Source organism: Heptranchias perlo, unplaced genomic scaffold (assembly GCF_035084215.1).
Source record: "Heptranchias perlo isolate sHepPer1 unplaced genomic scaffold, sHepPer1.hap1 HAP1_SCAFFOLD_76, whole genome shotgun sequence".
Taxonomy (NCBI): domain Eukaryota; kingdom Metazoa; phylum Chordata; class Chondrichthyes; order Hexanchiformes; family Hexanchidae; genus Heptranchias; species Heptranchias perlo.
The window spans coordinates 1,840,147-1,912,235 of NW_027139793.1; positions in this window are offsets into that span (position 1 = coordinate 1,840,147).

Here is a 72,089-nt window from a genome sequence, read left to right on the forward strand (position 1 = left end):
GTGGTTCTTGTCAATTTTTGTTGGTTTTCATCCAATGAACTTATTTCAGTCAGCAAGATCTTTCTTCTTCAAAGCAAAAAGATTTTATCTTCAAATACAAGAACTTTTCGTGGTTTTGTTGATTTTCAGCAAATGAAAATATTTCAGTGAGCTGGAAGTTTTTTCTTCAATAGCGTAAGATTTTATCTGAAAATACAAGAACTTTTCGTGGTTCTTGTCAATTTTTGTTGGTTTTCATCCAATGAACTTATTTCAGTCAGCTAGATCTTTCTTCTTCAAAGCAAAAAGATTTTATCTTCAAATACAAGAACTTTTCGTGGTTTTGTTGATTTTCAGCAAATGAACATATTTCAGCGAGCGAGAAGTTTTTTCTTTAATAGCGTCAGATTTTATCTTAAAATACAAGAACTTTTCGTGGTTCTAATCAAATTTTGTTGGTTTTCATCTTATGAACTTATTTCAGTCAGCTGGATCTTTCTTCTTCAAAGCAAAAAGATTTTATCTTCAAACACAAGAACTTTTCGTGGTTTTGTTGATTTTCAGCAAATGAACATATTTCAGCGAGCGAGAAGTTTTTTCTTTAAATGCGTCAGATTTTATCTTAAAATACAAGAACTTTTCGTGGTTCTTGTCAATTTTTGTTGGTTTTCATCTTATGAACTTATTTCAGTCAGCTCGATCTTTCTTCTTGAAAGCAAAAAGATTTTATCTTCAAATGCAAGAACTTTTCGTGGTTTTGTTGATTTTCAGCAAATGAACATATTTCAGCGAGCGAGAAGTTTTTTCTTCAATAGCGTAAGATTTTATCTTAAAATACAAGAACTTTTCGTGGTTCTTGTCAATTTTTGTTAGTTGTCATCTTATGAACTTATTTCAGTCAGCTAGATCTTTCTTCTTCAAAGCAAAAAGATTTTATCTTCAAATACAAGAACTTTTCGTGGTTTTGTTGATTTTCAGCAAATGAACATATTTCAGCGAGCGAGAAGTTTTTTCTTTAATAGCGTCAGATTTTATCTTAAAATACAAGAACTTTTCGTGGTTCTTGTCAATTTTTGTTGGTTTTCATCTTATGAACTTATTTCAGTCAGCTCGATCTTTCTTCTTCAAAGCAAAAAGATTTTATCTTCAAATGCAAGAACTTTTCCTGGTTTTGTTGATTTTCAGCAAATGAACATATTTCAGCGAGGGAGAAGTTTTTTCTTTAATAGCGTCAGATTTTATCTTAAAATACAAGAACTTTTCGTGGTTCTTGTCAATTTTTGTTGGTTTTCATCCAATGAACTTATTTCAGTCAGCAAGATCTTTCTTCTTCAAAGCAAAAAGATTTTATCTTCAAATACAAGAACTTTTCGTGGTTTTGTTGATTTTCAGCAAATGAAAATATTTCAGTGAGCTGGAAGTTTTTTCTTCAATAGCGTAAGATTTTATCTGAAAATACAAGAACTTTTCGTGGTTCTTGTCAATTTTTGTTGGTTTTCATCCAATGAACTTATTTCAGTCAGCTAGATCTTTCTTCTTCAAAGCAAAAAGATTTTATCTTCAAATACAAGAACTTTTCGTGGTTTTGTTGATTTTCAGCAAATGAACATATTTCAGCGAGCGAGAAGTTTTTTCTTTAATAGCGTCAGATTTTATCTTAAAATACAAGAACTTTTCGTGGTTCTAATCAAATTTTGTTGGTTTTCATCTTATGAACTTATTTCAGTCAGCTGGATCTTTCTTCTTCAAAGCAAAAAGATTTTATCTTCAAACACAAGAACTTTTCGTGGTTTTGTTGATTTTCAGCAAATGAACATATTTCAGCGAGCGAGAAGTTTTTTCTTTAAATGCGTCAGATTTTATCTTAAAATACAAGAACTTTTCGTGGTTCTTGTCAATTTTTGTTGGTTTTCATCTTATGAACTTATTTCAGTCAGCTCGATCTTTCTTCTTGAAAGCAAAAAGATTTTATCTTCAAATACAAGAACTTTTCGTGGTTTTGTTGATTTTCAGCAAATGAACATATTTCAGCGAGCGAGAAGTTTTTTCTTCAATAGCGTAAGATTTTATCTTAAAATACAAGAACTTTTCGTGGTTCTTGTCAATTTTTGTTAGTTGTCATCTTATGAACTTATTTCAGTCAGCTAGATCTTTCTTCTTCAAAGCAAAAAGATTTTATCTTCAAATACAAGAACTTTTCGTGGTTTTGTTGATTTTCAGCAAATGAACATATTTCAGCGAGCGAGAAGTTTTTTCTTTAATAGCGTCAGATTTTATCTTAAAATACAAGAACTTTTCGTGGTTCTTGTCAATTTTTGTTGGTTTTCATCTTATGAACTTATTTCAGTCAGCTCGATCTTTCTTCTTCAAAGCAAAAATATTTTATCTTCAAATACAAGAACTTTTCGTGGTTTTGTTGATTTTCAGCAAATGAACATATTTCAGCGAGGGAGAAGATTTTTCTTTAATAGCGTCAGATTTTATCTTAAAATACAAGAACTTTTCGTGGTTCTTGTCAATTTTTGTTGGTTTTCATCCAATGAACTTATTTCAGTCAGCTCGATCTTTCTTCTTCAAAGCAAAAAGATTTTATCTTCAAATACAAGAACTTTTCGTGGTTTTGTTGATTTTCAGCAAATGAACATATTTCAGCGAGCGAGAAGTTTTTTCTTTAATAGCGTCAGATTTTATCTTAAAATACAAGAACTTTTCGTGGTTCTAATCAAATTTTGTTGGTTTTCATCTAACGAACTTATTTCAGTCAGCTAGATCTTTCTTCTTCAAAGCAAAAAGATTTTATCTTCAAATACAAGAACTTTTCGTGGTTTTGTTGATTTTCAGCAAATGAACATATTTCAGCGAGCGAGAAGTTTTTTCTTTAAATGCGTAAGATTTTATCTTAAAATACAAGAACTTTTCGTGGTTCTTGTCAATTTTTGTTGGTTTTCATCTTATGAACTTATTTCAGTCAGCTCGATCTTTCTTCTTCAAAGCAAAAAGATTTTATCTTCAAATGCAAGAACTTTTCCTGGTTTTGTTGATTTTCAGCAAATGAACATATTTCAGCGAGGGAGAAGTTTTTTCTTTAATAGCGTCAGATTTTATCTTAAAATACAAGAACTTTTCGTGGTTCTTGTCAATTTTTGTTGGTTTTCATCCAATGAACTTATTTCAGTCAGCAAGATCTTTCTTCTTCAAAGCAAAAAGATTTTATCTTCAAATACAAGAACTTTTCGTGGTTTTGTTGATTTTCAGCAAATGAAAATATTTCAGTGAGCTGGAAGTTTTTTCTTCAATAGCGTAAGATTTTATCTGAAAATACAAGAACTTTTCGTGGTTCTTGTCAATTTTTGTTGGTTTTCATCCAATGAACTTATTTCAGTCAGCTAGATCTTTCTTCTTCAAAGCAAAAAGATTTTATCTTCAAATACAAGAACTTTTCGTGGTTTTGTTGATTTTCAGCAAATGAACATATTTCAGCGAGCGAGAAGTTTTTTCTTTAATAGCGTCAGATGTTATCTTAAAATACAAGAACTTTTCGTGGTTCTAATCAAATTTTGTTGGTTTTCATCTTATGAACTTATTTCAGTCAGCTGGATCTTTCTTCTTCAAAGCAAAAAGATTTTATCTTCAAACACAAGAACTTTTCGTGGTTTTGTTGATTTTCAGCAAATGAACATATTTCAGCGAGCGAGAAGTTTTTTCTTTAAATGCGTCAGATTTTATCTTAAAATACAAGAACTTTTCGTGGTTCTTGTCAATTTTTGTTGGTTTTCATCTTATGAACTTATTTCAGTCAGCTCGATCTTTCTTCTTCAAAGCAAAAAGATTTTATCTTCAAATACAAGAACTTTTCGTGGTTTTGTTGATTTTCAGCAAATGAACATATTTCAGCGAGGGAGTAGTTTTTTCTTTAATAGCGTCAGATTTTATCTTAAAATACAAAAACTTTTCGTGGTTCTTGTCAATTTTTGTTGATTTTCATCAAATGAACTTATTTCAGTCAGCTAGATCTTTCTTCTTCAAAGCAAAAAGATTTTATCTTCAAATACAAGAACTTTTCGTGGTTTTGTTGATTTTCAGCAAATGAACATATTTCAGTGAGCTGGAAGTTTTTTCTTTAAATGCGTAAGATTTTATCTTAAAATACAAGAACTTTTCGTGGTTCTTGTCAATTTTTGTTGGTTTTCATCCAATGAACTTATTTCAGTCAGCTAGATCTTTCTTCTTCAAAGCAAAAAGATTTTATCTTCAAATACAAGAACTTTTCGTGGTTTTGTTGATTTTCAGCAAATGAACATATTTCAGCGAGCGAGAAGTTTTTTCTTTAATAGCGTCAGATTTTATCTTAAAATACAAGAACTTTTCGTGGTTCTAATCAAATTTTGTTGGTTTTCATCTTATGAACTTATTTCAGTCAGCTGGATCTTTCTTCTTCAAAGCAAAAAGATTTTATCTTCAAACACAAGAACTTTTCGTGGTTTTGTTGATTTTCAGCAAATGAACATATTTCAGCGAGCGAGAAGTTTTTTCTTTAAATGCGTCAGATTTTATCTTAAAATACAAGAACTTTTCGTGGTTCTTGTCAATTTTTGTTGGTTTTCATCTTATGAACTTATTTCAGTCAGCTCGATCTTTCTTCTTGAAAGCAAAAAGATTTTATCTTCAAATACAAGAACTTTTCGTGGTTTTGTTGATTTTCAGCAAATGAACATATTTCAGCGAGCGAGAAGTTTTTTCTTCAATAGCGTAAGATTTTATCTTAAAATACAAGAACTTTTCGTGGTTCTTGTCAATTTTTGTTAGTTGTCATCTTATGAACTTATTTCAGTCAGCTAGATCTTTCTTCTTCAAAGCAAAAAGATTTTATCTTCAAATACAAGAACTTTTCGTGGTTTTGTTGATTTTCAGCAAATGAACATATTTCAGCGAGCGAGAAGTTTTTTCTTTAATAGCGTCAGATTTTATCTTAAAATACAAGAACTTTTCGTGGTTCTTGTCAATTTTTGTTGGTTTTCATCTTATGAACTTATTTCAGTCAGCTCGATCTTTCTTCTTCAAAGCAAAAAGATTTTATCTTCAAATGCAAGAACTTTTCCTGGTTTTGTTGATTTTCAGCAAATGAACATATTTCAGCGAGGGAGAAGTTTTTTCTTTAATAGCGTCAGATTTTATCTTAAAATACAAGAACTTTTCGTGGTTCTTGTCAATTTTTGTTGGTTTTCATCCAATGAACTTATTTCAGTCAGCAAGATCTTTCTTCTTCAAAGCAAAAAGATTTTATCTTCAAATACAAGAACTTTTCGTGGTTTTGTTGATTTTCAGCAAATGAAAATATTTCAGTGAGCTGGAAGTTTTTTCTTCAATAGCGTAAGATTTTATCTGAAAATACAAGAACTTTTCGTGGTTCTTGTCAATTTTTGTTGGTTTTCATCCAATGAACTTATTTCAGTCAGCTAGATCTTTCTTCTTCAAAGCAAAAAGATTTTATCTTCAAATACAAGAACTTTTCGTGGTTTTGTTGATTTTCAGCAAATGAACATATTTCAGCGAGCGAGAAGTTTTTTCTTTAATAGCGTCAGATTTTATCTTAAAATACAAGAACTTTTCGTGGTTCTAATCAAATTTTGTTGGTTTTCATCTTATGAACTTATTTCAGTCAGCTGGATCTTTCTTCTTCAAAGCAAAAAGATTTTATCTTCAAACACAAGAACTTTTCGTGGTTTTGTTGATTTTCAGCAAATGAACATATTTCAGCGAGCGAGAAGTTTTTTCTTTAAATGCGTCAGATTTTATCTTAAAATACAAGAACTTTTCGTGGTTCTTGTCAATTTTTGTTGGTTTTCATCTTATGAACTTATTTCAGTCAGCTCGATCTTTCTTCTTGAAAGCAAAAAGATTTTATCTTCAAATACAAGAACTTTTCGTGGTTTTGTTGATTTTCAGCAAATGAACATATTTCAGCGAGCGAGAAGTTTTTTCTTCAATAGCGTAAGATTTTATCTTAAAATACAAGAACTTTTCGTGGTTCTTGTCAATTTTTGTTAGTTGTCATCTTATGAACTTATTTCAGTCAGCTAGATCTTTCTTCTTCAAAGCAAAAAGATTTTATCTTCAAATACAAGAACTTTTCGTGGTTTTGTTGATTTTCAGCAAATGAACATATTTCAGCGAGCGAGAAGTTTTTTCTTTAATAGCGTCAGATTTTATCTTAAAATACAAGAACTTTTCGTGGTTCTTGTCAATTTTTGTTGGTTTTCATCTTATGAAGTTATTTCAGTCAGCTCGATCTTTCTTCTTCAAAGCAAAAAGATTTTATCTTCAAATGCAAGAACTTTTCCTGGTTTTGTTGATTTTCAGCAAATGAACATATTTCAGCGAGGGAGAAGTTTTTTCTTTAATAGCGTCAGATTTTATCTGAAAATACAAGAACTTTTCGTGGTTCTTGTCAATTTTTGTTGGTTTTCATCCAATGAATTTATTTCAGTCAGCTAGATCTTTCTTCTTCAAAGCAAAAAGATTTTATCTTCAAATACAAGAACTTTTCGTGGTTTTGTTGATTTTCAGCAAATGAACATATTTCAGCGAGCGAGAAGTTTTTTCTTTAATAGCGTCAGATTTTATCTTAAAATACAAGAACTTTTCGTGGTTCTAATCAAATTTTGTTGGTTTTCATCTTATGAACTTATTTCAGTCAGCTGGATCTTTCTTCTTCAAAGCAAAAAGATTTTATCTTCAAACACAAGAACTTTTCGTGGTTTTGTTGATTTTCAGCAAATGAACATATTTCAGCGAGCGAGAAGTTTTTTCTTTAAATGCGTCAGATTTTATCTTAAAATACAAGAACTTTTCGTGGTTCTTGTCAATTTTTGTTGGTTTTCATCTTATGAACTTATTTCAGTCAGCTCGATCTTTCTTCTTGAAAGCAAAAAGATTTTATCTTCAAATACAAGAACTTTTCGTGGTTTTGTTGATTTTCAGCAAATGAACATATTTCAGCGAGCGAGAAGTTTTTTCTTCAATAGCGTAAGATTTTATCTTAAAATACAAGAACTTTTCGTGGTTCTTGTCAATTTTTGTTAGTTGTCATCTTATGAACTTATTTCAGTCAGCTAGATCTTTCTTCTTCAAAGCAAAAAGATTTTATCTTCAAATACAAGAACTTTTCGTGGTTTTGTTGATTTTCAGCAAATGAACATATTTCAGCGAGCGAGAAGTTTTTTCTTTAATAGCGTCAGATTTTATCTTAAAATACAAGAACTTTTCGTGGTTCTTGTCAATTTTTGTTGGTTTTCATCTTATGAAGTTATTTCAGTCAGCTCGATCTTTCTTCTTCAAAGCAAAAAGATTTTATCTTCAAATGCAAGAACTTTTCCTGGTTTTGTTGATTTTCAGCAAATGAACATATTTCAGCGAGGGAGAAGTTTTTTCTTTAATAGCGTCAGATTTTATCTTAAAATACAAGAACTTTTCGTGGTTCTTGTCAATTTTTGTTGGTTTTCATCCAATGAACTTATTTCAGTCAGCAAGATCTTTCTTCTTCAAAGCAAAAAGATTTTATCTTCAAATACAAGAACTTTTCGTGGTTTTGTTGATTTTCAGCAAATGAAAATATTTCAGTGAGCTGGAAGTTTTTTCTTCAATAGCGTAAGATTTTATCTGAAAATACAAGAACTTTTCGTGGTTCTTGTCAATTTTTGTTGGTTTTCATCCAATGAACTTATTTCAGTCAGCTAGATCTTTCTTCTTCAAAGCAAAAAGATTTTATCTTCAAATACAAGAACTTTTCGTGGTTTTGTTGATTTTCAGCAAATGAACATATTTCAGCGAGCGAGAAGTTTTTTCTTTAATAGCGTCAGATTTTATCTTAAAATACAAGAACTTTTCGTGGTTCTAATCAAATTTTGTTGGTTTTCATCTTATGAACTTATTTCAGTCAGCTGGATCTTTCTTCTTCAAAGCAAAAAGATTTTATCTTCAAACACAAGAACTTTTCGTGGTTTTGTTGATTTTCAGCAAATGAACATATTTCAGCGAGCGAGAAGTTTTTTCTTTAAATGCGTCAGATTTTATCTTAAAATACAAGAACTTTTCGTGGTTCTTGTCAATTTTTGTTGGTTTTCATCTTATGAACTTATTTCAGTCAGCTCGATCTTTCTTCTTGAAAGCAAAAAGATTTTATCTTCAAATACAAGAACTTTTCGTGGTTTTGTTGATTTTCAGCAAATGAACATATTTCAGCGAGCGAGAAGTTTTTTCTTCAATAGCGTAAGATTTTATCTTAAAATACAAGAACTTTTCGTGGTTCTTGTCAATTTTTGTTAGTTGTCATCTTATGAACTTATTTCAGTCAGCTAGATCTTTCTTCTTCAAAGCAAAAAGATTTTATCTTCAAATACAAGAACTTTTCGTGGTTTTGTTGATTTTCAGCAAATGAACATATTTCAGCGAGCGAGAAGTTTTTTCTTTAATAGCGTCAGATTTTATCTTAAAATACAAGAACTTTTCGTGGTTCTTGTCAATTTTTGTTGGTTTTCATCTTATGAACTTATTTCAGTCAGCTCGATCTTTCTTCTTCAAAGCAAAAATATTTTATCTTCAAATACAAGAACTTTTCGTGGTTTTGTTGATTTTCAGCAAATGAACATATTTCAGCGAGGGAGAAGATTTTTCTTTAATAGCGTCAGATTTTATCTTAAAATACAAGAACTTTTCGTGGTTCTTGTCAATTTTTGTTGGTTTTCATCCAATGAACTTATTTCAGTCAGCTCGATCTTTCTTCTTCAAAGCAAAAATATTTTATCTTCAAATACAAGAACTTTTCGTGGTTTTGTTGATTTTCAGCAAATGAACATATTTCAGCGAGCGAGAAGTTTTTTCTTTAATAGCGTCAGATTTTATCTTAAAATACAAGAACTTTTCGTGGTTCTAATCAAATTTTGTTGGTTTTCATCTAACGAACTTATTTCAGTCAGCTAGATCTTTCTTCTTCAAAGCAAAAAGATTTTATCTTCAAATACAAGAACTTTTCGTGGTTTTGTTGATTTTCAGCAAATGAACATATTTCAGCGAGCGAGAAGTTTTTTCTTTAAATGCGTAAGATTTTATCTTAAAATACAAGAACTTTTCGTGGTTCTTGTCAATTTTTGTTGGTTTTCATCTTATGAACTTATTTCAGTCAGCTCGATCTTTCTTCTTCAAAGCAAAAAGATTTTATCTTCAAATGCAAGAACTTTTCCTGGTTTTGTTGATTTTCAGCAAATGAACATATTTCAGCGAGGGAGAAGTTTTTTCTTTAATAGCGTCAGATTTTATCTTAAAATACAAGAACTTTTCGTGGTTCTTGTCAATTTTTGTTGGTTTTCATCCAATGAACTTATTTCAGTCAGCAAGATCTTTCTTCTTCAAAGCAAAAAGATTTTATCTTCAAATACAAGAACTTTTCGTGGTTTTGTTGATTTTCAGCAAATGAAAATATTTCAGTGAGCTGGAAGTTTTTTCTTCAATAGCGTAAGATTTTATCTGAAAATACAAGAACTTTTCGTGGTTCTTGTCAATTTTTGTTGGTTTTCATCCAATGAACTTATTTCAGTCAGCTAGATCTTTCTTCTTCAAAGCAAAAAGATTTTATCTTCAAATACAAGAACTTTTCGTGGTTTTGTTGATTTTCAGCAAATGAACATATTTCAGCGAGCGAGAAGTTTTTTCTTTAATAGCGTCAGATGTTATCTTAAAATACAAGAACTTTTCGTGGTTCTAATCAAATTTTGTTGGTTTTCATCTTATGAACTTATTTCAGTCAGCTGGATCTTTCTTCTTCAAAGCAAAAAGATTTTATCTTCAAACACAAGAACTTTTCGTGGTTTTGTTGATTTTCAGCAAATGAACATATTTCAGCGAGCGAGAAGTTTTTTCTTTAAATGCGTCAGATTTTATCTTAAAATACAAGAACTTTTCGTGGTTCTTGTCAATTTTTGTTGGTTTTCATCTTATGAACTTATTTCAGTCAGCTCGATCTTTCTTCTTCAAAGCAAAAAGATTTTATCTTCAAATACAAGAACTTTTCGTGGTTTTGTTGATTTTCAGCAAATGAACATATTTCAGCGAGGGAGTAGTTTTTTCTTTAATAGCGTCAGATTTTATCTTAAAATACAAAAACTTTTCGTGGTTCTTGTCAATTTTTGTTGATTTTCATCAAATGAACTTATTTCAGTCAGCTAGATCTTTCTTCTTCAAAGCAAAAAGATTTTATCTTCAAATACAAGAACTTTTCGTGGTTTTGTTGATTTTCAGCAAATGAACATATTTCAGCGAGCGAGAAGTTTTTTCTTCAATAGCGTAAGATTTTATCTTAAAATACAAGAACTTTTCGTGGTTCTTGTCAATTTTTGTTAGTTTTCATCTTATGAACTTATTTCAGTCAGCCAGATCTTTCTTCTTCAAAGCAAAAAGATTTTATCTTCAAATACAAGAACTTTTCGTGGTTTTGTTGATTTTCAGCAAATGAACATATTTCAGCGAGCGAGAAGTTTTTTCTTCAGTAGCATTAGATTTTATCTTAAAATACAAGAACTTTTCGTGGTTCTTGTCAATTTTTGTTGGTTTTCATCTTATGAACTTATTTCAGTCAGCTCGATCTTTCTTCTTCAAAGCAAAAAGATTTTATCTTCAAATGCCAGAACTTTTCGTGGTTTTGTTGATTTTCAGCAAATGAACATATTTCAGCGAGGGAGAAGTTTTTTCTTTAATAGCGTCAGATTTTATCTTAAAATACAAAAACTTTTCGTGGTTCTTGTCAATTTTTGTTGATTTTCATCAAATGAACTTATTTCAGTCAGCGAGATCTTTCTTCTTCAAAGCAAAAAGATTTTATCTTCAAATACAAGAACTTTTCGTGGTTTTGTTGATTTTCAGCAAATGAACATATTTCAGCGAGCGAGAAGTTTTTTCTTTAATAGCGTCAGATTTTATCTTAAAATACAAGAACTTTTCGTGGTTCTAATCAAATTTTGTTGGTTTTCATCTTATGAACTTATTTCAGTCAGCTCGATCTTTCTTCTTCAAAGCAAAAAGATTTTATCTTCAAATACAAGAACTTTTCGTGGTTTTGTTGATTTTCAGCAAATGAACATATTTCAGCGAGGGAGAAGTTTTTTCTTTAATAGCGTCAGATTTTATCTTAAAATACAAGAACTTTTCGTGGTTCTTGTCAATTTTTGTTGGTTTTCATCCAATGAACTTATTTCAGTCAGCAAGATCTTTCTTCTTGAAAGCAAAAAGATTTTATCTTCAAATACAAGAACTTTTCGTGGTTTTGTTGATTTTCAGCAAATGAACATATTTCAGCGAGCGAGAAGTTTTTTCTTCAATAGCGTAAGATTTTATCTTAAAATACAAGAACTTTTCGTGGTTCTTGTCAATTTTTGTTAGTTGTCATCTTATGAACTTATTTCAGTCAGCTAGATCTTTCTTCTTCAAAGCAAAAAGATTTTATCTTCAAATACAAGAACTTTTCGTGGTTTTGTTGATTTTCAGCAAATGAACATATTTCAGCGAGCGAGAAGTTTTTTCTTTAATAGCGTCAGATTTTATCTTAAAATACAAGAACTTTTCGTGGTTCTTGTCAATTTTTGTTGGTTTTCATCTTATGAACTTATTTCAGTCAGCTCGATCTTTCTTCTTCAAAGCAAAAATATTTTATCTTCAAATACAAGAACTTTTCGTGGTTTTGTTGATTTTCAGCAAATGAACATATTTCAGCGAGGGAGAAGATTTTTCTTTAATAGCGTCAGATTTTATCTTAAAATACAAGAACTTTTCGTGGTTCTTGTCAATTTTTGTTGGTTTTCATCCAATGAACTTATTTCAGTCAGCTCGATCTTTCTTCTTCAAAGCAAAAATATTTTATCTTCAAATACAAGAACTTTTCGTGGTTTTGTTGATTTTCAGCAAATGAACATATTTCAGCGAGCGAGAAGTTTTTTCTTTAATAGCGTCAGATTTTATCTTAAAATACAAGAACTTTTCGTGGTTCTAATCAAATTTTGTTGGTTTTCATCTAACGAACTTATTTCAGTCAGCTAGATCTTTCTTCTTCAAAGCAAAAAGATTTTATCTTCAAATACAAGAACTTTTCGTGGTTTTGTTGATTTTCAGCAAATGAACATATTTCAGCGAGCGAGAAGTTTTTTCTTTAAATGCGTAAGATTTTATCTTAAAATACAAGAACTTTTCGTGGTTCTTGTCAATTTTTGTTGGTTTTCATCTTATGAACTTATTTCAGTCAGCTCGATCTTTCTTCTTCAAAGCAAAAAGATTTTATCTTCAAATGCAAGAACTTTTCCTGGTTTTGTTGATTTTCAGCAAATGAACATATTTCAGCGAGGGAGAAGTTTTTTCTTTAATAGCGTCAGATTTTATCTTAAAATACAAGAACTTTTCGTGGTTCTTGTCAATTTTTGTTGGTTTTCATCCAATGAACTTATTTCAGTCAGCAAGATCTTTCTTCTTCAAAGCAAAAAGATTTTATCTTCAAATACAAGAACTTTTCGTGGTTTTGTTGATTTTCAGCAAATGAAAATATTTCAGTGAGCTGGAAGTTTTTTCTTCAATAGCGTAAGATTTTATCTGAAAATACAAGAACTTTTCGTGGTTCTTGTCAATTTTTGTTGGTTTTCATCCAATGAACTTATTTCAGTCAGCTAGATCTTTCTTCTTCAAAGCAAAAAGATTTTATCTTCAAATACAAGAACTTTTCGTGGTTTTGTTGATTTTCAGCAAATGAACATATTTCAGCGAGCGAGAAGTTTTTTCTTTAATATCGTCAGATTTTATCTTAAAATACAAGAACTTTTCGTGGTTCTAATCAAATTTTGTTGGTTTTCATCTTATGAACTTATTTCAGTCAGCTGGATCTTTCTTCTTCAAAGCAAAAAGATTTTATCTTCAAACACAAGAACTTTTCGTGGTTTTGTTGATTTTCAGCAAATGAACATATTTCAGCGAGCGAGAAGTTTTTTCTTTAAATGCGTCAGATTTTATCTTAAAATACAAGAACTTTTCGTGGTTCTTGTCAATTTTTGTTGGTTTTCATCTTATGAACTTATTTCAGTCAGCTCGATCTTTCTTCTTCAAAGCAAAAAGATTTTATCTTCAAATACAAGAACTTTTCGTGGTTTTGTTGATTTTCAGCAAATGAACATATTTCAGCGAGGGAGTAGTTTTTTCTTTAATAGCGTCAGATTTTATCTTAAAATACAAAAACTTTTCGTGGTTCTTGTCAATTTTTGTTGATTTTCATCAAATGAACTTATTTCAGTCAGCTAGATCTTTCTTCTTCAAAGCAAAAAGATTTTATCTTCAAATACAAGAACTTTTCGTGGTTTTGTTGATTTTCAGCAAATGAACATATTTCAGCGAGCGAGAAGTTTTTTCTTCAATAGCGTAAGATTTTATCTTAAAATACAAGAACTTTTCGTGGTTCTTGTCAATTTTTGTTAGTTTTCATCTTATGAACTTATTTCAGTCAGCCAGATCTTTCTTCTTCAAAGCAAAAAGATTTTATCTTCAAATACAAGAACTTTTCGTGGTTTTGTTGATTTTCAGCAAATGAACATATTTCAGCGAGCGAGAAGTTTTTTCTTCAGTAGCATTAGATTTTATCTTAAAATACAAGAACTTTTCGTGGTTCTTGTCAATTTTTGTTGGTTTTCATCTTATGAACTTATTTCAGACAGCTCGATCTTTCTTCTTCAAAGCAAAAAGATTTTATCTTCAAATACAAGAACTTTTCGTGGTTTTGTTGATTTTCAGCAAATGAACATATTTCAGCGAGGGAGAAGTTTTTTCTTTAATAGCGTCAGATTTTATCTTCAAATACAAGAACTTTTCGTGGTTCTTGTCAATTTTTGTTGGTTTTCATCAAATGAACTTATTTCAGTCAGCGAGATCTTTCTTCTTCAAAGCAAAAAGATTTTATCTTCAAATACAAGAACTTTTCGTGGTTTTGTTGATTTTCAGCAAATGAACATATTTCAGCGAGCGAGAAGTTTTTTCTTTATTAGCGTCAGATTTTATCTTAAAATACAAGAACTTTTCGTGGTTCTAATCAAATTTTGTTGGTTTTCATCTTATGAACTTATTTCAGTCAGCTAGATCTTTCTTCTTCAAAGCAAAAAGATTTTATCTTCAAATACAAGAACTTTTCGTGGTTTTGTTGATTTTCAGCAAATGAACATATTTCAGCGAGGGAGAAGTTTTTTCTTTAATAGCGTAAGATTTTATCTTAAAATACAAGAACTTTTCGTGGTTCTTGTCAATTTTTGTTGGTTTTCATCCAATGAACTTATTTCAGTCAGCAAGATCTTTCTTCTTGAAAGCAAAAAGATTTTATCTTCAAATACAAGAACTTTTCGTGGTTTTGTTGATTTTCAGCAAATGAACATATTTCAGCGAGCGAGAAGTTTTTTCTTCAAGAGCGTAAGATTTTTTCTTAAAATACAAGAACTTTTCGTGGTTCTTGTCAATTTTTGTTAGTTGTCATCTTATGAACTTATTTCAGTCAGCTAGATCTTTCTTCTTCAAAGCAAAAAGATTTTATCTTCAAATACAAGAACTTTTCGTGGTTTTGTTGATTTTCAGCAAATGAACATATTTCAGCGAGCGAGAAGTTTTTTCTTTAATAGCGTCAGATTTTATCTTAAAATACAAGAACTTTTCGTGGTTCTTGTCAATTTTTGTTGGTTTTCATCTTATGAACTTATTTCAGTCAGCTCGATCTTTCTTCTTCAAAGCAAAAATATTTTATCTTCAAATACAAGAACTTTTCGTGGTTTTGTTGATTTTCAGCAAATGAACATATTTCAGCGAGGGAGAAGATTTTTCTTTAATAGCGTCAGATTTTATCTTAAAATACAAGAACTTTTCGTGGTTCTTGTCAATTTTTGTTGGTTTTCATCCAATGAACTTATTTCAGTCAGCTCGATCTTTCTTCTTCAAAGCAAAAATATTTTATCTTCAAATACAAGAACTTTTCGTGGTTTTGTTGATTTTCAGCAAATGAACATATTTCAGCGAGCGAGAAGTTTTTTCTTTAATAGCGTCAGATTTTATCTTAAAATACAAGAACTTTTCGTGGTTCTAATCAAATTTTGTTGGTTTTCATCTAACGAACTTATTTCAGTCAGCTAGATCTTTCTTCTTCAAAGCAAAAAGATTTTATCTTCAAATACAAGAACTTTTCGTGGTTTTGTTGATTTTCAGCAAATGAACATATTTCAGCGAGCGAGAAGTTTTTTCTTTAAATGCGTAAGATTTTATCTTAAAATACAAGAACTTTTCGTGGTTCTTGTCAATTTTTGTTGGTTTTCATCTTATGAACTTATTTCAGTCAGCTCGATCTTTCTTCTTCAAAGCAAAAAGATTTTATCTTCAAATGCAAGAACTTTTCCTGGTTTTGTTGATTTTCAGCAAATGAACATATTTCAGCGAGGGAGAAGTTTTTTCTTTAATAGCGTCAGATTTTATCTTAAAATACAAGAACTTTTCGTGGTTCTTGTCAATTTTTGTTGGTTTTCATCCAATGAACTTATTTCAGTCAGCAAGATCTTTCTTCTTCAAAGCAAAAAGATTTTATCTTCAAATACAAGAACTTTTCGTGGTTTTGTTGATTTTCAGCAAATGAAAATATTTCAGTGAGCTGGAAGTTTTTTCTTCAATAGCGTAAGATTTTATCTGAAAATACAAGAACTTTTCGTGGTTCTTGTCAATTTTTGTTGGTTTTCATCCAATGAACTTATTTCAGTCAGCTAGATCTTTCTTCTTCAAAGCAAAAAGATTTTATCTTCAAATACAAGAACTTTTCGTGGTTTTGTTGATTTTCAGCAAATGAACATATTTCAGCGAGCGAGAAGTTTTTTCTTTAATATCGTCAGATTTTATCTTAAAATACAAGAACTTTTCGTGGTTCTAATCAAATTTTGTTGGTTTTCATCTTATGAACTTATTTCAGTCAGCTGGATCTTTCTTCTTCAAAGCAAAAAGATTTTATCTTCAAACACAAGAACTTTTCGTGGTTTTGTTGATTTTCAGCAAATGAACATATTTCAGCGAGCGAGAAGTTTTTTCTTTAAATGCGTCAGATTTTATCTTAAAATACAAGAACTTTTCGTGGTTCTTGTCAATTTTTGTTGGTTTTCATCTTATGAACTTATTTCAGTCAGCTCGATCTTTCTTCTTCAAAGCAAAAAGATTTTATCTTCAAATACAAGAACTTTTCGTGGTTTTGTTGATTTTCAGCAAATGAACATATTTCAGCGAGGGAGTAGTTTTTTCTTTAATAGCGTCAGATTTTATCTTAAAATACAAAAACTTTTCGTGGTTCTTGTCAATTTTTGTTGATTTTCATCAAATGAACTTATTTCAGTCAGCTAGATCTTTCTTCTTCAAAGCAAAAAGATTTTATCTTCAAATACAAGAACTTTTCGTGGTTTTGTTGATTTTCAGCAAATGAACATATTTCAGCGAGCGAGAAGTTTTTTCTTCAATAGCGTAAGATTTTATCTTAAAATACAAGAACTTTTCGTGGTTCTTGTCAATTTTTGTTAGTTTTCATCTTATGAACTTATTTCAGTCAGCCAGATCTTTCTTCTTCAAAGCAAAAAGATTTTATCTTCAAATACAAGAACTTTTCGTGGTTTTGTTGATTTTCAGCAAATGAACATATTTCAGCGAGCGAGAAGTTTTTTCTTCAGTAGCATTAGATTTTATCTTAAAATACAAGAACTTTTCGTGGTTCTTGTCAATTTTTGTTGGTTTTCATCTTATGAACTTATTTCAGACAGCTCGATCTTTCTTCTTCAAAGCAAAAAGATTTTATCTTCAAATACAAGAACTTTTCGTGGTTTTGTTGATTTTCAGCAAATGAACATATTTCAGCGAGGGAGAAGTTTTTTCTTTAATAGCGTCAGATTTTATCTTCAAATACAAGAACTTTTCGTGGTTCTTGTCAATTTTTGTTGGTTTTCATCAAATGAACTTATTTCAGTCAGCGAGATCTTTCTTCTTCAAAGCAAAAAGATTTTATCTTCAAATACAAGAACTTTTCGTGGTTTTGTTGATTTTCAGCAAATGAACATATTTCAGCGAGCGAGAAGTTTTTTCTTTATTAGCGTCAGATTTTATCTTAAAATACAAGAACTTTTCGTGGTTCTAATCAAATTTTGTTGGTTTTCATCTTATGAACTTGTTTCAGTCAGCTAGATCTTTCTTCTTCAAAGCAAAAAGATTTTATCTTCAAATACAAGAACTTTTCGTGGTTTTGTTGATTTTCAGCAAATGAACATATTTCAGCGAGGGAGAAGTTTTTTCTTTAATAGCGTAAGATTTTATCTTAAAATACAAGAACTTTTCGTGGTTCTTGTCAATTTTTGTTGGTTTTCATCTTATGAACTTATTTCAGTCAGCTAGATCTTTCTTCTTCAAAGCAAAAAGATTTTATCTTCAAATACAAGAACTTTTCGTGGTTTTGTTGATTTTCAGCAAATGAACATATTTCAGCGAGCGAGAAGTTTTTTCTTTAATAGCGTCAGATTTTATCTTAAAATACAAGAACTTTTCGTGGTTCTTGTCAATTTTTGTTGGTTTTCATCTTATGAACTTATTTCAGTCAGCTCGATCTTTCTTCTTCAAAGCAAAAATATTTTATCTTCAAATACAAGAACTTTTCGTGGTTTTGTTGATTTTCAGCAAATGAACATATTTCAGCGAGGGAGAAGATTTTTCTTTAATAGCGTCAGATTTTATCTTAAAATACAAGAACTTTTCGTGGTTCTTGTCAATTTTTGTTGGTTTTCATCCAATGAACTTATTTCAGTCAGCTAGATCTTTCTTCTTCAAAGCAAAAAGATTTTATCTTCAAATACAAGAACTTTTCGTGGTTTTGTTGATTTTCAGCAAATGAACATATTTCAGCGAGCGAGAAGTTTTTTCTTTAATAGCGTCAGATTTTATCTTAAAATACAAGAACTTTTCGTGGTTCTAATCAAATTTTGTTGGTTTTCATCTTATGAACTTATTTCAGTCAGCTGGATCTTTCTTCTTCAAAGCAAAAAGATTTTATCTTCAAACACAAGAACTTTTCGTGGTTTTGTTGATTTTCAGCAAATGAACATATTTCAGCGAGCGAGAAGTTTTTTCTTTAAATGCGTCAGATTTTATCTTAAAATACAAGAACTTTTCGTGGTTCTTGTCAATTTTTGTTGGTTTTCATCTTATGAACTTATTTCAGTCAGCTCGATCTTTCTTCTTCAAAGCAAAAAGATTTTATCTTCAAATACAAGAACTTTTCGTGGTTTTGTTGATTTTCAGCAAATGAACATATTTCAGCGAGGGAGTAGTTTTTTCTTTAATAGCGTCAGATTTTATCTTAAAATACAAAAACTTTTCGTGGTTCTTGTCAATTTTTGTTGATTTTCATCAAATGAACTTATTTCAGTCAGCTAGATCTTTCTTCTTCAAAGCAAAAAGATTTTATCTTCAAATACAAGAACTTTTCGTGGTTTTGTTGATTTTCAGCAAATGAACATATTTCAGCGAGCGAGAAGTTTTTTCTTCAATAGCGTAAGATTTTATCTTAAAATACAAGAACTTTTCGTGGTTCTTGTCAATTTTTGTTAGTTTTCATCTTATGAACTTATTTCAGTCAGCCAGATCTTTCTTCTTCAAAGCAAAAAGATTTTATCTTCAAATACAAGAACTTTTCGTGGTTTTGTTGATTTTCAGCAAATGAACATATTTCAGCGAGCGAGAAGTTTTTTCTTCAGTAGCATTAGATTTTATCTTAAAATACAAGAACTTTTCGTGGTTCTTGTCAATTTTTGTTGGTTTTCATCTTATGAACTTATTTCAGTCAGCTCGATCTTTCTTCTTCAAAGCAAAAAGATTTTATCTTCAAATGCCAGAACTTTTCGTGGTTTTGTTGATTTTCAGCAAATGAACATATTTCAGCGAGGGAGAAGTTTTTTCTTTAATAGCGTCAGATTTTATCTTAAAATACAAAAACTTTTCGTGGTTCTTGTCAATTTTTGTTGATTTTCATCAAATGAACTTATTTCAGTCAGCGAGATCTTTCTTCTTCAAAGCAAAAAGATTTTATCTTCAAATACAAGAACTTTTCGTGGTTTTGTTGATTTTCAGCAAATGAACATATTTCAGCGAGCGAGAAGTTTTTTCTTTAATAGCGTCAGATTTTATCTTAAAATACAAGAACTTTTCGTGGTTCTAATCAAATTTTGTTGGTTTTCATCTTATGAACTTATTTCAGTCAGCTCGATCTTTCTTCTTCAAAGCAAAAAGATTTTATCTTCAAATACAAGAACTTTTCGTGGTTTTGTTGATTTTCAGCAAATGAACATATTTCAGCGAGGGAGAAGTTTTTTCTTTAATAGCGTCAGATTTTATCTTAAAATACAAGAACTTTTCGTGGTTCTTGTCAATTTTTGTTGGTTTTCATCCAATGAACTTATTTCAGTCAGCAAGATCTTTCTTCTTGAAAGCAAAAAGATTTTATCTTCAAATACAAGAACTTTTCGTGGTTTTGTTGATTTTCAGCAAATGAACATATTTCAGCGAGCGAGAAGTTTTTTCTTCAATAGCGTAAGATTTTATCTTAAAATACAAGAACTTTTCGTGGTTCTTGTCAATTTTTGTTAGTTGTCATCTTATGAACTTATTTCAGTCAGCTAGATCTTTCTTCTTCAAAGCAAAAAGATTTTATCTTCAAATACAAGAACTTTTCGTGGTTTTGTTGATTTTCAGCAAATGAACATATTTCAGCGAGCGAGAAGTTTTTTCTTTAATAGCGTCAGATTTTATCTTAAAATACAAGAACTTTTCGTGGTTCTTGTCAATTTTTGTTGGTTTTCATCTTATGAACTTATTTCAGTCAGCTCGATCTTTCTTCTTCAAAGCAAAAATATTTTATCTTCAAATACAAGAACTTTTCGTGGTTTTGTTGATTTTCAGCAAATGAACATATTTCAGCGAGGGAGAAGATTTTTCTTTAATAGCGTCAGATTTTATCTTAAAATACAAGAACTTTTCGTGGTTCTTGTCAATTTTTGTTGGTTTTCATCCAATGAACTTATTTCAGTCAGCTCGATCTTTCTTCTTCAAAGCAAAAATATTTTATCTTCAAATACAAGAACTTTTCGTGGTTTTGTTGATTTTCAGCAAATGAACATATTTCAGCGAGCGAGAAGTTTTTTCTTTAATAGCGTCAGATTTTATCTTAAAATACAAGAACTTTTCGTGGTTCTAATCAAATTTTGTTGGTTTTCATCTAACGAACTTATTTCAGTCAGCTAGATCTTTCTTCTTCAAAGCAAAAAGATTTTATCTTCAAATACAAGAACTTTTCGTGGTTTTGTTGATTTTCAGCAAATGAACATATTTCAGCGAGCGAGAAGTTTTTTCTTTAAATGCGTAAGATTTTATCTTAAAATACAAGAACTTTTCGTGGTTCTTGTCAATTTTTGTTGGTTTTCATCTTATGAACTTATTTCAGTCAGCTCGATCTTTCTTCTTCAAAGCAAAAAGATTTTATCTTCAAATGCAAGAACTTTTCGTGGTTTTGTTGATTTTCAGCAAATGAACATATTTCAGCGAGGGAGAAGTTTTTTCTTTAATAGCGTCAGATTTTATCTTAAAATACAAGAACTTTTCGTGGTTCTTGTCAATTTTTGTTGGTTTTCATCCAATGAACTTATTTCAGTCAGCAAGATCTTTCTTCTTCAAAGCAAAAAGATTTTATCTTCAAATACAAGAACTTTTCGTGGTTTTGTTGATTTTCAGCAAATGAAAATATTTCAGTGAGCTGGAAGTTTTTTCTTCAATAGCGTAAGATTTTATCTGAAAATACAAGAACTTTTCGTGGTTCTTGTCAATTTTTGTTGGTTTTCATCCAATGAACTTATTTCAGTCAGCTAGATCTTTCTTCTTCAAAGCAAAAAGATTTTATCTTCAAATACAAGAACTTTTCGTGGTTTTGTTGATTTTCAGCAAATGAACATATTTCAGCGAGCGAGAAGTTTTTTCTTTAATATCGTCAGATTTTATCTTAAAATACAAGAACTTTTCGTGGTTCTAATCAAATTTTGTTGGTTTTCATCTTATGAACTTATTTCAGTCAGCTGGATCTTTCTTCTTCAAAGCAAAAAGATTTTATCTTCAAACACAAGAACTTTTCGTGGTTTTGTTGATTTTCAGCAAATGAACATATTTCAGCGAGCGAGAAGTTTTTTCTTTAAATGCGTCAGATTTTATCTTAAAATACAAGAACTTTTCGTGGTTCTTGTCAATTTTTGTTGGTTTTCATCTTATGAACTTATTTCAGTCAGCTCGATCTTTCTTCTTCAAAGCAAAAAGATTTTATCTTCAAATACAAGAACTTTTCGTGGTTTTGTTGATTTTCAGCAAATGAACATATTTCAGCGAGGGAGTAGTTTTTTCTTTAATAGCGTCAGATTTTATCTTAAAATACAAAAACTTTTCGTGGTTCTTGTCAATTTTTGTTGGTTTTCATCCAATGAACTTATTTCAGTCAGCAAGATCTTTCTTCTTGAAAGCAAAAAGATTTTATCTTCAAATACAAGAACTTTTCGTGGTTTTGTTGATTTTCAGCAAATGAACATATTTCAGCGAGCGAGAAGTTTTTTCTTCAATAGCGTAAGATTTTATCTTAAAATACAAGAACTTTTCGTGGTTCTTGTCAATTTTTGTTGGTTTTCATCCAATGAACTTATTTCAGTCAGCAAGATCTTTCTTCTTGAAAGCAAAAAGATTTTATCTTCAAATACAAGAACTTTTCGTGGTTTTGTTGATTTTCAGCAAATGAACATATTTCAGCGAGCGAGAAGTTTTTTCTTCAATAGCGTAAGATTTTATCTTAAAATACAAGAACTTTTCGTGGTTCTTGTCAATTTTTGTTAGTTGTCATCTTATGAACTTATTTCAGTCAGCTAGATCTTTCTTCTTCAAAGCAAAAAGATTTTATCTTCAAATACAAGAACTTTTCGTGGTTTTGTTGATTTTCAGCAAATGAACATATTTCAGCGAGCGAGAAGTTTTTTCTTTAATAGCGTCAGATTTTATCTTAAAATACAAGAACTTTTCGTGGTTCTTGTCAATTTTTGTTGGTTTTCATCTTATGAACTTATTTCAGTCAGCTCGATCTTTCTTCTTCAAAGCAAAAATATTTTATCTTCAAATACAAGAACTTTTCGTGGTTTTGTTGATTTTCAGCAAATGAACATATTTCAGCGAGGGAGAAGATTTTTCTTTAATAGCGTCAGATTTTATCTTAAAATACAAGAACTTTTCGTGGTTCTTGTCAATTTTTGTTGGTTTTCATCCAATGAACTTATTTCAGTCAGCTCGATCTTTCTTCTTCAAAGCAAAAATATTTTATCTTCAAATACAAGAACTTTTCGTGGTTTTGTTGATTTTCAGCAAATGAACATATTTCAGCGAGCGAGAAGTTTTTTCTTTAATAGCGTCAGATTTTATCTTAAAATACAAGAACTTTTCGTGGTTCTAATCAAATTTTGTTGGTTTTCATCTAACGAACTTATTTCAGTCAGCTAGATCTTTCTTCTTCAAAGCAAAAAGATTTTATCTTCAAATACAAGAACTTTTCGTGGTTTTGTTGATTTTCAGCAAATGAACATATTTCAGCGAGCGAGAAGTTTTTTCTTTAAATGCGTAAGATTTTATCTTAAAATACAAGAACTTTTCGTGGTTCTTGTCAATTTTTGTTGGTTTTCATCTTATGAACTTATTTCAGTCAGCTCGATCTTTCTTCTTCAAAGCAAAAAGATTTTATCTTCAAATGCAAGAACTTTTCCTGGTTTTGTTGATTTTCAGCAAATGAACATATTTCAGCGAGGGAGAAGTTTTTTCTTTAATAGCGTCAGATTTTATCTTAAAATACAAGAACTTTTCGTGGTTCTTGTCAATTTTTGTTGGTTTTCATCCAATGAACTTATTTCAGTCAGCAAGATCTTTCTTCTTCAAAGCAAAAAGATTTTATCTTCAAATACAAGAACTTTTCGTGGTTTTGTTGATTTTCAGCAAATGAAAATATTTCAGTGAGCTGGAAGTTTTTTCTTCAATAGCGTAAGATTTTATCTGAAAATACAAGAACTTTTCGTGGTTCTTGTCAATTTTTGTTGGTTTTCATCCAATGAACTTATTTCAGTCAGCTAGATCTTTCTTCTTCAAAGCAAAAAGATTTTATCTTCAAATACAAGAACTTTTCGTGGTTTTGTTGATTTTCAGCAAATGAACATATTTCAGCGAGCGAGAAGTTTTTTCTTTAATATCGTCAGATTTTATCTTAAAATACAAGAACTTTTCGTGGTTCTAATCAAATTTTGTTGGTTTTCATCTTATGAACTTATTTCAGTCAGCTGGATCTTTCTTCTTCAAAGCAAAAAGATTTTATCTTCAAACACAAGAACTTTTCGTGGTTTTGTTGATTTTCAGCAAATGAACATATTTCAGCGAGCGAGAAGTTTTTTCTTTAAATGCGTCAGATTTTATCTTAAAATACAAGAACTTTTCGTGGTTCTTGTCAATTTTTGTTGGTTTTCATCTTATGAACTTATTTCAGTCAGCTCGATCTTTCTTCTTCAAAGCAAAAAGATTTTATCTTCAAATACAAGAACTTTTCGTGGTTTTGTTGATTTTCAGCAAATGAACATATTTCAGCGAGGGAGTAGTTTTTTCTTTAATAGCGTCAGATTTTATCTTAAAATACAAAAACTTTTCGTGGTTCTTGTCAATTTTTGTTGGTTTTCATCCAATGAACTTATTTCAGTCAGCAAGATCTTTCTTCTTGAAAGCAAAAAGATTTTATCTTCAAATACAAGAACTTTTCGTGGTTTTGTTGATTTTCAGCAAATGAACATATTTCAGCGAGCGAGAAGTTTTTTCTTCAATAGCGTAAGATTTTATCTTAAAATACAAGAACTTTTCGTGGTTCTTGTCAATTTTTGTTAGTTGTCATCTTATGAACTTATTTCAGTCAGCTAGATCTTTCTTCTTCAAAGCAAAAAGATTTTATCTTCAAATACAAGAACTTTTCGTGGTTTTGTTGATTTTCAGCAAATGAACATATTTCAGCGAGCGAGAAGTTTTTTCTTTAATAGCGTCAGATTTTATCTTAAAATACAAGAACTTTTCGTGGTTCTTGTCAATTTTTGTTGGTTTTCATCTTATGAACTTATTTCAGTCAGCTCGATCTTTCTTCTTCAAAGCAAAAATATTTTATCTTCAAATACAAGAACTTTTCGTGGTTTTGTTGATTTTCAGCAAATGAACATATTTCAGCGAGGGAGAAGATTTTTCTTTAATAGCGTCAGATTTTATCTTAAAATACAAGAACTTTTCGTGGTTCTTGTCAATTTTTGTTGGTTTTCATCCAATGAACTTATTTCAGTCAGCTCGATCTTTCTTCTTCAAAGCAAAAATATTTTATCTTCAAATACAAGAACTTTTCGTGGTTTTGTTGATTTTCAGCAAATGAACATATTTCAGCGAGCGAGAAGTTTTTTCTTTAATAGCGTCAGATTTTATCTTAAAATACAAGAACTTTTCGTGGTTCTAATCAAATTTTGTTGGTTTTCATCTAACGAACTTATTTCAGTCAGCTAGATCTTTCTTCTTCAAAGCAAAAAGATTTTATCTTCAAATACAAGAACTTTTCGTGGTTTTGTTGATTTTCAGCAAATGAACATATTTCAGCGAGCGAGAAGTTTTTTCTTTAAATGCGTAAGATTTTATCTTAAAATACAAGAACTTTTCGTGGTTCTTGTCAATTTTTGTTGGTTTTCATCTTATGAACTTATTTCAGTCAGCTCGATCTTTCTTCTTCAAAGCAAAAAGATTTTATCTTCAAATGCAAGAACTTTTCCTGGTTTTGTTGATTTTCAGCAAATGAACATATTTCAGCGAGGGAGAAGTTTTTTCTTTAATAGCGTCAGATTTTATCTTAAAATACAAGAACTTTTCGTGGTTCTTGTCAATTTTTGTTGGTTTTCATCCAATGAACTTATTTCAGTCAGCAAGATCTTTCTTCTTCAAAGCAAAAAGATTTTATCTTCAAATACAAGAACTTTTCGTGGTTTTGTTGATTTTCAGCAAATGAAAATATTTCAGTGAGCTGGAAGTTTTTTCTTCAATAGCGTAAGATTTTATCTGAAAATACAAGAACTTTTCGTGGTTCTTGTCAATTTTTGTTGGTTTTCATCCAATGAACTTATTTCAGTCAGCTAGATCTTTCTTCTTCAAAGCAAAAAGATTTTATCTTCAAATACAAGAACTTTTCGTGGTTTTGTTGATTTTCAGCAAATGAACATATTTCAGCGAGCGAGAAGTTTTTTCTTTAATATCGTCAGATTTTATCTTAAAATACAAGAACTTTTCGTGGTTCTAATCAAATTTTGTTGGTTTTCATCTTATGAACTTATTTCAGTCAGCTGGATCTTTCTTCTTCAAAGCAAAAAGATTTTATCTTCAAACACAAGAACTTTTCGTGGTTTTGTTGATTTTCAGCAAATGAACATATTTCAGCGAGCGAGAAGTTTTTTCTTTAAATGCGTCAGATTTTATCTTAAAATACAAGAACTTTTCGTGGTTCTTGTCAATTTTTGTTGGTTTTCATCTTATGAACTTATTTCAGTCAGCTCGATCTTTCTTCTTCAAAGCAAAAAGATTTTATCTTCAAATACAAGAACTTTTCGTGGTTTTGTTGATTTTCAGCAAATGAACATATTTCAGCGAGGGAGTAGTTTTTTCTTTAATAGCGTCAGATTTTATCTTAAAATACAAAAACTTTTCGTGGTTCTTGTCAATTTTTGTTGATTTTCATCAAATGAACTTATTTCAGTCAGCTAGATCTTTCTTCTTCAAAGCAAAAAGATTTTATCTTCAAATACAAGAACTTTTCGTGGTTTTGTTGATTTTCAGCAAATGAACATATTTCAGCGAGCGAGAAGTTTTTTCTTCAATAGCGTAAGATTTTATCTTAAAATACAAGAACTTTTCGTGGTTCTTGTCAATTTTTGTTAGTTTTCATCTTATGAACTTATTTCAGTCAGCCAGATCTTTCTTCTTCAAAGCAAAAAGATTTTATCTTCAAATACAAGAACTTTTCGTGGTTTTGTTGATTTTCAGCAAATGAACATATTTCAGCGAGCGAGAAGTTTTTTCTTCAGTAGCATTAGATTTTATCTTAAAATACAAGAACTTTTCGTGGTTCTTGTCAATTTTTGTTGGTTTTCATCTTATGAACTTATTTCAGACAGCTCGATCTTTCTTCTTCAAAGCAAAAAGATTTTATCTTCAAATACAAGAACTTTTCGTGGTTTTGTTGATTTTCAGCAAATGAACATATTTCAGCGAGCGAGAAGTTTTTTCTTTAATAGCGTCAGATTTTATCTTCAAATACAAGAACTTTTCGTGGTTCTTGTCAATTTTTGTTGGTTTTCATCAAATGAACTTATTTCAGTCAGCTAGATCTTTCTTCTTCAAAGCAAAAAGATTTTATCTTCAAATACAAGAACTTTTCGTGGTTTTGTTGATTTTCAGCAAATGAACATATTTCAGCGAGCGAGAAGTTTTTTCTTTATTAGCGTCAGATTTTATCTTAAAATACAAGAACTTTTCGTGGTTCTAATCAAATTTTGTTGGTTTTCATCTTATGAACTTATTTCAGTCAGCTAGATCTTTCTTCTTCAAAGCAAAAAGATTTTATCTTCAAATACAAGAACTTTTCGTGGTTTTGTTGATTTTCAGCAAATGAACATATTTCAGCGAGGGAGAAGTTTTTTCTTTAATAGCGTAAGATTTTATCTTAAAATACAAGAACTTTTCGTGGTTCTTCTCAATTTTTGTTGGTTTTCATCTTATGAACTTATTTCAGTCAGCTCGATCTTTCTTCTTCAAAGCAAAAAGATTTTATCTTCAAATGCAAGAACCTTTCGTGGTTTTGTTGATTTTCAGCAAATGAACATATTTCAGCGAGAGAGAAGTTTTTTCTTTAATAGCGTCAGATTTTATCTTAAAATACAAGAACTTTTCGTGGTTCTTGTCAATTTTTGTTGGTTTTCATCTTATGAACTTATTTCAGTCAGCTCGATCTTTCTTCTTCAAAGCAAAAATATTTTATCTTCAAATACAAGAACTTTTCGTGGTTTTGTTGATTTTCAGCAAATGAACATATTTCAGCGAGGGAGAAGATTTTTCTTTAATAGCGTCAGATTTTATCTTAAAATACAAGAACTTTTCGTGGTTCTTGTCAATTTTTGTTGGTTTTCATCCAATGAACTTATTTCAGTCAGCTCGATCTTTCTTCTTCAAAGCAAAAATATTTTATCTTCAAATACAAGAACTTTTCGTGGTTTTGTTGATTTTCAGCAAATGAACATATTTCAGCGAGCGAGAAGTTTTTTCTTTAATATCGTCAGATTTTATCTTAAAATACAAGAACTTTTCGTGGTTCTAATCAAATTTTGTTGGTTTTCATCTAACGAACTTATTTCAGTCAGCTAGATCTTTCTTCTTCAAAGCAAAAAGATTTTATCTTCAAATACAAGAACTTTTCGTGGTTTTGTTGATTTTCAGCAAATGAACATATTTCAGCGAGCGAGAAGTTTTTTCTTTAAATGCGGAAGATTTTATCTTAAAATACAAGAACTTTTCGTGGTTCTTCTCAATTTTTGTTGGTTTTCATCTTATGAACTTATTTCAGTCAGCTCGATCTTTCTTCTTCAAAGCAAAAAGATTTTATCTTCAAATGCAAGAACTTTTCCTGGTTTTGTTGATTTTCAGCAAATGAACATATTTCAGCGAGGGAGAAGTTTTTTCTTTAATAGCGTCAGATTTTATCTTAAAATACAAGAACTTTTCGTGGTTCTTGTCAATTTTTGTTGGTTTTCATCCAATGAACTTATTTCAGTCAGCAAGATCTTTCTTCTTCAAAGCAAAAAGATTTTATCTTCAAATACAAGAACTTTTCGTGGTTTTGTTGATTTTCAGCAAATGAAAATATTTCAGCGAGCTGGAAGTTTTTTCTTCAATAGCGTAAGATTTTATCTGAAAATACAAGAACTTTTCGTGGTTCTTGTCAATTTTTGTTGGTTTTCATCCAATGAACTTATTTCAGTCAGCTAGATCTTTCTTCTTCAAAGCAAAAAGATTTTATCTTCAAATACAAGAACTTTTCGTGGTTTTGTTGATTTTCAGCAAATGAACATATTTCAGCGAGCGAGAAGTTTTTTCTTTAATAGCGTCAGATTTTATCTTAAAATACAAGAACTTTTCGTGGTTCTAATCAAATTTTGTTGGTTTTCATCTTATGAACTTATTTCAGTCAGCTGGATCTTTCTTCTTCAAAGCAAAAAGATTTTATCTTCAAACACAAGAACTTTTCGTGGTTTTGTTGATTTTCAGCAAATGAACATATTTCAGCGAGCGAGAAGTTTTTTCTTTAAATGCGTCAGATTTTATCTTAAAATACAAGAACTTTTCGTGGTTCTTGTCAATTTTTGTTGGTTTTCATCTTATGAACTTATTTCAGTCAGCTCGATCTTTCTTCTTCAAAGCAAAAAGATTTTATCTTCAAATACAAGAACTTTTCGTGGTTTTGTTGATTTTCAGCAAATGAACATATTTCAGCGAGCGAGAAGTTTTTTCTTCAATAGCGTAAGATTTTATCTTAAAATACAAGAACTTTTCGTGGTTCTTGTCAATTTTTGTTAGTTTTCATCTTATGAACTTATTTCAGTCAGCCAGATCTTTCTTCTTCAAAGCAAAAAGATTTTATCTTCAAATACAAGAACTTTTCGTGGTTTTGTTGATTTTCAGCAAATGAACATATTTCAGCGAGCGAGAAGTTTTTTCTTCAGTAGCATTAGATTTTATCTTAAAATACAAGAACTTTTCGTGGTTCTTGTCAATTTTTGTTGGTTTTCATCTTATGAACTTATTTCAGACAGCTCGATCTTTCTTCTTCAAAGCAAAAAGATTTTATCTTCAAATACAAGAACTTTTCGTGGTTTTGTTGATTTTCAGCAAATGAACATATTTCAGCGAGGGAGAAGTTTTTTCTTTAATAGCGTCAGATTTTATCTTCAAATACAAGAACTTTTCGTGGTTCTTGTCAATTTTTGTTGGTTTTCATCAAATGAACTTATTTCAGTCAGCTAGATCTTTCTTCTTCAAAGCAAAAAGATTTTATCTTCAAATACAAGAACTTTTCGTGGTTTTGTTGATTTTCAGCAAATGAACATATTTCAGCGAGCGAGAAGTTTTTTCTTTATTAGCGTCAGATTTTATCTTAAAATACAAGAACTTTTCGTGGTTCTAATCAAATTTTGTTGGTTTTCATCTTATGAACTTACTTCAGTCAGCTAGATCTTTCTTCTTCAAAGCAAAAAGATTTTATCTTCAAATACAAGAACTTTTCGTGGTTTTGTTGATTTTCAGCAAATGAACATATTTCAGCGAGGGAGAAGTTTTTTCTTTAATAGCGTAAGATTTTATCTTAAAATACAAGAACTTTTCGTGGTTCTTGTCAATTTTTGTTGGTTTTCATCTTATGAACTTATTTCAGTCAGCTCGATCTTTCTTCTTCAAAGCAAAAAGATTTTATCTTCAAATGCAAGAACCTTTCGTGGTTTTGTTGATTTTCAGCAAATGAACATATTTCAGCGAGGGAGAAGTTTTTTCTTTAATAGCGTCAGATTTTATCTGAAAATACAAAAACTTTTCGTGGTTCTTGTCAATTTTTGTTGATTTTCATCCAATGAACTTATTTCAGTCAGCAAGATCTTTCTTCTTGAAAGCAAAAAGATTTTATCTTCAAATACAAGAACTTTTCGTGGTTTTGTTGATTTTCAGCAAATGAACATATTTCAGCGAGCTAGAAGTTTTTTCTTCAATAGCGTAAGATTTTATCTTAAAATACAAGAACTTTTCGTGGTTCTTGTCAATTTTTGTTAGTTTTCATCTTATGAACTTATTTCAGTCAGCTCGAACTTTCTTCTTCAAAGCAAAAATATTTTATCTTCAAATACAAGAACTTTTCGTGGTTTTGTTGATTTTCAGCAAATGAAGATATTTCAGCGAGGGAGAAGTTTTTTCTTTAATCGCGTCAGATTTTATCTTAAAATACAAGAACTTTTCGTGGTTCTTGTCAATTTTTGTTGGTTTTCATCCAATGAACTTATTTCAGTCAGCTAGATATTTTTTCTTCAAAGCAAAAAGATTTTATCTTCAAATACAAGAACTTTTCGTGGTTTTGTTGATTTTCAGCAAATGAACATATTTCAGCGAGCGAGAAGTTTTTTCTTTAAAAGCGTCAGATTTTAGCTTAAAATACAAGAACTTTTCGTGGTTCTTGTCAATTTTTGTTGGCTTTCATCCAATGAACTTATTTCAGTCAGCAAGATCTTTCTTCTTGAAAGCAAAAAGATTTTATCTTCAAATGCAAGAACTTTTCGTGGTTTTGTTGATTTTCAGCAAATGAACATATTTCAGCGAGCTGGAAGTTTTTTCTTCAATAGCGTAAGATTTTATCTTAAAATACAAGAACTTTTCGTGGTTCTTGTCAATTTTTGTTAGTTTTCATCTTATGAACTTATTTCAGTCAGCTAGATCTTTCTTCTTCAAAGCAAAAAGATTTTATCTTCAAATACAAGAACTTTTCGTGGTTTTGTTGATTTTCAGCAAATGAACATATTTCAGCGAGCGAGAAGTTTTTTCTTTAATAGCGTCAGATTTTATCTTAAAATACAAGAACTTTTCGTGGTTCTAATCAAATTTTGTTGGTTTTCATCTAATGAACTTATTTCAGTCAGCTCGATCTTTCTTCTTCAAAGCAAAAAGATTTTATCTTCAAATACAAGAACTTTTCGTGGTTTTGTTGATTTTCAGCAAATGAACATATTGCAGCGAGCGAGAAGTTTTTTCTTTAAATGCGTAAGATTTTATCTTAAAATACAAGAACTTTTCGTGGTTCTTGTCAATTTTTGTTGGTTTTCATCTTATGAACTTATTTCAGTCAGCTCGATCTTTCTTCTTCAAAGCAAAAAGATTTTATCTTCAAATGCAAGAACTTTTCGTGGTTTTGTTGATTTTCAGCAAATGAACATATTTCAGCGAGGGAGAAGTTTTTTCTTTAATAGCGTCAGATTTTATCTTAAAATAAAAGAACTTTTCGTGGTTCTTGTCAATTTTTGTTGGTTTTCATCCAATGAACTTATTTCAGTCAGCAAGATCTTTCTTCTTCAAAGCAAAAAGATTTTATCTTCAAATACAAGAACTTTTCGTGGTTTTGTTGATTTTCAGCAAATGAAAATATTTCAGCGAGCTGGAAGTTTTTTCTTCAATAGCGTAAGATTTTATCTGAAAATACAAGAACTTTTCGTGGTTCTTGTCAATTTTTGTTAGTTTTCATCTTATGAACATATTTCAGTCAGCCAGATCTTTCTTCTTCAAAGCAAAAAGATTTTATCTTCAAATACAAGAACTTTTCGTGGTTTTGTTGATTTTCAGCAAATGAACATATTTCAGCGAGGGAGAAGATTTTTCTTTAATATCGTCAGATTTTATCTTAAAATACAAGAACTTTTCGTGGTTTTGTTGATTTTCAGCAAATGAACATATTTCAGCGAGCGAGAAGTTTTTTCTTTAATAGCGTCAGATTTTATCTTAAAATACAAGAACTTTTCGTGGTTCTAATCAAATTTTGTTGGTTTTCATCTTATGAACTTATTTCAGTCAGCTGGATCTTTCTTCTTCAAAGCAAAAAGATTTTCTCTTCAAATACAAGAACTTTTCGTGGTTTTGTTGATTTTCAGCAAATGAACATATTTCAGCGAGCGAGAAGTTTTTTCTTTAAATGCGTAAGATTTTATCTTAAAATACAAGAACTTTTCGTGGTTCTTGTCAATTTTTGTTGGTTTTCATCTTATGAACTTATTTCAGTCAGCTCGATCTTTCTTCTTCAAAGCAACAAGATTTTATCTTCAAATACAAGAACTTTTCGTGGTTTTGTTGATTTTCAGCAAATGAACATATTTCAGCGAGGGAGTAGATTTTTCTTTAATAGCGTCAGATTTTATCTTAAAATACAAAAACTTTTCGTGGTTCTTGTCAATTTTTGTTGGTTTTCATCAAATGAACTTATTTCAGTCAGCTAGATCTTTCTTCTTCAAAGCAAAAAGATTTTATCTTCAAATACAAGAACTTTTCGTGGTTTTGTTGATTTTCAGCAAATGAACATATTTCAGCGAGCGAGAAGTTTTTTCTTTATTAGCGTCAGATTTTATCTTAAAATACAAGAACTTTTCGTGGTTCTAATCAAATTTTGTTGGTTTTCATCTTATGAACTTATTTCAGTCAGCTAGATCTTTCTTCTTCAAAGCAAAAAGATTTTATCTTCAAATACAAGAACTTTTCGTGGTTTTGTTGATTTTCAGCAAATGAACATATTTCAGCGAGGGAGAAGTTTTTTCTTTAATTGCGTCAGATTTTATCTTAAAATACAAGAACTTTTCGTGGTTCTTGTCAATTTTTGTTGATTTTCATCCAATGAACTTATTTCAGTCAGCAAGATCTTTCTTCTTGAAAGCAAAAAGATTTTATCTTCAAATACAAGAACTTTTCGTGGTTTTGTTGATTTTCAGCAAATGAACATATTTCAGCGAGCTAGAAGTTTTTTCTTCAATAGCGTAAGATTTTATCTTAAAATACAAGAACTTTTCGTGGTTCTTGTCAATTTTTGTTAGTTTTCATCTTATGAACTTATTTCAGTCAGCTCGAACTTTCTTCTTCAAAGCAAAAATATTTTATCTTCAAATACAAGAACTTTTCGTGGTTTTGTTGATTTTCAGCAAATGAAGATATTTCAGCGAGGGAGAAGTTTTTTCTTTAATCGCGTCAGATTTTATCTTAAAATACAAGAACTTTTCGTGGTTCTTGTCAATTTTTGTTGGCTTTCATCCAATGAACTTATTTCAGTCAGCAAGATCTTTCTTCTTGAAAGCAAAAAGATTTTATCTTCAAATGCAAGAACTTTTCGTGGTTTTGTTGATTTTCAGCAAATGAACATATTTCAGCGAGCTGGAAGTTTTTTCTTCAATAGCGTAAGATTTTATCTTAAAATACAAGAACTTTTCGTGGTTCTTGTCAATTTTTGTTAGTTTTCATCTTATGAACTTATTTCAGTCAGCTAGATCTTTCTTCTTCAAAGCAAAAAGATTTTATCTTCAAATACAAGAACTTTTCGTGGTTTTGTTGATTTTCAGCAAATGAACATATTTCAGCGAGCGAGAAGTTTTTTCTTTAATAGCGTCAGATTTTATCTTAAAATACAAGAACTTTTCGTGGTTCTTGTCAATTTTTGTTGGTTTTCATCTTATGAACTTAGTTCAGTCAGCTCGATCTTTCTTCTTCAAAGCAAAAATATTTTATCTTCAAATACAAGAACTTTTCGTGGTTTTGTTGATTTTCAGCAAATGAACATATTTCAGCGAGGGAGAAGATTTTTCTTTAATAGCGTCAGATTTTATCTTAAAATACAAGAACTTTTCGTGGTTCTTGTCAATTTTTGTTGGTTTTCATCCAATGAACTTATTTCAGTCAGCTCGATCTTTCTTCTTCAAAGCAAAAAGATTTTATCTTCAAATACAAGAACTTTTCGTGGTTTTGTTGATTTTCAGCAAATGAACATATTTCAGCGAGCGAGAAGTTTTTTCTTTAATAGCGTCAGATTTTATCTTAAAATACAAGAACTTTTCGTGGTTCTAATCAAATTTTGTTGGTTTTCATCTCATGAACTTATTTCAGTCAGCTGGATCTTTCTTCTTCAAAGCAAAAAGATTTTATCTTCAAATACAAGAACTTTTCGTGGTTTTGTTGATTTTCAGCAAATGAACATATTTCAGCGAGCGAGAATTTTTTTCTTTAAATGCGTAAGATTTTATCTTAAAATACAAGAACTTTTCGTGGTTCTTGTCAATTTTTGTTGGTTTTCATCTTATGAACTTATTTCAGTCAGCTCGATCTTTCTTCTTCAAAGCAAAAAGATTTTATCTTCAAATGCAAGAACTTTTCGTGGTTTTGTTGATTTTCAGCAAATGAACATATTTCAGCGAGGGAGAAGTTTTTTCTTTAATAGCGTCAGATTTTATCTTAAAATACAAGAACTTTTCGTGGTTCTTGTCAATTTTTGTTGGTTTTCATCCAATGAACTTATTTCAGTCAGCAAGATCTTTCTTCTTCAAAGCAAAAAGATTTTATCTTCAAATACAAGAACTTTTCGTGGTTTTGTTGATTTTCAGCAAATGAAAATATTTCAGCGAGCTGGAAGTTTTTTCTTCAATAGCGTAAGATTTTATCTGAAAATACAAGAACTTTTCGTGGTTCTTGTCAATTTTTGTTAGTTTTCATCTTATGAACTTATTTCAGTCAGCCAGATCTTTCTTCTTCAAAGCAAAAAGATTTTATCTTCAAATACAAGAACTTTTCGTGGTTTTGTTGATTTTCAGCAAATGAACATATTTCAGCGAGGGAGAAGATTTTTCTTTAATATCGTCAGATTTTATCTTAAAATACAAGAACTTTTCGTGGTTCTTGTCAATTTTTGTTGGTTTTCATCCAATGAACTTATTTCAGTCAGCTAGATCTTTCTTCTTCAAAGCAAAAAGATTTTATCTTCAAATACAAGAACTTTTCATGGTTTTGTTGATTTTCAGCAAATGAACATATTTCAGCGAGCGAGAAGTTTTTTCTTTAATAGCGTCAGATTTTATCTTAAAATACAAGAACTTTTCGTGGTTCTTGTCAATTTTTGTTGGTTTTCATCTTATGAACTTATTTCAGTCAGCTCGATCTTTCTTCTTCAAAGCAAAAATATTTTATCTTCAAATACAAGAACTTTTCGTGGTTTTGTTGATTTTCAGCAAATGAACATATTTCAGTGAGGGAGAAGTTTTTTCTTTAATAGCGTCAGATTTTATCTTAAAATACAAGAACTTTTCGTGGTTCTTGTCAATTTTTGTTGGTTTTCATCAAATGAACTTATTTCACTCAGCTAGATCTTTCTTCTTCAAAGCAAAAAGATTTTATCTTCAAATACAAGAACTTTTCGTGGTTTTGTTGATTTTCAGCAAATGAACATATTTCAGCGAGCGAGAAGTTTTTTCTTTATTAGCGTCAGATTTTATCTTAAAATACAAGAACTTTTCGTGGTTCTAATCAAATTTTGTTGGTTTTCATCTTATGAACTTATTTCAGTCAGCTAGATCTTTCTTCTTCAAAGCAAAAAGATTTTATCTTCAAATACAAGAACTTTTCGTGGTTTTGTTGATTTTCAGCAAATGAACATATTTCAGCGAGGGAGAAGTTTTTTCTTTAATTGCGTCAGATTTTATCTTAAAATACAAGAACTTTTCGTGGTTCTTGTCAATTTTTGTTGGTTTTCATCTTATGAACTTATTTCAGTCAGCTCGATCTTTCTTCTTCAAAGCAAAAAGATTTTATCTTCAAATGCAAGAACCTTTCGTGGTTTTGTTGATTTTCAGCAAATGAACATATTTCAGCGAGGGAGAAGTTTTTTCTTTAATAGCGTCAGATTTTATCTGAAAATACAAAAACTTTTCGTGGTTCTTGTCAATTTTTGTTGATTTTCATCCAATGAACTTATTTCAGTCAGCAAGATCTTTCTTCTTGAAAGCAAAAAGATTTCATCTTCAAATACAAGAACTTTTGGTGGTTTTGTTGATTTTCAGCAAATAAACATATTTCAGCGAGCTAGAAGTTTTTTCTTCAATAGCGTAAGATTTTATCTTAAAATACAAGAACTTTTCGTGGTTCTTGTCAATTTTTGTTAGTTTTCATCTTATGAACTTATTTCAGTCAGCTCGAACTTTCTTCTTCAAAGCAAAAATATTTTATCTTCAAATAAAAGAACTTTTCGTGGTTTTGTTGATTTTCAGCAAATGAAGATATTTCAGCGAGGGAGAAGTTTTTTCTTTAATCGCGTCAGATTTTATCTTAAAATACAAGAACTTTTCGTGGTTCTTGTCAATTTTTGTTGGTTTTCATCCAATGAACTTATTTCAGTCAGCTCGATCTTTTTTCTTCAAAGCAAAAAGATTTTATCTTCAAATACAAGAACTTTTCGTGGTTTTGTTGATTTTCAGCAAATGAACATATTTCAGCGAGCGAGAAGTTTTTTCTTCAATAGCGTAAGATTTTATCTTAAAATACAAGAACTTTTCGTGGTTCTTGTCAATTTTTGTTGGTTTTCATCTTATGAACTTATTTCAGTCAGCTCGATCTTTCTTCTTCAAAGCAAAAATATTTTATCTTCAAATACAAGAACTTTTCGTGGTTTTGTTGATTTTCAGCAAATGAACATATTTCAGTGAGGGAGAAGTTTTTTCTTTAATAGCGTCAGATTTTATCTTAAAATACAAGAACTTTTCGTGGTTCTTGTCAATTTTTGTTGGTTTTCATCAAATGAACTTATTTCACTCAGCTAGATCTTTCTTCTTCAAAGCAAAAAGATTTTATCTTCAAATACAAGAACTTTTCGTGGTTTTGTTGATTTTCAGCAAATGAACATATTTCAGCGAGCGAGAAGTTTTTTCTTTATTAGCGTCAGATTTTATCTTAAAATACAAGAACTTTTCGTGGTTCTAATCAAATTTTGTTGGTTTTCATCTTATGAACTTATTTCAGTCAGCTAGATCTTTCTTCTTCAAAGCAAAAAGATTTTATCTTCAAATACAAGAACTTTTCGTGGTTTTGTTGATTTTCAGCAAATGAACATATTTCAGCGAGGGAGAAGTTTTTTCTTTAATTGCGTCAGATTTTATCTTAAAATACAAGAACTTTTCGTGGTTCTTGTCAATTTTTGTTGGTTTTCATCTTATGAACTTATTTCAGTCAGCTCGATCTTTCTTCTTCAAAGCAAAAAGATTTTATCTTCAAATGCAAGAACCTTTCGTGGTTTTGTTGATTTTCAGCAAATGAACATATTTCAGCGAGGGAGAAGTTTTTTCTTTGATAGCGTCAGATTTTATCTGAAAATACAAAAACTTTTCGTGGTTCTTGTCAATTTTTGTTGATTTTCATCCAATGAACTTATTTCAGTCAGCAAGATCTTTCTTCTTGAAAGCAAAAAGATTTCATCTTCAAATACAAGAACTTTTGGTGGTTTTGTTGATTTTCAGCAAATAAACATATTTCAGCGAGCTAGAAGTTTTTTCTTCAATAGCGTAAGATTTTATCTTAAAATACAAGAACTTTTCGTGGTTCTTGTCAATTTTTGTTAGTTTTCATCTTATGAACTTATTTCAGTCAGCTCGAACTTTCTTCTTCAAAGCAAAAATATTTTATCTTCAAATAAAAGAACTTTTCGTGGTTTTGTTGATTTTCAGCAAATGAACATATTTCAGCGAGCGAGAAGTTTTTTCTTTATTAGCGTCAGATTTTATCTTAAAATACAAGAACTTTTCGTGGTTCTAATCAAATTTTGTTGGTTTTCATCTTATGAACTTATTTCAGTCAGCTAGATCTTTCTTCTTCAAAGCAAAAAGATTTTATCTTCAAATACAAGAACTTTTCGTGGTTTTGTTGATTTTCAGCAAATGAACATATTTCAGCGAGGGAGAAGTTTTTTCTTTAATTGCGTCAGATTTTATCTTAAAATACAAGAACTTTTCGTGGTTCTTGTCAATTTTTGTTGGTTTTCATCTTATGAACTTATTTCAGTCAGCTCGATCTTTCTTCTTCAAAGCAAAAAGATTTTATCTTCAAATGCAAGAACCTTTCGTGGTTTTGTTGATTTTCAGCAAATGAACATATTTCAGCGAGGGAGAAGTTTTTTCTTTAATAGCGTCAGATTTTATCTGAAAATACAAAAACTTTTCGTGGTTCTTGTCAATTTTTGTTGATTTTCATCCAATGAACTTATTTCAGTCAGCAAGATCTTTCTTCTTGAAAGCAAAAAGATTTCATCTTCAAATACAAGAACTTTTGGTGGTTTTGTTGATTTTCAGCAAATAAACATATTTCAGCGAGCTAGAAGTTTTTTCTTCAATAGCGTAAGATTTTATCTTAAAATACAAGAACTTTTCGTGGTTCTTGTCAATTTTTGTTAGTTTTCATCTTATGAACTTATTTCAGTCAGCTCGAACTTTCTTCTTCAAAGCAAAAATATTTTATCTTCAAATAAAAGAACTTTTCGTGGTTTTGTTGATTTTCAGCAAATGAAGATATTTCAGCGAGGGAGAAGTTTTTTCTTTAATCGCGTCAGATTTTATCTTAAAATACAAGAACTTTTCGTGGTTCTTGTCAATTTTTGTTGGTTTTCATCCAATGAACTTATTTCAGTCAGCTCGATCTTTTTTCTTCAAAGCAAAAAGATTTTATCTTCAAATACAAGAACTTTTCGTGGTTTTGTTGATTTTCAGCAAATGAACATATTTCAGCGAGCGAGAAGTTTTTTCTTTAAAAGCGTCAGATTTTAGCTTAAAATACAAGAACTTTTCGTGGTACTTGTCAATTTTTGTTGGTTTTCATCCAATGAACTTATTTCAGTCAGCAAGATCTTTCTTCTTGAAAGCAAAAAGATTTTATCTTCAAATGCAAGAACTTTTCGTGGTTTTGTTGATTTTCAGCAAATGAACATATTTCAGCGAGCTGGAAGTTTTTTCTTTAAAAGCGTCAGATTTTAGCTTAAAATACAAGAACTTTTCGTGGTACTTGTCAATTTTTGTTGGTTTTCATCCAATGAACTTATTTCAGTCAGCAAGATCTTTCTTCTTGAAAGCAAAAAGATTTTATCTTCAAATGCAAGAACTTTTCGTGGTTTTGTTGATTTTCAGCAAATGAACATATTTCAGCGAGCGAGAAGTTTTTTCTTTAATAGCGTCAGATTTTATCTTAAAATACAAGAACTTTTCGTGGTTCTTGTCAATTTTTGTTGGTTTTCATCTTATGAACTTATTTCAGTCAGCTCGATCTTTCTTCTTCAAAGCAAAAATATTTTATCTTCAAATACAAGAACTTTTCGTGGTTTTGTTGATTTTCAGCAAATGAACATATTTCAGCGAGGGAGAAGATTTTTCTTTAATAGCGTCAGATTTTATCTTAAAATACAAGAACTTTTCGTGGTTCTTGTCAATTTTTGTTGGTTTTCATCCAATGAACTTATTTCAGTCAGCTCGATCTTTCTTCTTCAAAGCAAAAAGATTTTATCTTCAAATACAAGAACTTTTCGTGGTTTTGTTGATTTTCAGCAAATGAACATATTTCAGCGAGCGAGAAGTTTTTTCTTTAATAGCGTCAGATTTTATCTTAAAATACAAGAACTTTTCGTGGTTCTAATCAAATTTTGTTGGTTTTCATCTAATGAACTTATTTCAGTCAGCTAGATCTTTCTTCTTCAAAGCAAAAAGATTTTATCTTCAAATACAAGAACTTTTCGTGGTTTTGTTGATTTTCAGCAAATGAACATATTTCAGCGAGCGAGAAGTTTTTTCTTTAAATGCGTAAGATTTTATCTTAAAATACAAGAACTTTTCGTGGTTCTTGTCAATTTTTGTTGGTTTTCATCTTATGAACTTATTTCAGTCAGCTCGATCTTTCTTCTTCAAAGCAAAAAGATTTTATCTTCAAATGCAAGAACTTTTCGTGGTTTTGTTGATTTTCAGCAAATGAACATATTTCAGCGAGGGAGAAGTTTTTTCTTTAATAGCGTCAGATTTTATCTTAAAATACAAGAACTTTTCGTGGTTCTTGTCAATTTTTGTTGGTTTTCATCCAATGAACTTATTTCAGTCAGCAAGATCTTTCTTCTTCAAAGCAAAAAGATTTTATCTTCAAATACAAGAACTTTTCGTGGTTTTGTTGATTTTCAGCAAATGAACATATTTCAGCGAGGGAGAAGTTTTTTCTTTAATTGCGTCAGATTTTATCTTAAAATACAAGAACTTTTCGTGGTTCTTGTCAATTTTTGTTGGTTTTCATCTTATGAACTTATTTCAGTCAGCTCGATCTTTCTTCTTCAAAGCAAAAAGATTTTATCTTCAAATGCAAGAACCTTTCGTGGTTTTGTTGATTTTCAGCAAATGAACATATTTCAGCGAGGGAGAAGTTTTTTCTTTAATAGCGTCAGATTTTATCTGAAAATACAAAAACTTTTCGTGGTTCTTGTCAATTTTTGTTGATTTTCATCCAATGAACTTATTTCAGTCAGCAAGATCTTTCTTCTTGAAAGCAAAAAGATTTTATCTTCAAATACAAGAACTTTTCGTGGTTTTGTTGATTTTCAGCAAATGAACATATTTCAGCGAGCTAGAAGTTTTTTCTTCAATAGCGTAAGATTTTATCTTAAAATACAAGAACTTTTCGTGGTTCTTGTCAATTTTTGTTACTTTTCATCTTATGAACTTATTTCAGTCAGCTCGAACTTTCTTCTTCAAAGCAAAAATATTTTATCTTCAAATACAAGAACTTTTCGTGGTTTTGTTGATTTTCAGCAAATGAAGATATTTCAGCGAGGGAGAAGTTTTTTCTTTAATCGCGTCAGATTTTATCTTAAAATACAAGAACTTTTCGTGGTTCTTGTCAATTTTTGTTGGCTTTCATCCAATGAACTTATTTCAGTCAGCAAGATCTTTCTTCTTGAAAGCAAAAAGATTTTATCTTCAAATGCAAGAACTTTTCGTGGTTTTGTTGATTTTCAGCAAATGAACATATTTCAGCGAGCTGGAAGTTTTTTCTTCAATAGCGTAAGATTTTATCTTAAAATACAAGAACTTTTCGTGGTTTTGTTGATTTTCAGCAAATGAACATATTTCAGCGAGCGAGAAGTTTTTTCTTTAAAAGCGTCAGATTTTAGCTTAAAATACAAGAACTTTTCGTGGTACTTGTCAATTTTTGTTGGTTTTCATCCAATGAACTTATTTCAGTCAGCAAGATCTTTCTTCTTGAAAGCAAAAAGATTTTATCTTCAAATGCAAGAACTTTTCGTGGTTTTGTTGATTTTCAGCAAATGAACATATTTCAGCGAGCTGGAAGTTTTTTCTTTAAAAGCGTCAGATTTTAGCTTAAAATACAAGAACTTTTCGTGGTACTTGTCAATTTTTGTTGGTTTTCATCCAATGAACTTATTTCAGTCAGCAAGATCTTTCTTCTTGAAAGCAAAAAGATTTTATCTTCAAATGCAAGAACTTTTCGTGGTTTTGTTGATTTTCAGCAAATGAACATATTTCAGCGAGCGAGAAGTTTTTTCTTTAATAGCGTCAGATTTTATCTTAAAATACAAGAACTTTTCGTGGTTCTTGTCAATTTTTGTTGGTTTTCATCTTATGAACTTATTGCAGTCAGCTCGATCTTTCTTCTTCAAAGCAAAAATATTTTATCTTCAAATACAAGAACTTTTCGTGGTTTTGTTGATTTTCAGCAAATGAACATATTTCAGCGAGGGAGAAGATTTTTCTTTAATAGCGTCAGATTTTATCTTAAAATACAAGAACTTTTCGTGGTTCTTGTCAATTTTTGTTGGTTTTCATCCAATGAACTTATTTCAGTCAGCTCGATCTTTCTTCTTCAAAGCAAAAAGATTTTATCTTCAAATACAAGAACTTTTCGTGGTTTTGTTGATTTTCAGCAAATGAACATATTTCAGCGAGCGAGAAGTTTTTTCTTTAATAGTGTCAGATTTTATCTTAAAATACAAGAACTTTTCGTGGTTCTAATCAAATTTTGTTGGTTTTCATCTAATGAACTTATTTCAGTCAGCTAGATCTTTCTTCTTCAAAGCAAAAAGATTTTATCTTCAAATACAAGAACTTTTCGTGGTTTTGTTGATTTTCAGCAGATGAACATATTTCAGCGAGCGAGAAGTTTTTTCTTTAATAGCGTCAGATTTTATCTTAAAATACAAGAACTTTTCGTGGTTCTTGTCAATTTTTGTTGGTTTTCATCCAATGAACTTATTTCAGTCAGCTCGATCTTTCTTCTTCAAAGCAAAAAGATTTTATCTTCAAATACAAGAACTTTTCGTGGTTTTGTTGATTTTCAGCAAATGAACATATTTCAGCGAGGGAGAAGTTTTTTCTTTAATTGCGTCAGATTTTATCTTAAAATACAAGAACTTTTCGTGGTTCTTGTCAATTTTTGTTGGTTTTCATCTTATGAACTTATTTCAGTCAGCTCGATCTTTCTTCTTCAAAGCAAAAAGATTTTATCTTCAAATGCAAGAACCTTTCGTGGTTTTGTTGATTTTCAGCAAATGAACATATTTCAGCGAGGGAGAAGTTTTTTCTTTAATAGCGTCAGATTTTATCTGAAAATACAAAAACTTTTCGTGGTTCTTGTCAATTTTTGTTGATTTTCATCCAATGAACTTATTTCAGTCAGCAAGATCTTTCTTCTTGAAAGCAAAAAGATTTTATCTTCAAATACAAGAACTTTTCGTGGTTTTGTTGATTTTCAGCAAATGAACATATTTCAGCGAGCTAGAAGTTTTTTCTTCAATAGCATAAGATTTTATCTTAAAATACAAGAACTTTTCGTGGTTCTTGTCAATTTTTGTTAGTTTTCATCTTATGAACTTATTTCAGTCAGCTCGAACTTTCTTCTTCAAAGCAAAAATATTTTATCTTCAAATACAAGAACTTTTCGTGGTTTTGTTGATTTTCAGCAAATGAAGATATTTCAGCGAGGGAGAAGTTTTTTCTTTAATCGCGTCAGATTTTATCTTAAAATACAAGAACTTTTCGTGGTTCTTGTCAATTTTTGTTGGCTTTCATCCAATGAACTTATTTCAGTCAGCAAGATCTTTCTTCTTGAAAGCAAAAAGATTTTATCTTCAAATGCAAGAACTTTTCGTGGTTTTGTTGATTTTCAGCAAATGAACATATTTCAGCGAGCTGGAAGTTTTTTCTTCAATAGCGTAAGATTTTATCTTAAAATACAAGAACTTTTCGTGGTTTTGTTGATTTTCAGCAAATGAACATATTTCAGTGAGGGAGAAGATTTTTCTTTAATAGCGTCAGATTTTATCTTAAAATACAAGAACTTTTCGTGGTTCTTGTCAATTTTTGTTGGTTTTCATCCAATGAACTTATTTCAGTCAGCTCGATCTTTCTTCTTCAAAGCAAAAAGATTTTATCTTCAAATACAAGAACTTTTCGTGGTTTTGTTGATTTTCAGCAAATGAACATATTTCAGCGAGCGAGAAGTTTTTTCTTTAATAGCGTCAGATTTTATCTTAAATTAGAAGAACTTTTCGTGGTTCTAATCAAATTTTGTTGGTTTTCATCTAATGAACTTATTTCAGTCAGCTGGATCTTTCTTCTTCAAAGCAAAAAGATTTTATCTTCAAATACAAGAACTTTTCGTGGTTTTGTTGATTTTCAGCAAATGAACATATTTCAGCGAGCGAGAAGTTTTTTCTTTAAATGCGTAAGATTTTATCTTAAAATACAAGAACTTTTCGTGGTTCTTGTCAATTTTTGTTGGTTTTCATCTTATGAACTTATTTCAGTCAGCTCGATCTTTCTTCTTCAAAGCAAAAAGATTTTATCTTCAAATGCAAGAACTTTTCGTGGTTTTGTTGATTTTCAGCAAATGAACATATTTCAGCGAGGGAGAAGTTTTTTCTTTAATAGCGTCAGATTTTATCTTAAAATACAAGAACTTTTCGTGGTTCTTGTCAATTTTTGTTGGTTTTCATCCAATGAACTTATTTCAGTCAGCAAGATCTTTCTTCTTCAAAGCAAAAAGATTTTATCTTCAAATACAAGAACTTTTCGTGGTTTTGTTGATTTTCAGCAAATGAACATATTTCAGCGAGCGAGAAGTTTTTTCTTTAAAAGCGTCAGATTTTAGCTTAAAATACAAGAACTTTTCGTGGTACTTGTCAATTTTTGTTGGTTTTCATCCAATGAACTTATTTCAGTCAGCAAGATCTTTCTTCTTGAAAGCAAAAAGATTTTATCTTCAAATGCAAGAACTTTTCGTGGTTTTGTTGATTTTCAGCAAATGAACATATTTCAGCGAGCTGGAAGTTTTTTCTTTAAAAGCGTCAGATTTTAGCTTAAAATACAAGAACTTTTCGTGGTACTTGTCAATTTTTGTTGGTTTTCATCCAATGAACTTATTTCAGTCAGCAAGATCTTTCTTCTTGAAAGCAAAAAGATTTTATCTTCAAATGCAAGAACTTTTCGTGGTTTTGTTGATTTTCAGCAAATGAACATATTTCAGCGAGCGAGAAGTTTTTTCTTTAATAGCGTCAGATTTTATCTTAAAATACAAGAACTTTTCGTGGTTCTTGTCAATTTTTGTTGGTTTTCATCTTATGAACTTATTTCAGTCAGCTCGATCTTTCTTCTTCAAAGCAAAAATATTTTATCTTCAAATACAAGAACTTTTCGTGGTTTTGTTGATTTTCAGCAAATGAACATATTTCAGCGAGGGAGAAGATTTTTCTTTAATAGCGTCAGATTTTATCTTAAAATACAAGAACTTTTCGTGGTTCTTGTCAATTTTTGTTGGTTTTCATCCAATGAACTTATTTCAGTCAGCTCGATCTTTCTTCTTCAAAGCAAAAAGATTTTATCTTCAAATACAAGAACTTTTCGTGGTTTTGTTGATTTTCAGCAAATGAACATATTTCAGCGAGCGAGAAGTTTTTTCTTTAATAGCGTCAGATTTTATCTTAAAATACAAGAACTTTTCGTGGTTCTAATCAAATTTTGTTGGTTTTCATCTAATGAACTTATTTCAGTCAGCTAGATCTTTCTTCTTCAAAGCAAAAAGATTTTATCTTCAAATACAAGAACTTTTCGTGGTTTTGTTGATTTTCAGCAAATGAACATATTTCAGCGAGCGAGAAGTTTTTTCTTTAAATGCGTAAGATTTTATCTTAAAATACAAGAACTTTTCGTGGTTCTTGTCAATTTTTGTTGGTTTCCATCTTATGAACTTATTTCAGTCAGCTCGATCTTTCTTCTTCAAAGCAAAAAGATTTTATCTTCAAATGCAAGAACTTTTCGTGGTTTTGTTGATTTTCAGCAAATGAACATATTTCAGCGAGGGAGAAGTTTTTTCTTTAATAGCGTCAGATTTTATCTTAAAATACAAGAACTTTTCGTGGTTCTTGTCAATTTTTGTTGGTTTTCATCCAATGAACTTATTTCAGTCAGCAAGATCTTTCTTCTTCAAAGCAAAAAGATTTTATCTTCAAATACAAGAACTTTTCGTGGTTTTGTTGATTTTCAGCAAATGAACATATTTCAGCGAGGGAGAAGTTTTTTCTTTAATTGCGTCAGATTTTATCTTAAAATACAAGAACTTTTCGTGGTTCTTGTCAATTTTTGTTGGTTTTCATCTTATGAACTTATTTCAGTCAGCTCGATCTTTCTTCTTCAAAGCAAAAAGATTTTATCTTCAAATGCAAGAACCTTTCGTGGTTTTGTTGATTTTCAGCAAATGAACATATTTCAGCGAGGGAGAAGTTTTTTCTTTAATAGCGTCAGATTTTATCTGAAAATACAAAAACTTTTCGTGGTTCTTGTCAATTTTTGTTGATTTTCATCCAATGAACTTATTTCAGTCAGCAAGATCTTTCTTCTTGAAAGCAAAAAGATTTTATCTTCAAATACAAGAACTTTTCGTGGTTTTGTTGATTTTCAGCAAATGAACATATTTCAGCGAGCTAGAAGTTTTTTCTTCAATAGCGTAAGATTTTATCTTAAAATACAAGAACTTTTCGTGGTTCTTGTCAATTTTTGTTAGTTTTCATCTTATGAACTTATTTCAGTCAGCTCGAACTTTCTTCTTCAAAGCAAAAATATTTTATCTTCAAATACAAGAACTTTTCGTGGTTTTGTTGATTTTCAGCAAATGAAGATATTTCAGCGAGGGAGAAGTTTTTTCTTTAATCGCGTCAGATTTTATCTTAAAATACAAGAACTTTTCGTGGTTCTTGTCAATTTTTGTTGGCTTTCATCCAATGAACTTATTTCAGTCAGCTCGATCTTTCTTCTTCAAAGCAAAAAGATTTTATCTTCAAATGCAAGAACCTTTCGTGGTTTTGTTGATTTTCAGCAAATGAACATATTTCAGCGAGGGAGAAGTTTTTTCTTTAATAGCGTCAGATTTTATCTGAAAATACAAAAACTTTTCGTGGTTCTTGTCAATTTTTGTTGATTTTCATCCAATGAACTTATTTCAGTCAGCAAGATCTTTCTTCTTGAAAGCAAAAAGATTTTATCTTCAAATACAAGAACTTTTCGTGGTTTTGTTGATTTTCAGCAAATGAACATATTTCAGTGAGCTAGAAGTTTTTTCTTCAATAGCATAAGATTTTATCTTAAAATACAAGAACTTTTCGTGGTTCTTGTCAATTTTTGTTAGTTTTCATCTTATGAACTTATTTCAGTCAGCTCGAACTTTCTTCTTCAAAGCAAAAATATTTTATCTTCAAATACAAGAACTTTTCGTGGTTTTGTTGATTTTCAGCAAATGAAGATATTTCAGCGAGGGAGAAGTTTTTTCTTTAATCGCGTCAGATTTTATCTTAAAATACAAGAACTTTTCATGGTTCTTGTCAATTTTTGTTGGCTTTCATCCAATGAACTTATTTCAGTCAGCAAGATCTTTCTTCTTGAAAGCAAAAAGATTTTATCTTCAAATGCAAGAACTTTTCGTGGTTTTGTTGATTTTCAGCAAATGAACATATTTCAGCGAGCTGGAACTTTTTTCTTCAATAGCGTAAGATTTTATCTTAAAATACAAGAACTTTTCGTGGTTTTGTTGATTTTCAGCAAATGAACATATTTCAGTGAGGGAGAAGATTTTTCTTTAATAGCGTCAGATTTTATCTTAAAATACAAGAACTTTTCGTGGTTCTTGTCAATTTTTGTTGGTTTTCATCCAATGAACTTATTTCAGTCAGCTCGATCTTTCTTCTTCAAAGCAAAAAGATTTTATCTTCAAATACAAGAACTTTTCGTGGTTTTGTTGATTTTCAGCAAATGAACATATTTCAGCGAGCGAGAAGTTTTTTCTTTAATAGCGTCAGATTTTATCTTAAAATACAAGAACTTTTCGTGGTTCTAATCAAATTTTGTTGGTTTTCATCTAATGAACTTATTTCAGTCAGCTGGATCTTTCTTCTTCAAAGCAAAAAGATTTTATCTTCAAATACAAGAACTTTTCGTGGTTTTGTTGATTTTCAGCAAATGAACATATTTCAGCGAGCGAGAAGTTTTTTCTTTAAATGCGTAAGATTTTATCTTAAAATACAAGAACTTTTCGTGGTTCTTGTCAATTTTTGTTGGTTTTCATCTTATGAACTTATTTCAGTCAGCTCGATCTTTCTTCTTCAAAGCAAAAAGATTTTATCTTCAAATGCAAGAACTTTTCGTGGTTTTGTTGATTTTCAGCAAATGAACATATTTCAGCGAGGGAGAAGTTTTTTCTTTAATAGCGTCAGATTTTATCTTAAAATACAAGAACTTTTCGTGGTTCTTGTCAATTTTTGTTGGTTTTCATCCAATGAACTTATTTCAGTCAGCAAGATCTTTCTTCTTCAAAGCAAAAAGATTTTATCTTCAAATACAAGAACTTTTCGTGGTTTTGTTGATTTTCAGCAAATGAACATATTTCAGCGAGCGAGAAGTTTTTTCTTTAAAAGCGTCAGATTTTAGCTTAAAATACAAGAACTTTTCGTGGTACTTGTCAATTTTTGTTGGTTTTCATCCAATGAACTTATTTCAGTCAGCAAGATCTTTCTTCTTGAAAGCAAAAAGATTTTATCTTCAAATGCAAGAACTTTTCGTGGTTTTGTTGATTTTCAGCAAATGAACATATTTCAGCGAGCTGGAAGTTTTTTCTTTAAAAGCGTCAGATTTTAGCTTAAAATACAAGAACTTTTCGTGGTACTTGTCAATTTTTGTTGGTTTTCATCCAATGAACTTATTTCAGTCAGCAAGATCTTTCTTCTTGAAAGCAAAAAGATTTTATCTCAAATGCAAGAACTTTTCGTGGTTTTGTTGATTTTCAGCAAATGAACATATTTCAGCGAGGGAGAAGATTTTTCTTTAATAGCGTCAGATTTTATCTTAAAATACAAGAACTTTTCGTGGTTCTTGTCAATTTTTGTTGGTTTTCATCCAATGAACTTATTTCAGTCAGCTCGATCTTTCTTCTTCAAAGCAAAAAGATTTTATCTTCAAATACAAGAACTTTTCGTGGTTTTGTTGATTTTCAGCAAATGAACATATTTCAGCGAGCGAGAAGTTTTTTCTTTAATAGCGTCAGATTTTATCTTAAAATACAAGAACTTTTCGTGGTTCTAATCAAATTTTGTTGGTTTTCATCTAATGAACTTATTTCAGTCAGCTAGATCTTTCTTCTTCAAAGCAAAAAGATTTTATCTTCAAATACAAGAACTTTTCGTGGTTTTGTTGATTTTCAGCAAATGAACATATTTCAGCGAGCGAGAAGTTTTTTCTTTAAATGCGTAAGATTTTATCTTAAAATACAAGAACTTTTCGTGGTTCTTGTCAATTTTTGTTGGTTTTCATCTTATGAACTTATTTCAGTCAGCTCGATCTTTCTTCTTCAAAGCAAAAAGATTTTATCTTCAAATGCAAGAACTTTTCGTGGTTTTGTTGATTTTCAGCAAATGAACATATTTCAGCGAGGGAGAAGTTTTTTCTTTAATAGCGTCAGATTTTATCTTAAAATACAAGAACTTTTCGTGGTTCTTGTCAATTTTTGTTGGTTTTCATCCAATGAACTTATTTCAGTCAGCAAGATCTTTCTTCTTCAAAGCAAAAAGATTTTATCTTCAAATACAAGAACTTTTCGTGGTTTTGTTGATTTTCAGCAAATGAACATATTTCAGCGAGGGAGAAGTTTTTTCTTTAATTGCGTCAGATTTTATCTTAAAATACAAGAACTTTTCGTGGTTCTTGTCAATTTTTGTTGGTTTTCATCTTATGAACTTATTTCAGTCAGCTCGATCTTTCTTCTTCAAAGCAAAAAGATTTTATCTTCAAATGCAAGAACCTTTCGTGGTTTTGTTGATTTTCAGCAAATGAACATATTTCAGCGAGGGAGAAGTTTTTTCTTTAATAGCGTCAGATTTTATCTGAAAATACAAAAACTTTTCGTGGTTCTTGTCAATTTTTGTTGATTTTCATCCAATGAACTTATTTCAGTCAGCAAGATCTTTCTTCTTGAAAGCAAAAAGATTTTATCTTCAAATACAAGAACTTTTCGTGGTTTTGTTGATTTTCAGCAAATGAACATATTTCAGCGAGCTAGAAGTTTTTTCTTCAATAGCGTAAGATTTTATCTTAAAATACAAGAACTTTTCGTGGTTCTTGTCAATTTTTGTTAGTTTTCATCTTATGAACTTATTTCAGTCAGCTCGAACTTTCTTCTTCAAAGCAAAAATATTTTATCTTCAAATACAAGAACTTTTCGTGGTTTTGTTGATTTTCAGCAAATGAAGATATTTCAGCGAGGGAGAAGTTTTTTCTTTAATCGCGTCAGATTTTATCTTAAAATACAAGAACTTTTCGTGGTTCTTGTCAATTTTTGTTGGCTTTCATCCAATGAACTTATTTCAGTCAGCAAGATCTTTCTTCTTGAAAGCAAAAAGATTTTATCTTCAAATGCAAGAACTTTTCGTGGTTTTGTTGATTTTCAGCAAATGAACATATTTCAGCGAGGGAGAAGTTTTTTCTTTAATTGCATCAGATTTTATCTTAAAATACAAGAACTTTTCGTGGTTCTTGTCAATTTTTGTTGGTTTTCATCTTATGAACTTATTTCAGTCAGCTCGATCTTTCTTCTTCAAAGCAAAAAGATTTTATGTTCAAATGCAAGAACCTTTCGTGGTTTTGTTGATTTTCAGCAAATGAACATATTTCAGCAAGGGAGAAGTTTTCTCTTTAATAGCGTCAGATTTTATCTGAAAATACAAAAACTTTTCGTGGTTCTTGTCAATTTTTGTTGATTTTCATCCAATGAACTTATTTCAGTCAGCAAGATCTTTCTTCTTGAAAGCAAAAAGATTTCATCTTCAAATACAAGAACTTTTGGTGGTTTTGTTGATTTTCAGCAAATAAACATATTTCAGCGAGCTAGAAGTTTTTTCTTCAATAGCGTAAGATTTTATCTTAAAATACAAGAACTTTTCGTGGTTCTTGTCAATTTTTGTTAGTTTTCATCTTATGAACTTATTTCAGTCAGCTCGAACTTTCTTCTTCAAAGCAAAAATATTTTATCTTCAAATAAAAGAACTTTTCGTGGTTTTGTTGATTTTCAGCAAATGAAGATATTTCAGCGAGGGAGAAGTTTTTTCTTTAATCGCGTCAGATTTTATCTTAAAATACAAGAACTTTTCGTGGTTCTTGTCAATTTTTGTTGGTTTTCATCCAATGAACTTATTTCAGTCAGCTCGATCTTTTTTCTTCAAAGCAAAAAGATTTTATCTTCAAATACAAGAACTTTTCGTGGTTTTGTTGATTTTCAGCAAATGAACATATTTCAGCGAGCGAGAAGTTTTTTCTTTAAAAGCGTCAGATTTTAGCTTAAAATACAAGAACTTTTCGTGGTACTTGTCAATTTTTGTTGGTTTTCATCCAATGAACTTATTTCAGTCAGCAAGATCTTTCTTCTTGAAAGCAAAAAGATTTTATCTTCAAATGCAAGAACTTTTCGTGGTTTTGTTGATTTTCAGCAAATGAACATATTTCAGCGAGCTGGAAGTTTTTTCTTTAAAAGCGTCAGATTTTAGCTTAAAATACAAGAACTTTTCGTGGTACTTGTCAATTTTTGTTGGTTTTCATCCAATGAACTTATTTCAGTCAGCAAGATCTTTCTTCTTGAAAGCAAAAAGATTTTATCTTCAAATGCAAGAACTTTTCGTGGTTTTGTTGATTTTCAGCAAATGAACATATTTCAGCGAGCGAGAAGTTTTTTCTTTAATAGCGTCAGATTTTATCTTAAAATACAAGAACTTTTCGTGGTTCTTGTCAATTTTTGTTGGTTTTCATCTTATGAACTTATTTCAGTCAGCTCGATCTTTCTTCTTCAAAGCAAAAATATTTTATCTTCAAATACAAGAACTTTTCGTGGTTTTGTTGATTTTCAGCAAATGAACATATTTCAGCGAGGGAGAAGATTTTTCTTTAATAGCGTCAGATTTTATCTTAAAATACAAGAACTTTTCGTGGTTCTTGTCAATTTTTGTTGGTTTTCATCCAATGAACTTATTTCAGTCAGCTCGATCTTTCTTCTTCAAAGCAAAAAGATTTTATCTTCAAATACAAGAACTTTTCGTGGTTTTGTTGATTTTCAGCAAATGAACATATTTCAGCGAGCGAGAAGTTTTTTCTTTAATAGCGTCAGATTTTATCTTAAAATACAAGAACTTTTCGTGGTTCTAATCAAATTTTGTTGGTTTTCATCTAATGAACTTATTTCAGTCAGCTAGATCTTTCTTCTTCAAAGCAAAAAGATTTTATCTTCAAATACAAGAACTTTTCGTGGTTTTGTTGATTTTCAGCAAATGAACATATTTCAGCGAGCGAGAAGTTTTTTCTTTAAATGCGTAAGATTTTATCTTAAAATACAAGAACTTTTCGTGGTTCTTGTCAATTTTTGTTGGTTTTCATCTTATGAACTTATTTCAGTCAGCTCGATCTTTCTTCTTCAAAGCAAAAAGATTTTATCTTCAAATGCAAGAACTTTTCGTGGTTTTGTTGATTTTCAGCAAATGAACATATTTCAGCGAGGGAGAAGTTTTTTCTTTAATAGCGTCAGATTTTATCTTAAAATACAAGAACTTTTCGTGGTTCTTGTCAATTTTTGTTGGTTTTCATCCAATGAACTTATTTCAGTCAGCAAGATCTTTCTTCTTCAAAGCAAAAAGATTTTATCTTCAAATACAAGAACTTTTCGTGGTTTTGTTGATTTTCAGCAAATGAACATATTTCAGCGAGGGAGAAGTTTTTTCTTTAATTGCGTCAGATTTTATCTTAAAATACAAGAACTTTTCGTGGTTCTTGTCAATTTTTGTTGGCTTTCATCCAATGAACTTATTTCAGTCAGCAAGATCTTTCTTCTTGAAAGCAAAAAGATTTTATCTTCAAATGCAAGAACTTTTCGTGGTTTTGTTGATTTTCAGCAAATGAACATATTTCAGCGAGCTGGAAGTTTTTTCTTCAATAGCGTAAGATTTTATCTTAAAATACAAGAACTTTTCGTGGTTTTGTTGATCTTCAGCAAATGAACATATTTCAGTGAGGGAGAAGATTTTTCTTTAATAGCGTCAGATTTTATCTTAAAATACAAGAACTTTTCGTGGTTCTTGTCAATTTTTGTTGGTTTTCATCCAATGAACTTATTTCAGTCAGCTCGATCTTTCTTCTTCAAAGCAAAAAGATTTTATCTTCAAATACAAGAACTTTTCGTGGTTTTGTTGATTTTCAGCAAATGAACATATTTCAGCGAGCGAGAAGTTTTTTCTTTAATAGCGTCAGATTTTATCTTAAAATACAAGAACTTTTCGTGGTTCTAATCAAATTTTGTTGGTTTTCATCTAATGAACTTATTTCAGTCAGCTGGATCTTTCTTCTTCAAAGCAAAAAGATTTTATCTTCAAATACAAGAACTTTTCGTGGTTTTGTTGATTTTCAGCAAATGAACATATTTCAGCGAGCGAGAAGTTTTTTCTTTAAATGCGTAAGATTTTATCTTAAAATACAAGAACTTTTCGTGGTTCTTGTCAATTTTTGTTGGTTTTCATCTTATGAACTTATTTCAGTCAGCTCGATCTTTCTTCTTCAAAGCAAAAAGATTTTATCTTCAAATGCAAGAACTTTTCGTGGTTTTGTTGATTTTCAGCAAATGAACATATTTCAGCGAGGGAGAAGTTTTTTCTTTAATAGCGTCAGATTTTATCTTAAAATACAAGAACTTTTCGTGGTTCTTGTCAATTTTTGTTGGTTTTCATCCAATGAACTTATTTCAGTCAGCAAGATCTTTCTTCTTCAAAGCAAAAAGATTTTATCTTCAAATACAAGAACTTTTCGTGGTTTTGTTGATTTTCAGCAAATGAACATATTTCAGCGAGCGAGAAGTTTTTTCTTTAAAAGCGTCAGATTTTAGCTTAAAATACAAGAACTTTTCGTGGTACTTGTCAATTTTTGTTGGTTTTCATCCAATGAACTTATTTCAGTCAGCAAGATCTTTCTTCTTGAAAGCAAAAAGATTTTATCTTCAAATGCAAGAACTTTTCGTGGTTTTGTTGATTTTCAGCAAATGAACATATTTCAGCGAGCTGGAAGTTTTTTCTTTAAAAGCGTCAGATTTTAGCTTAAAATACAAGAACTTTTCGTGGTACTTGTCAATTTTTGTTGGTTTTCATCCAATGAACTTATTTCAGTCAGCAAGATCTTTCTTCTTGAAAGCAAAAAGATTTTATCTTCAAATGCAAGAACTTTTCGTGGTTTTGTTGATTTTCAGCAAATGAACATATTTCAGCGAGCAAGAAGTTTTTTCTTTAATAGCGTCAGATTTTATCTTAAAATACAAGAACTTTTCGTGGTTCTTGTCAATTTTTGTTGGTTTTCATCTTATGAACTTATTTCAGTCAGCTCGATCTTTCTTCTTCAAAGCAAAAATATTTTATCTTCAAATACAAGAACTTTTCGTGGTTTTGTTGATTTTCAGCAAATGAACATATTTCAGCGAGGGAGAAGATTTTTCTTTAATAGCGTCAGATTTTATCTTAAAATACAAGAACTTTTCGTGGTTCTTGTCAATTTTTGTTGGTTTTCATCCAATGAACTTATTTCAGTCAGCTCGATCTTTCTTCTTCAAAGCAAAAAGATTTTATCTTCAAATACAAGAACTTTTCGTGGTTTTGTTGATTTTCAGCAAATGAACATATTTCAGCGAGCGAGAAGTTTTTTCTTTAATAGCGTCAGATTTTATCTTAAAATACAAGAACTTTTCGTGGTTCTAATCAAATTTTGTTGGTTTTCATCTAATGAACTTATTTCAGTCAGCTAGATCTTTCTTCTTCAAAGCAAAAAGATTTTATCTTCAAATACAAGAACTTTTCGTGGTTTTGTTGATTTTCAGCAAATGAACATATTTCAGCGAGCGAGAAGTTTTTTCTTTAAATGCGTAAGATTTTATCTTAAAATACAAGAACTTTTCGTGGTTCTTGTCAATTTTTGTTGGTTTTCATCTTATGAACTTATTTCAGTCAGCTCGATCTTTCTTCTTCAAAGCAAAAAGATTTTATCTTCAAATGCAAGAACTTTTCGTGGTTTTGTTGATTTTCAGCAAATGAACATATTTCAGCGAGGGAGAAGTTTTTTCTTTAATAGCGTCAGATTTTATCTTAAAATACAAGAACTTTTCGTGGTTCTTGTCAATTTTTGTTGGTTTTCATCCAATGAACTTATTTCAGTCAGCAAGATCTTTCTTCTTCAAAGCAAAAAGATTTTATCTTCAAATACAAGAACTTTTCGTGGTTTTGTTGATTTTCAGCAAATGAACATATTTCAGCGAGGGAGAAGTTTTTTCTTTAATTGCGTCAGATTTTATCTTAAAATACAAGAACTTTTCGTGGTTCTTGTCAATTTTTGTTGGTTTTCATCTTATGAACTTATTTCAGTCAGCTCGATCTTTCTTCTTCAAAGCAAAAAGATTTTATCTTCAAATGCAAGAACCTTTCGTGGTTTTGTTGATTTTCAGCAAATGAACATATTTCAGCGAGGGAGAAGTTTTTTCTTTAATAGCGTCAGATTTTATCTTAAAATACAAGAACTTTTCGTGGTTCTTGTCAATTTTTGTTGGTTTTCATCCAATGAACTTATTTCAGTCAGCAAGATCTTTCTTCTTCAAAGCAAAAAGATTTTATCTTCAAATACAAGAACTTTTCGTGGTTTTGTTGATTTTCAGCAAATGAACATATTTCAGCGAGGGAGAAGTTTTTTCTTTAATTGCGTCAGATTTTATCTTAAAATACAAGAACTTTTCGTGGTTCTTGTCAATTTTTGTTGGCTTTCATCCAATGAACTTATTTCAGTCAGCAAGATCTTTCTTCTTGAAAGCAAAAAGATTTTATCTTCAAATGCAAGAACTTTTCGTGGTTTTGTTGATTTTCAGCAAATGAACATATTTCAGCGAGCTGGAAGTTTTTTCTTCAATAGCGTAAGATTTTATCTTAAAATACAAGAACTTTTCGTGGTTTTGTTGATTTTCAGCAAATGAACATATTTCAGTGAGGGAGAAGATTTTTCTTTAATAGCGTCAGATTTTATCTTAAAATACAAGAACTTTTCGTGGTTCTTGTCAATTTTTGTTGGTTTTCATCCAATGAACTTATTTCAGTCAGCTCGATCTTTCTTCTTCAAAGCAAAAAGATTTTATCTTCAAATACAAGAACTTTTCGTGGTTTTGTTGATTTTCAGCAAATGAACATATTTCAGCGAGCGAGAAGTTTTTTCTTTAATAGCGTCAGATTTTATCTTAAAATACAAGAACTTTTCGTGGTTCTGATCAAATTTTGTTGGTTTTCATCTAATGAACTTATTTCAGTCAGCTGGATCTTTCTTCTTCAAAGCAAAAAGATTTTATCTTCAAATACAAGAACTTTTCGTGGTTTTGTTGATTTTCAGCAAATGAACATATTTCAGCGAGCGAGAAGTTTTTTCTTTAAATGCGTAAGATTTTATCTTAAAATACAAGAACTTTTCGTGGTTCTTGTCAATTTTTGTTGGTTTTCATCTTATGAACTTATTTCAGTCAGCTCGATCTTTCTTCTTCAAAGCAAAAAGATTTTATCTTCAAATGCAAGAACTTTTCGTGGTTTTGTTGATTTTCAGCAAATGAACATATTTCAGCGAGGGAGAAGTTTTTTCTTTAATAGCGTCAGATTTTATCTTAAAATACAAGAACTTTTCGTGGTTCTTGTCAATTTTTGTTGGTTTTCATCCAATGAACTTATTTCAGTCAGCAAGATCTTTCTTCTTCAAAGCAAAAAGATTTTATCTTCAAATACAAGAACTTTTCGTGGTTTTGTTGATTTTCAGCAAATGAACATATTTCAGCGAGCGAGAAGTTTTTTCTTTAAAAGCGTCAGATTTTAGCTTAAAATACAAGAACTTTTCGTGGTACTTGTCAATTTTTGTTGGTTTTCATCCAATGAACTTATTTCAGTCAGCAAGATCTTTCTTCTTGAAAGCAAAAAGATTTTATCTTCAAATGCAAGAACTTTTCGTGGTTTTGTTGATTTTCAGCAAATGAACATATTTCAGCGAGCTGGAAGTTTTTTCTTTAAAAGCGTCAGATTTTAGCTTAAAATACAAGAACTTTTCGTGGTACTTGTCAATTTTTGTTGGTTTTCATCCAATGAACTTATTTCAGTCAGCAAGATCTTTCTTCTTGAAAGCAAAAAGATTTTATCTTCAAATGCAAGAACTTTTCGTGGTTTTGTTGATTTTCAGCAAATGAACATATTTCAGCGAGGGAGAAGATTTTTCTTTAATAGCGTCAGATTTTATCTTAAAATACAAGAACTTTTCGTGGTTCTTGTCAATTTTTGTTGGTTTTCATCCAATGAACTTATTTCAGTCAGCTCGATCTTTCTTCTTCAAAGCAAAAAGATTTTATCTTCAAATACAAGAACTTTTCGTGGTTTTGTTGATTTTCAGCAAATGAACATATTTCAGCGAGCGAGAAGTTTTTTCTTTAATAGCGTCAGATTTTATCTTAAAATACAAGAACTTTTCGTGGTTCTAATCAAATTTTGTTGGTTTTCATCTAATGAACTTATTTCAGTCAGCTGGATCTTTCTTCTTCAAAGCAAAAAGATTTTATCTTCAAATACAAGAACTTTTCGTGGTTTTGTTGATTTTCAGCAAATGAACATATTTCAGCGAGCGAGAAGTTTTTTCTTTAAATGCGTAAGATTTTATCTTAAAATACAAGAACTTTTCGTGGTTCTTGTCAATTTTTGTTGGTTTTCATCTTATGAACTTATTTCAGTCAGCTCGATCTTTCTTCTTCAAAGCAAAAAGATTTTATCTTCAAATGCAAGAACTTTTCGTGGTTTTGTTGATTTTCAGCAAATGAACATATTTCAGCGAGGGAGAAGTTTTTTCTTTAATAGCGTCAGATTTTATCTTAAAATACAAGAACTTTTCGTGGTTCTTGTCAATTTTTGTTGGTTTTCATCCAATGAACTTATTTCAGTCAGCAAGATCTTTCTTCTTCAAAGCAAAAAGATTTTATCTTCAAATACAAGAACTTTTCGTGGTTTTGTTGATTTTCAGCAAATGAACATATTTCAGCGAGCGAGAAGTTTTTTCTTTAAAAGCGTCAGATTTTAGCTTAAAATACAAGAACTTTTCGTGGTACTTGTCAATTTTTGTTGGTTTTCATCCAATGAACTTATTTCAGTCAGCAAGATCTTTCTTCTTGAAAGCAAAAAGATTTTATCTTCAAATGCAAGAACTTTTCGTGGTTTTGTTGATTTTCAGCAAATGAACATATTTCAGCGAGCTGGAAGTTTTTTCTTTAAAAGCGTCAGATTTTAGCTTAAAATACAAGAACTTTTCGTGGTACTTGTCAATTTTTGTTGGTTTTCATCCAATGAACTTATTTCAGTCAGCAAGATCTTTCTTCTTGAAAGCAAAAAGATTTTATCTTCAAATGCAAGAACTTTTCGTGGTTTTGTTGATTTTCAGCAAATGAACATATTTCAGCGAGCAAGAAGTTTTTTCTTTAATAGCGTCAGATTTTATCTTAAAATACAAGAACTTTTCGTGGTTCTTGTCAATTTTTGTTGGTTTTCATCTTATGAACTTATTTCAGTCAGCTCGATCTTTCTTCTTCAAAGCAAAAAGATTTTATCTTCAAATACAAGAACTTTTCGTGGTTTTGTTGATTTTCAGCAAATGAACATATTTCAGCGAGCGAGAAGTTTTTTCTTTAAATGCGTAAGATTTTATCTTAAAATACAAGAACTTTTCGTGGTTCTTGTCAATTTTTGTTGGTTTTCATCTTATGAACTTATTTCAGTCAGCTCGATCTTTCTTCTTCAAAGCAAAAAGATTTTATCTTCAAATGCAAGAACTTTTCGTGGTTTTGTTGATTTTCAGCAAATGAACATATTTCAGCGAGGGAGAAGTTTTTTCTTTAATAGCGTCAGATTTTATCTTAAAATACAAGAACTTTTCGTGGTTCTTGTCAATTTTTGTTGGTTTTCATCCAATGAACTTATTTCAGTCAGCAAGATCTTTCTTCTTCAAAGCAAAAAGATTTTATCTTCAAATACAAGAACTTTTCGTGGTTTTGTTGATTTTCAGCAAATGAACATATTTCAGCGAGGGAGAAGTTTTTTCTTTAATTGCGTCAGATTTTATCTTAAAATACAAGAACTTTTCGTGGTTCTTGTCAATTTTTGTTGGTTTTCATCTTATGAACTTATTTCAGTCAGCTCGATCTTTCTTCTTCAAAGCAAAAAGATTTTATCTTCAAATGCAAGAACCTTTCGTGGTTTTGTTGATTTTCAGCAAATGAACATATTTCAGCGAGGGAGAAGTTTTTTCTTTAATAGCGTCAGATTTTATCTTAAAATACAAGAACTTTTCGTGGTTCTTGTCAATTTTTGTTGGTTTTCATCCAATGAACTTATTTCAGTCAGCAAGATCTTTCTTCTTCAAAGCAAAAAGATTTTATCTTCAAATACAAGAACTTTTCGTGGTTTTGTTGATTTTCAGCAAATGAACATATTTCAGCGAGGGAGAAGTTTTTTCTTTAATTGCGTCAGATTTTATCTTAAAATACAAGAACTTTTCGTGGTTCTTGTCAATTTTTGTTGGCTTTCATCCAATGAACTTATTTCAGTCAGCAAGATCTTTCTTCTTGAAAGCAAAAAGATTTTATCTTCAAATGCAAGAACTTTTCGTGGTTTTGTTGATTTTCAGCAAATGAACATATTTCAGCGAGCTGGAAGTTTTTTCTTCAATAGCGTAAGATTTTATCTTAAAATACAAGAACTTTTCGTGGTTTTGTTGATTTTCAGCAAATGAACATATTTCAGTGAGGGAGAAGATTTTTCTTTAATAGCGTCAGATTTTATCTTAAAATACAAGAACTTTTCGTGGTTCTTGTCAATTTTTGTTGGTTTTCATCCAATGAACTTATTTCAGTCAGCTCGATCTTTCTTCTTCAAAGCAAAAAGATTTTATCTTCAAATACAAGAACTTTTCGTGGTTTTGTTGATTTTCAGCAAATGAACATATTTCAGCGAGCGAGAAGTTTTTTCTTTAATAGCGTCAGATTTTATCTTAAAATACAAGAACTTTTCGTGGTTCTAATCAAATTTTGTTGGTTTTCATCTAATGAACTTATTTCAGTCAGCTGGATCTTTCTTCTTCAAAGCAAAAAGATTTTATCTTCAAATACAAGAACTTTTCGTGGTTTTGTTGATTTTCAGCAAATGAACATATTTCAGCGAGCGAGAAGTTTTTTCTTTAAATGCGTAAGATTTTATCTTAAAATACAAGAACTTTTCGTGGTTCTTGTCAATCTTTGTTGGTTTTCATCTTATGAACTTATTTCAGTCAGCTCGATCTTTCTTCTTCAAAGCAAAAAGATTTTATCTTCAAATGCAAGAACTTTTCGTGGTTTTGTTGATTTTCAGCAAATGAACATATTTCAGCGAGGGAGAAGTTTTTTCTTTAATAGCGTCAGATTTTATCTTAAAATACAAGAACTTTTCGTGGTTCTTGTCAATTTTTGTTGGTTTTCATCCAATGAACTTATTTCAGTCAGCAAGATCTTTCTTCTTCAAAGCAAAAAGATTTTATCTTCAAATACAAGAACTTTTCGTGGTTTTGTTGATTTTCAGCAAATGAACATATTTCAGCGAGCGAGAAGTTTTTTCTTTAAAAGCGTCAGATTTTAGCTTAAAATACAAGAACTTTTCGTGGTACTTGTCAATTTTTGTTGGTTTTCATCCAATGAACTTATTTCAGTCAGCAAGATCTTTCTTCTTGAAAGCAAAAAGATTTTATCTTCAAATGCAAGAACTTTTCGTGGTTTTGTTGATTTTCAGCAAATGAACATATTTCAGCGAGCTGGAAGTTTTTTCTTTAAAAGCGTCAGATTTTAGCTTAAAATACAAGAACTTTTCGTGGTACTTGTCAATTTTTGTTGGTTTTCATCCAATGAACTTATTTCAGTCAGCAAGATCTTTCTTCTTGAAAGCAAAAAGATTTTATCTTCAAATGCAAGAACTTTTCGTGGTTTTGTTGATTTTCAGCAAATGAACATATTTCAGCGAGCAAGAAGTTTTTTCTTTAATAGCGTCAGATTTTATCTTAAAATACAAGAACTTTTCGTGGTTCTTGTCAATTTTTGTTGGTTTTCATCTTATGAACTTATTTCAGTCAGCTCGATCTTTCTTCTTCAAAGCAAAAATATTTTATCTTCAAATACAAGAACTTTTCGTGGTTTTGTTGATTTTCAGCAAATGAACATATTTCAGCGAGGGAGAAGATTTTTCTTTAATAGCGTCAGATTTTATCTTAAAATACAAGAACTTTTCGTGGTTCTTGTCAATTTTTGTTGGTTTTCATCCAATGAACTTATTTCAGTCAGCTCGATCTTTCTTCTTCAAAGCAAAAAGATTTTATCTTCAAATACAAGAACTTTTCGTGGTTTTGTTGATTTTCAGCAAATGAACATATTTCAGCGAGCGAGAAGTTTTTTCTTTAATAGCGTCAGATTTTATCTTAAAATACAAGAACTTTTCGTGGTTCTAATCAAATTTTGTTGGTTTTCATCTAATGAACTTATTTCAGTCAGCTAGATCTTTCTTCTTCAAAGCAAAAAGATTTTATCTTCAAATACAAGAACTTTTCGTGGTTTTGTTGATTTTCAGCAAATGAACATATTTCAGCGAGCGAGAAGTTTTTTCTTTAAATGCGTAAGATTTTATCTTAAAATACAAGAACTTTTCGTGGTTCTTGTCAATTTTTGTTGGTTTTCATCTTATGAACTTATTTCAGTCAGCTCGATCTTTCTTCTTCAAAGCAAAAAGATTTTATCTTCAAATGCAAGAACTTTTCGTGGTTTTGTTGATTTTCAGCAAATGAACATATTTCAGCGAGGGAGAAGTTTTTTCTTTAATAGCGTCAGATTTTATCTTAAAATACAAGAACTTTTCGTGGTTCTTGTCAATTTTTGTTGGTTTTCATCCAATGAACTTATTTCAGTCAGCAAGATCTTTCTTCTTCAAAGCAAAAAGATTTTATCTTCAAATACAAGAACTTTTCGTGGTTTTGTTGATTTTCAGCAAATGAACATATTTCAGCGAGGGAGAAGTTTTTTCTTTAATTGCGTCAGATTTTATCTTAAAATACAAGAACTTTTCGTGGTTCTTGTCAATTTTTGTTGGTTTTCATCTTATGAACTTATTTCAGTCAGCTCGATCTTTCTTCTTCAAAGCAAAAAGATTTTATCTTCAAATGCAAGAACCTTTCGTGGTTTTGTTGATTTTCAGCAAATGAACATATTTCAGCGAGGGAGAAGTTTTTTCTTTAATAGCGTCAGATTTTATCTGAAAATACAAAAACTTTTCGTGGTTCTTGTCAATTTTTGTTGATTTTCATCCAATGAACTTATTTCAGTCAGCAAGATCTTTCTTCTTGAAAGCAAAAAGATTTTATCTTCAAATACAAGAACTTTTCGTGGTTTTGTTGATTTTCAGCAAATGAACATATTTCAGCGAGCTAGAAGTTTTTTCTTCAATAGCGTAAGATTTTATCTTAAAATACAAGAACTTTTCGTGGTTCTTGTCAATTTTTGTTAGTTTTCATCTTATGAACTTATTTCAGTCAGCTCGAACTTTCTTCTTCAAAGCAAAAATATTTTATCTTCAAATACAAGAACTTTTCGTGGTTTTGTTGATTTTCAGCAAATGAAGATATTTCAGCGAGGGAGAAGTTTTTTCTTTAATAGCGTCAGATTTTATCTTAAAATACAAGAACTTTTCGTGGTTCTTGTCAATTTTTGTTGGCTTTCATCCAATGAACTTATTTCAGTCAGCAAGATCTTTCTTCTTGAAAGCAAAAAGATTTTATCTTCAAATGCAAGAACTTTTCGTGGTTTTGTTGATTTTCAGCAAATGAACATATTTCAGCGAGGGAGAAGTTTTTTCTTTAATTGCGTCAGATTTTATCTTAAAATACAAGAACTTTTCGTGGTTCTTGTCAATTTTTGTTGGTTTTCATCTTATGAACTTATTTCAGTCAGCTCGATCTTTCTTCTTCAAAGCAAAAAGATTTTATGTTCAAATGCAAGAACCTTTCGTGGTTTTGTTGATTTTCAGCAAATGAACATATTTCAGCGAGGGAGAAGTTTTTTCTTTAATAGCGTCAGATTTTATCTGAAAATACAAAAACTTTTCGTGGTTCTTGTCAATTTTTGTTGATTTTCATCCAATGAACTTATTTCAGTCAGCAAGATCTTTCTTCTTGAAAGCAAAAAGATTTCATCTTCAAATACAAGAACTTTTGGTGGTTTTGTTGATTTTCAGCAAATAAACATATTTCAGCGAGCTAGAAGTTTTTTCTTCAATAGCGTAAGATTTTATCTTAAAATACAAGAACTTTTCGTGGTTCTTGTCAATTTTTGTTAGTTTTCATCTTATGAACTTATTTCAGTCAGCTCGAACTTTCTTCTTCAAAGCAAAAATATTTTATCTTCAAATAAAAGAACTTTTCGTGGTTTTGTTGATTTTCAGCAAATGAAGATATTTCAGCGAGGGAGAAGTTTTTTCTTTAATCGCGTCAGATTTTATCTTAAAATACAAGAACTTTTCGTGGTTCTTGTCAATTTTTGTTGGTTTTCATCCAATGAACTTATTTCAGTCAGCTCGATCTTTTTTCTTCAAAGCAAAAAGATTTTATCTTCAAATACAAGAACTTTTCGTGGTTTTGTTGATTTTCAGCAAATGAACATATTTCAGCGAGCGAGAAGTTTTTTCTTTAAAAGCGTCAGATTTTAGCTTAAAATACAAGAACTTTTCGTGGTACTTGTCAATTTTTGTTGGTTTTCATCCAATGAACTTATTTCAGTCAGCAAGATCTTTCTTCTTGAAAGCAAAAAGATTTTATCTTCAAATGCAAGAACTTTTCGTGGTTTTGTTGATTTTCAGCAAATGAACATATTTCAGCGAGCTGGAAGTTTTTTCTTTAAAAGCGTCAGATTTTAGCTTAAAATACAAGAACTTTTCGTGGTACTTGTCAATTTTTGTTGGTTTTCATCCAATGAACTTATTTCAGTCAGCAAGATCTTTCTTCTTGAAAGCAAAAAGATTTTATCTTCAAATGCAAGAACTTTTCGTGGTTTTGTTGATTTTCAGCAAATGAACATATTTCAGCGAGCGAGAAGTTTTTTCTTTAATAGCGTCAGATTTTATCTTAAAATACAAGAACTTTTCGTGGTTCTTGTCAATTTTTGTTGGTTTTCATCTTATGAACTTATTTCAGTCAGCTCGATCTTTCTTCTTCAAAGCAAAAATATTTTATCTTCAAATACAAGAACTTTTCGTGGTTTTGTTGATTTTCAGCAAATGAACATATTTCAGCGAGGGAGAAGATTTTTCTTTCATAGCGTCAGATTTTATCTTAAAATACAAGAACTTTTCGTGGTTCTTGTCAATTTTTGTTGGTTTTCATCCAATGAACTTATTTCAGTCAGCTCGATCTTTCTTCTTCAAAGCAAAAAGATTTTATCTTCAAATACAAGAACTTTTCGTGGTTTTGTTGATTTTCAGCAAATGAACATATTTCAGCGAGCGAGAAGTTTTTTCTTTAATAGCGTCAGATTTTATCTTAAAATACAAGAACTTTTCGTGGTTCTAATCAAATTTTGTTGGTTTTCATCTAATGAACTTATTTCAGTCAGCTAGATCTTTCTTCTTCAAAGCAAAAAGATTTTATCTTCAAATACAAGAACTTTTCGTGGTTTTGTTGATTTTCAGCAAATGAACATATTTCAGCGAGCGAGAAGTTTTTTCTTTAAATGCGTAAGATTTTATCTTAAAATACAAGAACTTTTCGTGGTTCTTGTCAATTTTTGTTGGTTTTCATCTTATGAACTTATTTCAGTCAGCTCGATCTTTCTTCTTCAAAGCAAAAAGATTTTATCTTCAAATGCAAGAACTTTTCGTGGTTTTGTTGATTTTCAGCAAATGAACATATTTCAGCGAGGGAGAAGTTTTTTCTTTAATAGCGTCAGATTTTATCTTAAAATACAAGAACTTTTCGTGGTTCTTGTCAATTTTTGTTGGTTTTCATCCAATGAACTTATTTCAGTCAGCAAGATCTTTCTTCTTCAAAGCAAAAAGATTTTATCTTCAAATACAAGAACTTTTCGTGGTTTTGTTGATTTTCAGCAAATGAACATATTTCAGCGAGGGAGAAGTTTTTTCTTTAATTGCGTCAGATTTTATCTTAAAATACAAGAACTTTTCGTGGTTCTTGTCAATTTTTGTTGGTTTTCATCTTATGAACTTATTTCAGTCAGCTCGATCTTTCTTCTTCAAAGCAAAAAGATTTTATCTTCAAATGCAAGAACCTTTCGTGGTTTTGTTGATTTTCAGCAAATGAACATATTTCAGCGAGGGAGAAGTTTTTTCTTTAATAGCGTCAGATTTTATCTTAAAATACAAAAACTTTTCGTGGTTCTTGTCAATTTTTGTTGATTTTCATCCAATGAACTTATTTCAGTCAGCAAGATCTTTCTTCTTGAAAGCAAAAAGATTTTATCTTCAAATACAAGAACTTTTCGTGGTTTTGTTGATTTTCAGCAAATGAACATATTTCAGCGAGCTAGAAGTTTTTTCTTCAATAGCGTAAGATTTTATCTTAAAATACAAGAACTTTTCGTGGTTCTTGTCAATTTTTGTTAGTTTTCATCTTATGAACTTATTTCAGTCAGCTCGAACTTTCTTCTTCAAAGCAAAAATATTTTATCTTCAAATACAAGAACTTTTCGTGGTTTTGTTGATTTTCAGCAAATGAAGATATTTCAGCGAGGGAGAAGTTTTTTCTTTCATCGCGTCAGATTTTATCTTAAAATACAAGAACTTTTCGTGGTTCTTGTCAATTTTTGTTGGCTTTCATCCAATGAACTTATTTCAGTCAGCAAGATCTTTCTTCTTGAAAGCAAAAAGATTTTATCTTCAAATGCAAGAACTTTTCGTGGTTTTGTTGATTTTCAGCAAATGAACATATTTCAGCGAGCTGGAAGTTTTTTCTTCAATAGCGTAAGATTTTATCTTAAAATACAAAAACTTTTCGTGGTTTTGTTGATTTTCAGCAAATGAACATATTTCAGCGAGCGAGAAGTTTTTTCTTTAAAAGCGTCAGATTTTAGCTTAAAATACAAGAACTTTTCGTGGTACTTGTCAATTTTTGTTGGTTTTCATCCAATGAACTTATTTCAGTCAGCAAGATCTTTCTTCTTGAAAGCAAAAAGATTTTATCTTCAAATGCAAGAACTTTTCGTGGTTTTGTTGATTTTCAGCAAATGAACATATTTCAGCGAGCTGGAAGTTTTTTCTTTAAAAGCGTCAGATTTTAGCTTAAAATACAAGAACTTTTCGTGGTACTTGTCAATTTTTGTTGGTTTTCATCCAATGAACTTATTTCAGTCAGCAAGATCTTTCTTCTTGAAAGCAAAAAGATTTTATCTTCAAATGCAAGAACTTTTCGTGGTTTTGTTGATTTTCAGCAAATGAACATATTTCAGCGAGCGAGAAGTTTTTTCTTTAATAGCGTCAGATTTTATCTTAAAATACAAGAACTTTTCGTGGTTCTTGTCAATTTTTGTTGGTTTTCATCTTATGAACTTATTTCAGTCAGCTCGATCTTTCTTCTTCAAAGCAAAAATATTTTATCTTCAAATACAAGAACTTTTCGTGGTTTTGTTGATTTTCAGCAAATGAACATATTTCAGCGAGGGAGAAGATTTTTCTTTAATAGCGTCAGATTTTATCTTAAAATACAAGAACTTTTCGTGGTTCTTGTCAATTTTTGTTGGTTTTCATCCAATGAACTTATTTCAGTCAGCTCGATCTTTCTTCTTCAAAGCAAAAAGATTTTATCTTCAAATACAAGAACTTTTCGTGGTTTTGTTGATTTTCAGCAAATGAACATATTTCAGCGAGCGAGAAGTTTTTTCTTTAATAGCGTCAGATTTTATCTTAAAATACAAGAACTTTTCGTGGTTCTAATCAAATTTTGTTGGTTTTCATCTAATGAACTTATTTCAGTCAGCTAGATCTTTCTTCTTCAAAGCAAAAAGATTTTATCTTCAAATACAAGAACTTTTCGTGGTTTTGTTGATTTTCAGCAAATGAACATATTTCAGCGAGCGAGAAGTTTTTTCTTTAAATGCGTAAGATTTTATCTTAAAATACAAGAACTTTTCGTGGTTCTTGTCAATTTTTGTTGGTTTTCATCTTATGAACTTATTTCAGTCAGCTCGATCTTTCTTCTTCAAAGCAAAAAGATTTTATCTTCAAATGCAAGAACTTTTCGTGGTTTTGTTGATTTTCAGCAAATGAACATATTTCAGCGAGGGAGAAGTTTTTTCTTTAATAGCGTCAGATTTTATCTTAAAATACAAGAACTTTTCGTGGTTCTTGTCAATTTTTGTTGGTTTTCATCCAATGAACTTATTTCAGTCAGCAAGATCTTTCTTCTTCAAAGCAAAAAGATTTTATCTTCAAATACAAGAACTTTTCGTGGTTTTGTTGATTTTCAGCAAATGAACATATTTCAGCGAGGGAGAAGTTTTTTCTTTAATTGCGTCAGATTTTATCTTAAAATACAAGAACTTTTCGTGGTTCTTGTCAATTTTTGTTGGTTTTCATCTTATGAACTTATTTCAGTCAGCTCGATCTTTCTTCTTCAAAGCAAAAAGATTTTATCTTCAAATGCAAGAACCTTTCGTGGTTTTGTTGATTTTCAGCAAATGAACATATTTCAGCGAGGGAGAAGTTTTTTCTTTAATAGCGTCAGATTTTATCTGAAAATACAAAAACTTTTCGTGGTTCTTGTCAATTTTTGTTGATTTTCATCCAATGAACTTATTTCAGTCAGCAAGATCTTTCTTCTTGAAAGCAAAAAGATTTTATCTTCAAATACAAGAACTTTTCGTGGTTTTGTTGATTTTCAGCAAATGAACATATTTCAGCGAGCTAGAAGTTTTTTCTTCAATAGCGTAAGATTTTATCTTAAAATACAAGAACTTTTCGTGGTTCTTGTCAATTTTTGTTAGTTTTCATCTTATGAACTTATTTCAGTCAGCTCGAACTTTCTTCTTCAAAGCAAAAATATTTTATCTTCAAATACAAGAACTTTTCGTGGTTTTGTTGATTTTCAGCAAATGAAGATATTTCAGCGAGGGAGAAGTTTTTTCTTTAATCGCGTCAGATTTTATCTTAAAATACAAGAACTTTTCGTGGTTCTTGTCAATTTTTGTTGGCTTTCATCCAATGAACTTATTTCAGTCAGCAAGATCTTTCTTCTTGAAAGCAAAAAGATTTTATCTTCAAATGCAAGAACTTTTCGTGGTTTTGTTGATTTTCAGCAAATGAACATATTTCAGCGAGCTGGAAGTTTTTTCTTTAAAAGCGTCAGATTTTAGCTTAAAATACAAGAACTTTTCGTGGTACTTGTCAATTTTTGTTGGTTTTCATCCAATGAACTTATTTCAGTCAGCAAGATCTTTCTTCTTGAAAGCAAAAAGATTTTATCTTCAAATGCAAGAACTTTTCGTGGTTTTGTTGATTTTCAGCAAATGAACATATTTCAGCGAGCGAGAAGTTTTTTCTTTAATAGCGTCAGATTTTATCTTAAAATACAAGAACTTTTCGTGGTTCTTGTCAATTTTTGTTGGTTTTCATCTTATGAACTTATTGCAGTCAGCTCGATCTTTCTTCTTCAAAGCAAAAATATTTTATCTTCAAATACAAGAACTTTTCGTGGTTTTGTTGATTTTCAGCAAATGAACATATTTCAGCGAGGGAGAAGATTTTTCTTTAATAGCGTCAGATTTTATCTTAAAATACAAGAACTTTTCGTGGTTCTTGTCAATTTTTGTTGGTTTTCATCCAATGAACTTATTTCAGTCAGCTCGATCTTTCTTCTTCAAAGCAAAAAGATTTTATCTTCAAATACAAGAACTTTTCGTGGTTTTGTTGATTTTCAGCAAATGAACATATTTCAGCGAGCGCGAAGTTTTTTCTTTAATAGCGTCAGATTTTATCTTAAAATACAAGAACTTTTCGTGGTTCTAATCAAATTTTGTTGGTTTTCATCTAATGAACTTATTTCAGTCAGCTAGATCTTTCTTCTTCAAAGCAAAAAGATTTTATCTTCAAATACAAGAACTTTTCGTGGTTTTGTTGATTTTCAGCAAATGAACATATTTCAGCGAGCGAGAAGTTTTTTCTTTAAATGCGTAAGATTTTATCTTAAAATACAAGAACTTTTCGTGGTTCTTGTCAATTTTTGTTGGTTTTCATCTTATGAACTTATTTCAGTCAGCTCGATCTTTCTTCTTCAAAGCAAAAAGATTTTATCTTCAAATGCAAGAACTTTTCGTGGTTTTGTTGATTTTCAGCAAATGAACATATTTCAGCGAGGGAGAAGTTTTTTCTTTAATAGCGTCAGATTTTATCTTAAAATACAAGAACTTTTCGTGGTTCTTGTCAATTTTTGTTGGTTTTCATCCAATGAACTTATTTCAGTCAGCAAGATCTTTCTTCTTCAAAGCAAAAAGATTTTATCTTCAAATACAAGAACTTTTCGTGGTTTTGTTGATTTTCAGCAAATGAACATATTTCAGCGAGGGAGAAGTTTTTTCTTTAATTGCGTCAGATTTTATCTTAAAATACAAGAACTTTTCGTGGTTCTTGTCAATTTTTGTTGGTTTTCATCTTATGAACTTATTTCAGTCAGCTCGATCTTTCTTCTTCAAAGCAAAAAGATTTTATCTTCAAATGCAAGAACCTTTCGTGGTTTTGTTGATTTTCAGCAAATGAACATATTTCAGCGAGGGAGAAGTTTTTTCTTTAATAGCGTCAGATTTTATCTGAAAATACAAAAACTTTTCGTGGTTCTTGTCAATTTTTGTTGATTTTCATCCAATGAACTTATTTCAGTCAGCAAGATCTTTCTTCTTGAAAGCAAAAAGATTTTATCTTCAAATACAAGAACTTTTCGTGGTTTTGTTGATTTTCAGCAAATGAACATATTTCAGCGAGCTAGAAGTTTTTTCTTCAATAGCATAAGATTTTATCTTAAAATACAAGAACTTTTCGTGGTTCTTGTCAATTTTTGTTAGTTTTCATCTTATGAACTTATTTCAGTCAGCTCGAACTTTCTTCTTCAAAGCAAAAATATTTTATCTTCAAATACAAGAACTTTTCGTGGTTTTGTTGATTTTCAGCAAATGAAGATATTTCAGCGAGGGAGAAGTTTTTTCTTTAATCGCGTCAGATTTTATCTTAAAATACAAGAACTTTTCGTGGTTCTTGTCAATTTTTGTTGGCTTTCATCCAATGAACTTATTTCAGTCAGCAAGATCTTTCTTCTTGAAAGCAAAAAGATTTTATCTTCAAATGCAAGAACTTTTCGTGGTTTTGTTGATTTTCAGCAAATGAACATATTTCAGCGAGCTGGAAGTTTTTTCTTCAATAGCGTAAGATTTTATCTTAAAATACAAGAACTTTTCGTGGTTTTGTTGATTTTCAGCAAATGAACATATTTCAGTGAGGGAGAAGATTTTTCTTTAATAGCGTCAGATTTTATCTTAAAATACAAGAACTTTTCGTGGTTCTTGTCAATTTTTGTTGGTTTTCATCCAATGAACTTATTTCAGTCAGCTCGATCTTTCTTCTTCAAAGCAAAAAGATTTTATCTTCAAATACAAGAACTTTTCGTGGTTTTGTTGATTTTCAGCAAATGAACATATTTCAGCGAGCGAGAAGTTTTTTCTTTAATAGCGTCAGATTTTATCTTAAAATACAAGAACTTTTCGTGGTTCTAATCAAATTTTGTTGGTTTTCATCTAATGAACTTATTTCAGTCAGCTGGATCTTTCTTCTTCAAAGCAAAAAGATTTTATCTTCAAATACAAGAACTTTTCGTGGTTTTGTTGATTTTCAGCAAATGAACATATTTCAGCGAGCGAGAAGTTTTTTCTTTAAATGCGTAAGATTTTATCTTAAAATACAAGAACTTTTCGTGGTTCTTGTCAATTTTTGTTGGTTTTCATCTTATGAACTTATTTCAGTCAGCTCGATCTTTCTTCTTCAAAGCAAAAAGATTTTATCTTCAAATGCAAGAACTTTTCGTGGTTTTGTTGATTTTCAGCAAATGAACATATTTCAGCGAGGGAGAAGTTTTTTCTTTAATAGCGTCAGATTTTATCTTAAAATACAAGAACTTTTCGTGGTTCTTGTCAATTTTTGTTGGTTTTCATCCAATGAACTTATTTCAGTCAGCAAGATCTTTCTTCTTCAAAGCAAAAAGATTTTATCTTCAAATACAAGAACTTTTCGTGGTTTTGTTGATTTTCAGCAAATGAACATATTTCAGCGAGCGGGAAGTTTTTTCTTCAATAGCGTAAGATTTTACCTGAAAATACAAGAACTTTTCGTGGTTCTTGTCAATTTTTGTTAGTTTTCATCTTATGAACTTATTTCAGTCAGCCAGATCTTTCTTCTTCAAAGCAAAAAGATTTGATCTTCAAATACAAGAACTTTTTGTGGTTTTGTTGATTTTCAGCAAATGAACATATTTCAGCGAGGGAGAAGATTTTTCTTTAATATCGTCAGATTTTATCTTAAAATACAAGAACTTTTCGTGGTTCTTGTCAATTTTTGTTGGTTTTCATCCAATGAACTTATTTCAGTCATCTAGATCTTTCTTCTTCAAAGCAAAAAGATTTTATCTTCAAATACAAGAACTTTTCATGGTTTTGTTGATTTTCAGCAAATGAACATATTTCAGCGAGGGAGAAGTTTTTTCTTTAATTGCGTCAGATTTTATCTTAAAATACAAGAACTTTTCGTGGTTCTTGTCAATTTTTGTTGGTTTTCATCTTATGAACTTATTTCAGTCAGCTCGATCTTTCTTCTTCAAAGCAAAAAGATTTCATCTTCAAATACAAGAACTTTTCGTGGTTTTGTTGATTTTCAGCAAATAAACATATTTCAGCGAGCTAGAAGTTTTTTCTTCAATAGCGTAAGATTTTATCTTAAAATACTTTTCGTGGTTTTGTTGATTTTCAGCAAATGAACATATTTCAGCGAGCTAGAAGTTTTTTCTTCAATAGCGTAAGATTTTATCTTAAAATACAAGAACTTTTCGTGGTTCTTGTCAATTTTTGTTAGTTTTCATCTTATGAACTTATTTCAGTCAGCTCGAACTTTCTTCTTCAAAGCAAAAATATTTTATCTTCAAATACAAGAACTTTTCGTGGTTTTGTTGATTTTCAGCAAATGAAGATATTTCAGCGAGGGAGAAGTTTTTTCTTTAATCGCGTCAGATTTTATCTTAAAATACAAGAACTTTTCGTGGTTCTTGTCAATTTTTGTTAGCTTTCATCCAATGAACTTATTTCAGTCAGCAAGATCTTTCTTCTTGAAAGCAAAAAGATTTTATCTTCAAATGCAAGAACTTTTCGTGGTTTCGTTGATTTTCAGCAAATGAACATATTTCAGCGAGCTGGAAGTTTTTTCTTCAATAGCGTAAGATTTTATCTTAAAATACAAGAACTTTTCGTGGTTTTGTTGATTTTCAGCAAATGAACATATTTCAGCGAGCGAGAAGTTTTTTCTTTAAATGCGTAAGATTTTATCTTAAAATACAAGAACTTTTCGTGGTTCTTGTCAATTT